The sequence below is a fragment of the Zingiber officinale genome, chromosome 7A (genome assembly GCF_018446385.1).
Source record: "Zingiber officinale cultivar Zhangliang chromosome 7A, Zo_v1.1, whole genome shotgun sequence".
Lineage (NCBI taxonomy): Eukaryota > Viridiplantae > Streptophyta > Magnoliopsida > Zingiberales > Zingiberaceae > Zingiber > Zingiber officinale.
In genome coordinates, this window is record NC_055998.1 from 34,598,864 (window position 1) to 34,670,952 (window position 72,089).

A 72,089-nucleotide genomic window follows, 5' to 3' on the forward strand; every position below is an offset into this window, starting at 1 on the left:
ACAGCAATGCCCATGTGGACAGTGATTTATATAGTTGTCGGATTTTCTGGAACCCCTGCAATGAATTGCAGACATAATCAGTGGTTCCTGTATCTACACACCAGGTACCGGTAGATAACACCACTAAATATGTTTCAATAACTTATAAAATACACCGTTATTGTTCTCAGTTCTGAGAGGACAGTCTACCTTAATGTCCAAGTTTTCAAATCATTACAATTGGGACTACTAAGTCTATTCTATAGTATAACAACTAGGGGATTGACTAACATTTGAAATCCTAAGAATCACAAAAAATATTTGGTCAAGACCAACATCTCAAAAATCCCCGTGAATTTTGTATGCCACGTTAGTGTGGACGTATACAAATTCTAAAAGGAGATTTCATCCATTAATTTTATTATCTTGTCAACCTATGACAAAATTAATAGTTGGTCTGTCTTTGATCAAATATTTGGTCAAGATTCTAAATTTAAAATAATATTGATTCCTCTAACAATACTATTTAAATTTACCAACACCTCAAAACACCGTGAGTTTTGCATGCCACGTTAGTGTGGACATATACAAAATCAGCATTTGTAAGAGGAGGGTTTTACCCATTGACTATCTTGTCAATATAACTTTTTGACAAATAAAATTACCTCAAACACCATGAATATAGTATGCCACGTTAGTGTGGACGTATACAAATTCAAACATTTGTAAGAGGGGTTTATTAATTTTATTATCTTGCCAATCTAGTTTTATGACAAATCAATAGTTGGTTTCCCTTTGGTCACACAAGTGATAGTAGTGACTCCGTTGGGGAGGATACTATTAAATGTGTCTAAGTGTATACTATTACTTGATACTAAATCCATTAAATAGAATTGTGCCCCTTCAGTTGGAGAAGATCACACACATCCTAAATAACTTCCTATAACCATCCATTAAGGAAGTTTGATCTAGTGATCCGCAAACAAACTCATCCGTTGTGGAGGGAGGCACTCAGAGCCAACACGCAAGCTTGTTGCATCACTTACAAACCAGTAATGGAGACCGTGAGATTAATATACTAATCTCTCTCCCACTTAGTTATTTAAGGTGAGGAATTTTAACCTAATCTAGCATTCATCACATGCACACACACATCACAGTAAATAAAGCAATAAATATGGAAATTAATTTTCCAACTATTATGGCATTTTCATCACTGTCCTCCGTGTGCTCCAACCCTAGCTGCTGCCATCTTTAGCCACCGCCATCGGGTCGAGTTGTCGCATTTATCTTGCATCTTATTCCTGTTGGAGTGTATACTGAAAGCCTAAGCTTTTGTAAACATTTATGTTAAATAAAGAATCACATTTGGTCAATTTATCTACATTTGTTTGTAGTTGTTCAATTAATTTATATTGTAGATAACATAGTATATGGTGTCACATATAGAAGATGATGTTATCAGTACCTTATAAATTATAAACACTAGCTCACGACCAAAATGGAAAGGAACAAACCATTGGAAGGTCGTAGTGTAATTAGGAATTAGTTTATCTTGATTATATAATTACACTAGTACACTTAGAGTGTATTGAGTAGGACCATTTGAGGTTGTTTCTTTTATACTGACCTCATAAAGGAACAAATACCTCAGTTATTATGGAAGTGTGTGCTCTTAATCCTAATATAATAACAAGCACATATATTTGATATTTATTTCTTTAATTTATCAATGGGTGAGATTTAGTTCGATGAATCAATAAACCCGATAAGTTGGGAAATGATATCACTTATAGTGTATGTTGTTGATTATAGAAGGAAATTGTGTCCTAGAGATACTAGGTTGATAATGTCCCCAAGAGGAGCTCATAAGGATTGTCATGTTAAACCCTGCAGGTGGACTTAGTCCGACATGACGATAAGGTTGAGTGGTACTACTCTTGGACTAAGATATTAATTAAATGAGTTGTCAGTAACTCACTTAATTAGTGGACATTCGATATCTTAAACACAGGGAGACTAACACACTCATAATAAGAAGGAGCCCAAAAATATAATTTGGGATTGGTGCGGTAGTTCAATAATAGTTCTCTAGTGGAATGAATTATTATTGATAAAATTAAGTTGTGTGTTCGGGGCGAACACGGGATGCTTAATTTTATCGGGAGACCAAAACCAATTCTTCCTCTCGGTCCCTATCATAGCCTCTTATTTATAGAGTACTATACCCACCTATACCCACTGTCTATACCCACCTAATAGGGGTCGGCCAAGCTAGCTTGGGAACCAAGCTAGGGCCGGGTGTGGCTGGCCCTAGCTTGAACCCAAGCTAGAGGGGCCGGCCATATTAAATTAAAAAGGATTTTAATTTTAATTTTTATTATATGGAAGATATAATTTATTAAAGAGAATTAAAATTAAAATATCTCTCTTGTAAAAGATCTACAAAAGATTAAAGAAAGAGATTAGATCTCTTTCCTTATTTGTAAATTGGTGAGATATTTTATTTTCTCTTTAAAAATCATTCACATGTTGTTAAATTAAAATTATAGAAATTTCTTTTTATCAACCATGAAGAGATTTTTGAAGAGAAATTTTATTTTTAAAATTTTCGGAAACAAATTAGGAAGTTTTAATTTGTTGATTAAAACTTGTCTAATTTATTTCTTTTGATGTGACCGGCCAATATTGTTTTAATTGGAAATTTTATTTTATTTTTCTCAATTAAATCATGTCAAGGAAATTAAGGAAATTTTATTGTAATTAAATTCCCTAATTTACCTAGGCCAAGGAATATAAAAGAAGGGGTGGGGGTGCCTTCATGAGTGACAACCTCTATTATTTCTCTCCCTCTTTTCCTTGGTGTTGTGGCCGGCCATCATCCTCTCCCTCTCTTCCTCTTGTGGTGGCCGAATCCTTTCTCTCCCCTTGGAGCTCTTGTGGTGGCCGGATACTACTTGGATAAGAAGAAGAAGAAGAAGGAGAGAAAGCTAGCATCTCTTGGAGCTTGGTTGGTGTTTTGATCTTCTTCCTTGGTGAAGCTTCCTTGTTGTGGCCGAACCTAGCTAGGAGGAGAAGAAGGTGGTTGGTGGTTTCTCATCTCGGAAGATCGTTGCCCACACAACGTCCGAGGTTAGAAGAGGAATACGGTAGAAGATCAAGAGGTCTTTCTAGAAGGTATACTAGTAGTTTTTCCTTTTCCGCATCATACTAGTTATTTATGGAAATAATACCAAATACAAGAGGCTTACGATTCTAGTATTTCGAATATGTTTTTCGATGTTGTGTTCTTTTATTTTATTTTTCCTTGTGATTTGATTGTTCTTTTCGGTTAACCTAAAGTTATTTTAGGAAATTAAATATTAGCTTTCCATAAAAGGTTTTGTCTAGTCGGTGGTGGTTGCTCCCATATCCAAGAAGGTCGTGTGCCTCGCCACATCAGTACTGGGAACCAATTATGGAAATTAATATTTAATGGAATTAATAACTTAAGGTGATTTGGGTCGAACGTGTTAAGTTCCGCAGGAGACCCAAGTCAAAACCTAAAAGAACGAATAGATTAAGTTTTGGATCAAACGTGTTAAGTTCCGCAGGCGATCCAAAATTTAATTTAAAAGAACACATGGTAGCTAGGAAAAGGTTCAGACCTTTGTACAAAATTTTTGTACAGTGGAACCTCTAGGTTTTCCGAGTAGCAACCAACAATTCCACTGCGCCTCTGGTCCTCCGATAGCACCACGCCTCGCAAGGATACGATCCGCGACAAATATAGAATTTTACATACATCGATCCTATATTTCATAAAGGAATGTACATATATTCTAGATCGAACAAAAAATGTAAAATCCTAATAACTAATACAGCTCCTGTTGTATTTAATTTTACAATCATGCACACACAATTAAATGCCCTTGACATGTCCAAGGGTCTAATCACACACAATAAAAATATGTCATAATAGTTGGAGCCTGCAACCACAAAGTTAGCACATCCTACTATTATCCTGCCTAAATTATGTATGACATGTGCATAACCTATTTGAAAACCAAACACACAGAGGCAAACCCTAGCTCTGATACCAATTGTTGGTTAGTCCTAAGAAAATCATACCGGTTCCACTGTACAAAAATTTTGTACTAGTGTCGAACCTTTCCTTAAATAACCTATTGTGTTCTTTAGAAGTTAAATTAGGAATCGCAGACGGAACTTGTTGGATCGAGACCACGCTAGAGGGGGGTGAATAGCGTTCGTGGCTATTTCTTTCGATTCGTAAAACAAATGAGTAAAAGCGTAGCGGAATGAAGAAATAATAAACACAGAGAGACAAGGAGATTTACTTCGTTCGGAGCCTAAGGCGACTCCTACTCGAAGGCCCGCGATCCTTGATCGCTTTCCGTGGGCAACAACTATAAGCACGATAAAAATATTACAGACTAATTACAATTCAAAGCAGTAAACAGATTATACCGACAACAAAAACTAAATCTGAAGCTCCGGGTTGTCGGGGTGTCGTTGCAGCACTTTCTGGATCGAGTCGTTAGCAGCTTGTTGCAGAGAGATTGCTTAGAAGATTGTTGTTTTTGAAGCTGCACCTCGACCCTTCTTTTATATGAAGTTCCGGGCGCCTGGATCCCTTCCGGGCGCCTGGAGTGTGACGTGGCCAACCAACCAGGATGCTCCACGTGGCGAAGTCGCGGCAGGGATAAAGTTTGGTCCCGGGCGCCTGGACCTGTTCCGGGCGCCCGGACCTCCGGGCGCCCGGATCCATCCCGGGCGCCCGGACAGCCTTTTTCCAGCAGGTTCCTCACCTGCAAACAAAGGTTAGTCCGAGCAAAATCCCCTGCAAGACAGTGTTAGAATAAGATAAAACATTGTAAAGAAGAATTGACAGTCTTCGGACTGTCCGAGTCTGACTTCGGATTTCCAACCGGAAATCCTAGGTCGACCCGACGCCTACTGTTCCCTCTACGGGCTCCACTCAGGAGATTTACCTGTTGCCAGTCGATCCTCTAGATCGACTGGACTTTTGCTCAGCACTCGATGCTTCCGGACTTTCTGCTGGACATCCGCTTCCCGGCTAGTCCAGACTTTCACCTGGTTCGCGACACCAGGACTTTCCACCTAGGGTTACCACCCCCTAGGATTTTTGCCTGAAGCCATCGACCTGCCAAGACTTTCCGCATAGGGTTACCACCCCCTATGACCTAGGGTTACTACCCCCTAGGGTTTTCCGCCTGCCTAACCGCAACTAGGACTTTCCTGAAATACTCATTCAAACATGTTAGATCACACACTAACTTAACTTTGAATCCTTTGCCATTATCAAAACTAAGGTTCGATCGTCGGATGCTTCTGCACCAACAATCTCCCCCTTTTTGATAATGGCAACTGAAATTCAATGTTAAGTAAAAATTATGCAGTTATATATAAGCACAAGAAACAAGATAGGCGTGATAGCAAAATAAGCATAAACATTGCTCCCCCTTAATACAAGCTCCCTTTAAAACAATTTCTCTACTCTTTCTTTGAACTTGAGTTTCTATTTTTATTCCATTTCTTTCTTTGAATTTCTCTACTCTCCCCCTTTGCCATATATCAAAAATGAGCTAGTTTTGAAAAACTTAATTTTTCAAGACAAAATTTAGCAGAAACTATTTTAACTTAGGCAAGGAGCAAGTGAAAGGCAAAATAGCAATATTTTTCAAAATTTTATCAATTGATTTTGTTTGAAGAGATTAGCAACAAGGAGCTCTTTTTAACTTAGTGTATTTTGAGGAGCTTCCAAAATTTGCACAAAAAAATTTTTTTTTTAAACAAAAATTTTCAACTTCAGAAATTTTTTCGAAAAAAAATATTCAGGTTTTTAAGGAAAATTTCCAAGAAAAGAAAAAAAAATTTTAACTTAAAAATTTCAAAGTTTTAAATAATACTGCTTTAAAAAAAAAATTTTTTTTTAAATTTTTTAAAAGTTTTAAAGAAAATAATAAAAAAAATTTTAAAGTTTTAAGGTAGAGAACACTTGAAAGTTTTAAATTTGGAGAAAGTTTTTGAGAAAGCTACTTAAGGCATGTTTTTGACATGTATTTCAAGAATACTTAAGGTAAAGGAGAAGCGATGACCTTATTTTTAAATAGCTTGCCATTTGTTTTAGTAAGGTATCAGAGCCCTAAAGTCCAAGCATGAGTCAAGATTTGGTTTTGATCAGGTATCAGAGCCCTAAAGTCCAAGCATGAGTCAAGATTTGGTTTTGATCAGGTATCAGAGCCCTTAAGTACAAGCATGCTTAAACTTTAATATTGCCTCTAGAGAACATCTTGTTTAGAGAAAATAATTTAACAATTAGCTTAAATTTAACTAAGTTTAGAATGAGTGAGAAAATAATTCCCTCTTGAGTCAATTAGCTAAGTTTAGAAAATAATTTAACTAAGTTTAGTTAGAGAAAACTTAATTAAGTACTTAGCTTTGAAAACATTTAGTTTATAGAGGAGTTATAATTTGAAGGTCAGGTCATAAATAATTTTAATTTTAAAGCTAAAAGATAGCTTGAATTTTCGAAGATTTTTAAAGAAAAACTAATTTTAAAACCGACTCAAAATCACTCCTCCTTAATTAATGCCTTAATAAATTTTTGAGTTCAAGAGTTCAAGCATGAGAGGTTAAAAAAATATTTTCCTAAGTTTCCAACTCACTCATTCTAGATTAACAAGCATGTTTAGCATATGAGTGAGTGTGAGATGGAGTTTACTTTACAACATTGAAAATATCAGTTAGAATTCCAAATAGGTGACCATTATTTTGAAGATTTTAAAAATTAATTGAGTTTAGAATTTCAAATAATTTAATAACTTCTGAAAAGAATTTTGAAATTAATTTATCAAGATTTTGAAGATTTCTCAAATAATTTTTAAAAGAATTTTGAAATTAATTTATCAAGATTTTGAAGATTTCTCAAATAATTTTTAAAAGAATTTTGAAATTAAGTTTTACTGATTTTGAAAAGATTTTTCAAATAATTTTGAAAGAATTTTAAAAGATTTTGAAATGATTTTGAAAAGATTTTTCAAATAATTTTGAAATGAAGTTTTAAATGATTTTGAACTGATTTTTAAATAATTTTGAAATGAAGTTTTAAAAGATTTTGAACTGATTTTTCAAATAATTTTTAAAAGAATTTTAAAAGATTTAAAGATTTTTTAAATAAATTTTGAAATGAAGTTTTAAAAGATTTTGAACTGATTTTTCAAATAATTTTTAAAAGAATTTGAATAACTATCAGTTTGAATTTTTAAAATTCCTTAGTCATCTCACCCATCTAAATTTTCAATCAGGGAATTCTATAATTGTTGTGAGATGAATTATGATTGAATTTAAGGGTCTGGTTTAACTTTGTGTTAGATTCAGGTTTAGCTTTGGGTTCAACAAGTAAGCATTCTTTGGATAAACTTCTGGGCTATGGTGAGTCACAAGGAACTCATTAAAGTAACCATGCCTTCGAGGTTTTCCAAATAGTCCTACCCATTGAGCTTAATACTAAACCTTGGTCTAACTAGTTAGGATCCATTTAAGGGTAGCTTCGGTCAGTTCCACTTGGCCAAATGCACCAGGTCGAAGCCATATCTTCCTAGACATGCGATGCCCAAGCTTCCCTAACATACTATCATCCAAAAACTTCACTAGTACCGTGGGTCAAGTTAAACCTAGCCCATTTTATCTAACCTTAATTACCCTGCCGGGTAGTCTGCTCTTGGTTACCCTTATCGGGTGGATTAAGTTTGGAGGTGCTAGATAATCTGGAGCCTTCCTTTGGATTTTTGATTTTAACTTGATTTTAATTTAATTAATTTAATTTCGATATTTTAATTTTGAATTTTGAATTTAATTTAAAATTTAATTTCGAATTTTGAATTTTTTGAATTTATTATTTAATTTCGAATTTTGAATTTCTGAATTTAATATTTAATTTCGAATTTTGAATTTAATTTTTGAATTTAAAATTTAATTTCGAGTTTTTGAATTTTTTGAATTTAAAATTTAATTTCAAATTTTGAATTTTTTGAATTTATTATTTAATTTCGAATTTTGAATTTTTGAATTTATTATTTAACTTCGAATTTTGAATTTTTTGAATTTATAAACCCATGATCTTTCCCATGTGTTTCCAATATGGGACTATGTTTGCAACCTTGCAACCCCAACAATCCCCCCCTCAAATAAAGGACCATAGGCTACCTACGTCCGATCCTCGACCCACCAGGTCTTTCTGCCCCTCGGTCCACCCGACCTACTAGGACTTCCTTGCCTAGTCGCAACTAGGACTTCCTGCCTGGTGTCTGGTCCTCTTAATCCGAACATAGGAGCCCCCACTTTCTTTGTTCAAGGTCAATATTGTACCCACATGACTCAATCAGACCATAACTCTTGTGCACAGTTGGCGGTTAAACCTTCTGGCAGTCTGGGCTCTGATACCAATTGTAGGATCGAAAAGAATTTAGATATCTCCACAATGGCATGATATTGTCCACTTTGGGCCTAGACCCTCATGGCTTTGCTCTTGGGCTCTCCCCAAAAGGCCTCATACCAATGGAGATATCTTTTCTCTTATAAACCCATGATCTTTCCCATGTGTTTCCAATATGGGACTATATTTGCAACCTTGCAACCCCAACAATCCCCCCCTCAAACAAAGGACCATAGGCTACCTACGTCCGATCCTCGACCCACCAGGTCTTTCTGCCCCTCGGTCCACCTGACCTACTAGGACTTCCTTGCCTAGTCGCAACTAGGACTTCCTGCCTGGTGTCTGGTCCTCTTGATCCGAACATAGGAGCCCCCACTTTCTTTGTTCAAGGTCAATATTGTACTCACATGACTCAATCAGACCATAGCTCTTGTGCACAGTTGGCGGTTAAACCTTCTGGCAGTCTGGGCTCTGATACCAATTGTTGGATCGAGACCACGCTAGAGGGGGGGTGAATAGCGTTCGTGGCTATTTCTTTCGATTCGTAAAACAAATGAGTAAAAGCGCAGCGGAATGAAGAAATAATAAACACAGAGAGACAAGGAGATTTACTTCGTTCGGAGCCTAAGGCGACTCCTACTCGAAGGCCCGCGATCCTTGATCGCTTTCCGTGGGCAACAACTATAATATCGTAAATATTACAATTATTAAATGAGTACAGAAAAGCTAAGTTATACCGACAACAAAATTTACAGAAATCGAAGCGTCGGGTTGTTGGTGTCGAGTTGCAGCACTTCCGGATCGACTCGTTAGCAGCTAGTTGCAAAGAGATTGCTTAAGACTTGTTATTTGAAGATGCTGCTCGAGACCCTCTTATAAAGGGTGTTCAAGGCGCCTTGAAAGCCAACCAAGGAGCCTCCATGCTGGCCGAGTTCACGCTGGGATAAAGTTTGGTCCCGGGTGCCCGGACCTCCGCCGGACCTCAGCGCCCGGATCCATCCGGGCGCCGGACGACTTTTTCCAGCCTCACCGCAAACAAAGGTTAGTCGAGCAAAACTCGCAAGACGGGTTAGAATAAGATAAAACATTGTAAAGAAGAATTGGCAGTCTTCGGACTGTCCGAGTCTGTCCAACCGGAAATCCTAGGTCGACCGACGCCTACTGTTCCTCTACGGGAACGTCCTCACCTACTCCACTGGGAGATTTACATTGCCACGATCCTCTAGATCGTGGACTTTGCTCGACTGATGCTTAGGACTTCTCTGACATCCACTTCCGCTAGTCAGACTTTCACAGTTCATGACACGGGACTCTTCCACCTAGGGTTACCACCCCCTAGGATTTTTGCCTGAAGCCATCGACCTACCAAGACTTTCCGCATAGGGTTACCACCCCCTATGACCTAGGGTTACCACCCCCTAGGGTTTTCCGCCTGCCTAACCGCAGCTAGGACTTTCCTGAAATACTCATTCAAACATGTTAGATCACACACTAACTTAACTTTGAATCCTTTGCCATTATCAAAACTAAGGTTCGATCGTCGGATGCTTCTGCACCAACAGAACTTAACATCATTGATTCCAAATTTAACTTATCTGTTCTTAATGGTTTAGATTTGAATCGCAAGCGGAACTTAACACTATTGATTCAAATCCACCTAAGTTATTAATTCCATAAATATTAATTTCTAAAATTGTATTCCAGGACTGCATGGCGAGGCACATGGCCTTCTTGGATATGGGAGCAACCACCACCGCCTAGGCAAAGCCTTTTAAGGAAAGCTAATATTTATTTCCTTAAATAACTCTAGGTTAACCAAAAAGAACAATCGAATCACAAATTTGAAAAAGAAGAAAACACAAACTCGAAAAAAAACTATTTCGAAAACTCTAGAATCATATGCCTCTTGTGTTTGGTATTTCCAAAAATAACAATACAAAGAAAACTAGTATGATGCGGAAAACAATTACTAGTTATACCTTTCTTTGTATGCAAAAATAACCTCTTGATCTTCTACCGTATTTCTCTTCTAACCTCGGACGTTGTGTGGACAACGATCTTCCGAGACGAGAACCACCAAGCACCTTTTTCTTCTTTGCAAGGTTCGGCCACCACAAGACTCCAAGAGAGGATGAGGTTCGGCCACCACCACCAAGCTCCAAGGGATGAAAGAACAAAACCTCTTTTCTCTCATTTTCTCCAAGCTAGATCCGGCCACCACAAGGACTCCAAGAGAACAAGATAGTTCAGCCACAAGAAGGAGAATAGAGAAGAGGAAGAGGAAGAGGCCGGCCACCACACTAAGGAAGAGAGGGAGAGAAAAAGAATAGAGTCGTTACCATGAAGGCACCTCTACCCCCTCTTTTATAATCCATGGTCTTGGCAAATAAGGAAATTTTAATAAAAACTTCCTTAATTCTTTTGCCATGAAAAGGAAAATTTAATTAATTAAAAATTAATTTTCTTTTCTCAATTCATATGGTCGGCCACACTAAAAATCTCCAAGCAAATAAAATTTTAAACACAAATTAAAACTTCCTTATTTGCTTCCGGAAATTTATAAAAATTTCTCCAATAATTTTTCCCTTCATGGTGGATTATAAAAAGGAAATTTTATAAATTAAAATCTTTCTTTTAGACATGTGGATAATTTTCAAAAGGAAAGTTATCTCTAAAAATTAAAATCTCCTTTCAATCTACAAATAAGGAAAGATATCAAATCTTTTCTTAATCTTTTGTAGAATCTTATAAAAGAGAATATTTAATTTTTAAACTCTCTTTTAAATTATGAACATGGTTAAAAAAGGAAAGTTTTCTCAAAATTAAAATCTACCTTTCAATCTACAAATAAGGAAAGATTTCAAATCTTTTCTTAATCTTTTGTAGAAAGCTATAAAAAGAAAGATTTAAATTTTAAACTCTCTTTTAAAACCATGGAATCCACATAAGAAAAATTTATAAATAAAATCCTTTTTAATATGATGTGGTCGGCCACCTAAGCTTGGGCTCCAAGCTATTGGCCGACCACCTTAAGGCTCAACCTTTAGGCTTGGCCGGCCCTAAGCTTGAGCTTCAAGCTTGGCTTGGCCGGCCCCTATTGGTTGGGTAAGAAGGTGGGTATGTGGTGGGTATAAATCTTTATATACAAGATGCTACGATAGGGACTGAGAGGAGGAATTGGTTTTGGTCTCCCGATGAAATTAAGCATCCCGTGTTCGCCCTGAACACATAACTTAATTTCATCAATAATAATTCATTCCACTAAAGAACTATTATTGAACTACCGCATCAATCCCAAATTACATTTTGGGCTCCTTCTTATTATGAGTGTGTTAGTCTCCCTATGTTTAAGATATCGAATATCCACTAATTAAGTGAGTTACTGACAACTCATTTAATTAATATCTTAGTCCAAGAGTAGTACCACTCTACCTTATCGTCATGTCGGACTAAGTCCATGTAACGACCCAATTTTCTTCATTAGGAGTTATAAAAGTTCTTAAAAATATTTAGAAATATTTTAGAAATATTCTAGAGATTTTTAGAGTATTTTTATGTAATTTTTGGAGGTCGTTTGATATTTTTACTAAACGAAGGAAGTTTCGACAAAAAAATATCCAAGCCGAGAATAGAACCCGCGACCTTTAACTCAGTCAAAACACGACTGACCAGGTGGACAAATAGATTTTTCTATTTAGAAAAGGTAGCGAATTTATTTAAGATAGTTAACAAAATATTGGATTATAAAAGGGATAAGTTGATCTTGGATTTGTTTGTTTAGAAAAGGTAGCGAATTTATTTAAGATAGTTAACAGAATATTATAAAAGGGATAAGTTGATGTTGGATTTGTTTGTTTAGAAAAAGTAGCGAATTTATTTAAAATAATTAACAGAATATTGGATTATAAAAGGGATAAGTTGATGTTGGATTTGTTTGTTTAGAAAAGATAGCGAATTTATTTAAGAAGTTAACAGAAATATTAAGTTATAAAAAGGAATAAGTTGATGCTCTGTTTTCCCGTGACTTAAATCATTCTCTCCTTCTCTTCTGCATACGATGGCGGAGCTCGGGCAGAAAACGAAAGGGAGTTAGGGCATCATCTCCGGCGGCCCGCCAAGGTCCTAGAAGCCCTTTTTGTTTGGTTGTGAGTCCAAGAAGCAAGGTAAGTGCTTCTCACCTGCAGTAGGAGTAGTTTCGAACCTTTGTTCTTCTTGAATTCGAAGCATGAGAAGCGCTTATAGTGCAGATTTTAATTAAGCTCATAGTGCAGATTTTGATTTAGGCTTATAGTGCAGATTTTAATTAAGCCTATAGTGCAGATTTTAATTAAGCTCATAGTGCAGATTTTTATTTAGGCTTATAGTGCAGATTTTAATTAAGCCTATAGTGCAGATTTTAATTAAGCTCATAGTGCAGATTTTTATTTAGGCTTATAGTGCAGATTTTAATTAAGCCTATAGTGCAGATTTTAATTAAGCTTATAGTGCAGATTTTTAGTTAAGCTTAGCATGTAGATTCATGTTAAGCTTTGTATGCAGATTTTTGTTTAAGCATTTTTAGAATTTGTTTAAACATTTCAGTTTTATAAGAAGCATTCTTTTATAAGAAAAGTATAAGAAAGATAAAGAAAAGAAAAGAAAAGACCGAGGTCTTAAGTAGATCCCAAAGTCGAGACTTTAGGGATTTTTGGCACACAAGGTGCCTATTAAAATGTCAAGGCATTTAAAGAAGAAGTAATTAAGATTATAAATATTTTACTTTTAAGAAGAGGCTAGTACCCGACTTCCGAGGTTGTCGTTAAACAAATCCAGGTGTCCAATTCCGAGGTCTTGGCCCTGGTAGACCGAGGTCTGCTCTTTTAGGATTGGTGGCTCGCTACCCCAACCTATTAGGGAACGTGCATAAGATGGTACTATGTCTGGGCCCAAGAAGAAGTTGATTATTATTTTGAAGTATTATAAGTATAAGTTTTTGAACAAGTAAAACGAGTTTTACATAAACATAAAGTATTAAAGATTAAGTTTGAACAAATGAAATAAGTTTCATATGGTTCTAAAAATCAGTAAGTTTAGTTCCTTATTCTACCATGTTTATCTAGTAGATGAGTAGTTTTCATGTTTACCTATTAGATGAGCAGCATGATTAACTATTAGAACTATATGAGTAGATTCCTTAGCTTTTCTTTGCTATTAGTTTGACATGAGCAGTTCTTTTATGCTTTATTTCTTTTTAGAGCATATAGTTTCTAGTTCTTTTCGTATACATGCACATTCGTGATTTTGTGAGTTAGATAGCGCTTACTAAGCAAATTTTGCTTATAGACTACACTTCCTCTTACTGCAGATAAAGGAAAAGAAAAGATTTAGCAAGGAAGGCGACAAGGTGGCGCGGATGGTGTGTGATGCCAGGACTATAGAAGCCTTGGGACTTAGTTTAAGAATTTATTAAGATTGCCATTTATTAAGAATGTATTAGATGAGTCATTTAGTCTTCCGCTGCTAGTTAATTGCATTTTTAGAGAGTTTATGTATTGATCTTTACATGTGAACAACTCTAATTAAGTAAAGTTAGTAGTCCAGTAGCGCTCCGCCCTCATAGACTAGTAGCGAGGAGGGTGGGGTGTTGCAGTCCACCTGCAGGGTTTAACATGACAATCCTTATGAGCTCCTCTTAGGGACATTATCAACCTAGATCACAAGGACACAGTTTCCTTCTATAATCAACAACACACACTATAAGTGATATCATTTCCCAACTTATCGAGCTTATTGATTTATCGAACTAAATCTCACCCATTGATAAATTAAAGAAATGAATATCAAATATATGTGATTGTTATTATATTAGGATTAAGAGCACACACTTCCATAATAACTGAGGTCTTTGTTCCTTTATAAAGTCAGTATAAAAGAAACGACCTCTAAATGGTCCTGCTCAATACACTCTAAGTGTACTAGTGTAATTATATAGTTAAGATAAACTAATACCTAATTACACTACGACCTTCCAATGGTTTGTTCCTTTCCATCTTGGTCGTGAGCTACTGTTTTTAATTTATAAAGAACCGATAACACGATCTTCTATGTGTGACACCACACACTATGTTATCTACAATATAAATTAATTGAACATCTACATTTGGTATATATAAATGTAGACACTTGACCAATGTGATTCTTATAAATATTTATACAAAAGCTAGGCTTTTAATATACACTCCAACACTTTTGGACTCATTTGATTTTGAATCATATGAGGCATACGAATCTTGTCTTCAAGATAAGATGACAAATACTCCATTTAGTGACATAGTGAAAGAGCAAATAACTTGTTAGGACTCATACATACAGATATATGTGGCCCTTTCAGAATAGTAGCTAGAGGAGGCTACCATTACTTCATTACTTTTACTGATGATTTCAATAGGTATGACTATGTGTATCTAATGAGACACAAGTCAGAATCCTTTGAAAAATTTAAAGAATTTAAGAATGAAGTACAAAACCAACTTGGTAAGAGTATTAAGATGCTTCGATCATATTGAGGTGGGGAATTCTTTAGGCAAGAGTTTCGTGATCATCTCCTTAAGTGTGGGATCATATCTCAACTCACTCCACCTGGAACACCACAATAGAATGATGTATTAGAAAGAAGAAATCATATTTTATTAGATATGGTACGATCGATGATAAGTCATATAGATTTTCCTACTTCTTTCTGGGGGCATGCTCTAGAGACGACCGCTTTCACACTTAAGCACATTCCATTTAAGGTTGTCATAAAAACACCATATACGATATGGACTGGAAAGAGTCATGAAGATTTAGGGTTGTGAGGTTTACGTTCGACGACAAGTCACAGATAAACTAGGACTCAAATCAGACAAGTGATATTTTGTAGGATATCCTAAGGAAACAAAGGGATACTACTTTTATAATCTCACACAAGGTAAGGTGTTTGTTGCCAGAATTGGTGTCTTTTTAGAAAGGAAATTTGTTACTAGAAAAATTAGTAGGAGTAAAATCGATCTTGAAGAAATTCAAGATGCAAAAACTATCACTAACACCTTGATGGAAACTGAACAGGAACCACAAGATGTTGTGGATCATGATGTTGTTACACCACAAGAAGTTATCGAGCAACAACCTATTTAAGTAGCACAAGCTCTACGCAGATCTGATAGGACCCGTCGTCAACCTGAGAGATATTCTTTTCTCTTGTCTAACAATGGTGATGTAGTGCTAGTTGGTCTCAACGAGCCTACATCTTATTAGGAAGCTGTTCAGGGCCCATATTCTGAGAAATGGCTAGAGGTCATGAGATACAAAATGGAATCCATGTACACTAACCAAGTATGAACTTTGGTTGATCCATCTGAAGGGATCAAACTCATTGGGTGTAAGTGGGTCTTCAAGGTAAAGACTGATATGAATGGTCATATGTATACCTATAAAGGTCGATTGGTGGCTAAAGGATTCAAGCAGATTCATGGTATAGATTATGATGAAACCTTTTCACCAATTGTGATGCTAAAGTCCATTAGGATCATACTTGTTATTGCAGCTTACTATGATTATGAGATCTAGCAGATAGATGTCAAAATCACATTTCTTAATGGAAATCTATTCGATGATGTGTACATGAAACAACCTTAGGGTTTTGTAGATCCAGAGCATGCTGGAAAGGTATGTAAGTTACAACGATCCATATATGGATTAAAGCAAGCTTCTAGAAGTTGGAATCTTCGATTCGATGATGTAATCAAAACGTTTGGTTTCATCAAGAATGAAGATAAACTTTGTGTCTACAAGAAGGTTAGTGGGAGCACCGCCATCTTTCTTATATTGTATGTAGATGACATACTTCTCATTAGAAATGATATCCCTACTCTTCAGTCAGTGAAGACTTGGCTTGGGAATTGTTTCTCTATGGACTTAGGTGAAGCAGCCTATATTTTATGGCATCAAGATCTATAGAGATAGATCTAAGTGATTGCTTGGTCTAAGTCAGAGTACATACATTGACAAGGTGCTTAAACGTTTTGCCATGCAAAATTCCAAGAAGGGATTCCTGCCAATGTCACATGATGCGAGTCTTTCAAAGACTCAATGCCCCTCTTATAAGGAAGAAATGGGCCACATAGATTAGATTCCTTATGTATCTGCTATAGGGTCTATCATGTATGCCATGCTTTGTACTCGCCCAGATGTCTCTTATGTGTTAAGCATGACGAGTAGGCACTAGTCAGATCCAGTTGAAGGTCACTGAACATCAGTCAAGAATATTCTTAAGTACTTGAGAAGAACTCAAGATTATTTGTTGATCTTTGGAGGTGATAAAAAGCTTGCTGTAAAGGGTTATAGTGGTTGTTGTAAAGGGCTCCTTTTGTATCATATTTCATTATTAATAAAAAGTAAAGTTGGCTATTATATATAGTTCAATTCAGTGTCGAATAAATAAGTATAATAATGTCCAAGAGTATGAGGTTCTAATCTACAACATATCAATTGGTTAAATTGATAGTGAGATATTGTAGATATGCATGGAACACTACTCTTAACTATTCCTAGTCAAGTATTAATATGCAAAGACAATATTAATGCGTTGAGACTAGCATGTAAGTCAACAGATGACTTAATCTCACAAGTCATAGATATAAGATATCAAGTTGACACATGTGTATATATTAGAGAATATATACTGAATGACCCGCCATAAGAATATTTCATGGATTGCTATATGAGTGTTATAAACATTCTCATGTGACTATTGGTATGAATACTCCTTAGACCTGAAGTCACTACGATTCCCTACATAAGACGTTGTATACTTTGGTATCGACAAACGTCACATGTAACAGGGTGGACTATAAAGTCGATCACTGGGTATGCCATAACTTATGCAGAGGGATGTGAGTGATGTAGATGGGATCTATCCCTTCCATATAACGGAAGTGATATCTATGGACCCCTTGATTAGTAGGACACAAGAAAGCATGATCATGCTCAAATGAGTCAATATGAGATATTGAGCTTATTTGATTGAGTGTGTCTACTTAGAGATCAAGAAACACAAGGATTGATAAGAAGATGACACAGTCTATGCCTCATTGATCAATCTAGATATCAAGGATAAAAGGACTAAGTCATACAAGATAATAGCCACGGACAGGTTAAGTCGGATCTCGACTTTCTCGTCACTTGTGTAGCAATGATGCATTGTTAGATACCACTCATTGTTTATGTATCTAAAATGTTGATTTGGATATATTGCTAACGTTACGAGAGCCTATTGGGTCACACACAAAGAACATGTTGATTTGGAGATGGATATTTTAGTTTGACTGAAATACTGAGGATCTTAAGATTAATGAGTTAATTTAAAGTGTTGGTGTCATCTTTGTAATGATTGGCACTAGTATTAGTGGGAGATTGTTAGTATTAGCCCTAAGAACTAATTATGAGATGATTAGGCTTATTGGGTTAATGGTTAATCCAATATAATAATCCAACCCATTAAGAGGAAGACAAAGAGGTTAATCATGAGATGATTAAGCTTATTGGGTTAATGGTTAATCCAATATAATAATCCAACCCATTAAGAGGAAGACAAAGAGGTTAATCATGAGATGATTAGGTTATTGGGTTAATGGAATAATCCAAAACTCATTAAGAGGAATACAAAGAGATAAAAACCCTTGGTATTCATTGGATGACTATAAATAGGTTTTTGGATTGAATTTATCAAGAGATGAAAATAGAGACTCTTCATCTTCTCTTTCTTCCTCTTTTTCTTCTTCTTGGGTGAATTCATGTCCTTGGTTGAATCTTCTTTTGGTCGAACCATGCTTGCTTCCTAGCACAAGAAGGTGGTTCTTCTCTGAAGGCTTAGTTCATGCGACGAACGAAGGATGTGTTTGTGTGGATACCATAGAGGTGCGACCACTTGATCGTGTTGAGATATGCATCTAAAGAAAGGTTACTGTCGGGATTGCGAAGGGCATGCATCAATGGTATAATCCTCTCATATATTATGGAATGGGAATGAATATGAGCTTGGGTATCATTCTTAAAAATAATGTTTGGTTAGTTGAATATTTTCAATCAGAATGAACCTAAATTTCTTTTTTTATCCTTAGAGGAAAACAAAAGAAAAAATTAGATGGAATAGAAAGTTGAATGTAAGAGAAATATATGATGAGAGAGAAAATATGATGAGAGAAAAAGTGTGATGGAAAAAAATGAAAAGAGAGAAAATGTGATGAGAGAAAATGAGGAGAGATAGCGTGATAAAAGAGATTGAGAAGAGAAAAAGTATGATGAGAGAGAAAGTATGTTGAGAGAGAAAAAGTAATGGGAAAAAATGAAGAGAGAGCAAGAGTGATGGAAAAAAAATGAAGAGAGAGAAAGTGTGATGAGAAAAAATGAGAGATTGAGGAGAGAAAGTATGATGAGAAAATATGATGAGAGAGAAAGTATGATGGGAAAAGATGAAGAGAGGGAAAGGTTGATGAGAGAAAATGAGGAGAGAATGTGTGATGAAAGAGAATGAAGAGAGAGAAAGTGTGATGAGAGAAAATATGGAGAGAGAGTATGGTAAGAGAGATTGAGAAGAGAAAAAGTATGATAAGAGAGAAAGTATGATGAAAAAATGAAGAGAGAGAAAATAATGAGAGAGAGAGTATGATGACAGAGAATACAGAGAGAAAATGGTAGCGAATGTATGATGAGAGAGAATGAGGAGAGAGTGTGTGATGAAAGAGAATGAAGAGAGAGAAAGTATAATGAGATAAAATATAGAGAGAGAGAATGGTAAGAGAGATTGAGGAGAGAGAAAGTATGATAAAAAATGAGGAGAGAATGAAGAGAGAGAAAATAATGAGAGAGTGTGTGTGTGATGAGAGAGAATATAGAGAGAAAATGGTAGAGAATGTGTGATAAGAGAGAACAAGGAGAGAGAGTGAAATGAAAGAAAAATTGAACAAATATATTAAGGATATTTTTATCCAAAATTTAATTCTTATTTTCATTCCATCAAAACCCAAGGGAGGGGATGAGTTTCATCCATACCCAAATTTTTAGGTTTTATTCCAAATCTTGATTCTATTCCCATCAACCAAATGTAAGATTTGACAATAAATCTATTCCTTCATTCTCAAACTTTTAAATAAAACACCACCTTGAAAAGCATTATTGTTTAATCAATTTTATAGTGATATTTTTTTCTTTGAAAAAACCTCACCAAGGGGGCACGAGCAATAGAGTAGCCATGTCAATTAATTTAAAATTTTTATTTTAATGTTAATGATTTTTTTTTTAACATTTTAAAAAATTATCTATAAAATAATCCCTTTTTAAACAAAATTATAGGATAATAGAATAATAAGAATAATATTACAAGCGAAAATATTATTTTACCTTAATTTTTTACCACTTCTCTAAAATAATTTTTATTATTTTTATATTATCTCTCCTAGTATTATGCATTCTATAAAAGGATGTGGTGATCCTGTGTATCTGTATGAACCTCCCTCTATATCAGTGGAACCGATATTAGGAGGGCCGCTAAGATAGTGGATCTATTTTTTTTTATAAAGGATGTGATGATTATGAACTGAAAAAGCGAATAAATAATATTTATTAAAGTTAAATGGTAATAAAGTTTCTTATGCCAATTTTAAAAAATACTGAAAGTTTTACAGTAAATTAAATATTTCTTAAATTACGTAGGGAAAAATTATTTTAGGCGGGGAAATTTGAGTAGCCACGAAAGGCTAAATTGGGGACGGTGATTTGCACTTTCCACTTATAGAATATTAAAAAAATATTTTTTAAAAATTAAATAAACTCAAACTTGAAACTTAAACCATAAGAGAATCTGAGATAGAGATGTGAGAGTATTCATATTAATTTTTCTAAATACAAAATATATCTTAAATTTTATATTTTACTTTAAAAAAATTTTATAGCAACTATCCCATATATTTAATAAATTTATTTTTTTTGAATAATATTTTTTAAATTTAAAAAATGAAATTCATTTTCTAAATATTAAAATATTATTTAATTTAAAAGAGAAAAAAATAAAAGAAATGAATTAAGTAATAAAAAGTAGATATTAAATAAGGAGAGAGAAAAAGTAATAAAAAATTAGAAGAGAAAATAAAATAATAAAAAAATTAAGATTATAAAAATTTTAAGATAACTAATGTAAATATGTAATGGATAAATAATTTATATAGAAACTGATGAACACAAAATTTATCTAAATTTTATATTTTACATTAAAAGAAACTTTACGTTTATTATCCAATCTATTCATTTATTAAATTTAAAATATTCTTAAAATTTAAAATAAATCATCCGCTTTATTAAATTTACATCATCATTTTTTATTATACACTATATCAGCTATCTCGTAATATTTTTATTATTTTTTAAATTTTTATTATTTTTAAATATTTATTTGTTCATTACTCAATTTTTTTTATTTTTTTTTATTTTTAAAATTAAATGATATTTTAATAGATGAGGAATGCATTCCATTTTTTAAATTTAAAATATAAAATTTGAGTCTAGGGAAGGTGACGTCGATGCTTTAACCTTTTCCTCCGAGACGCTTCAAGTTTACATTTTTGCGGCGGCCTAGCTTCTCCCTTGACCCTTGAGGACTGATTAAACCGACTATTATCCAAGGTGAAGCCCCTCAATCTCACGGACGATATATATATTTGATCTCCTTTGCCTTTTTCCAAAACCTCCTGCTATTGTCCTCTCTCAGATATCGGCGCTCCATATATTCTGAGATAGCAACGAGGAATTGGTATGAAGATGGTTATCTCAGCTCAAGGCCTCCTTTCCCTCCCTCCCACGCCGCAAGCTCTCACTTTCCACCCCCTCCGCCGCCGTCTCCCCTTCGTCGCCGCCCGGTTTGCCTCCCCGGTGCTTTCCTCCGAGGCCCCGAACCACGCCCTCCATGGCTTCATCTCCAAGGAGGTCACTCCATTGTTTCCGAGGCTGAGAGCGTCCGGTGGCTCCCAAAGATTGCTCCTTTCCCCTGGGCTTTACGGGAAACAGAAGAAAGCTCCGATTTTTAGCGCCTCCGCGGCGGTTCCGGATGGAGGTACTGGGTCTGTGGAGGGCGAGGTGGAGAAGCCCAAGTTATTGGGGGTTAACATTACGACCCTTAAGAAGATAATTCCGCTGGGCATTATGTTCTTTTGTATTCTTTTCAATTATACCATTCTCAGAGATACCAAGGATGTGCTGGTGGTGACGGCCAAGGGGAGCAGCGCCGAGATTATACCCTTCTTGAAGACTTGGGTGAACTTGCCGATGGCGATCGGGTTCATGCTGTTGTACACTAAACTGTCGGATGTTTTGTCCAAGGAGGCTCTCTTTTACACCGTGATTTTTCCTTTCATAGCCTTTTTTGGGGCGTTTGCCTTTTTGCTGTATCCTCTGAGAGATACTATCCATCCCACGGCGCTTGCAGATAAGCTCCTAGCCGCACTTGGTCCGAGCTTCCTTGGTCCCGTTGCCATTTTGAGAATTTGGAGCTTCTGTCTGTTCTATGTCATGGCAGAGCTGTGGGGAAGCGTGGTGATCTCGGTCCTCTTTTGGGGGTTTGCCAATCAGGTGATATATGCTTACTGTATGGAACTGTTTAATTGCTTTCTTAATTCTTATTCTATTTGCTATACCATGTGATCACTTATACAAGAGCAATCCATTTACACAGCAATCAGTATATCATAACTGTGAGATTGCATTTATGAGATCAAACCCTGCACAAACTGTAATTTGGTGATATTTGATTGGTATTACCAGTTTAGGCTGCGAGGAAAGGTCCATTTTATATGTTTGTGATACAACTCAATTATATCATCTATCGCCCCTCTTGCCAAATAGTTATTATATCTATAGGAGAGAAGAATTGCAATGGGGCAGACGAGCGACAGTAATTCACAGGAGAGTAATTAGAAGCAGCAGGAGGATTGCAAATTCATTATTTTGCTAACATCGCGTGAAGCTTTGATTAGCAAATTATTCCAAAACTGTGCCAGAAATGTACTTGTATTCCTTTAGCTGTCCATCATATAACATACATAAATTTAAACAGGTGAGGTAGAAGACCTTTTTAGTATGTCTGATTGTATTGCTTTATGTGTAAAATTATGAAAGCATATTCTACGACATTTTTATGGCTGAAAAAAATTGTATCAGGCAAGTAAATTGTTCTTCACCAAGAAGTATGTTATGCTACAAAATATGACCACCTCTTGTTGCTTGTGGTATACACACTCTCTGTACTTTAATTGGTGAAAATTTTTTTCTTTTGCTTTTTGTATTCTTTATGGCTGGATGTAGTAAGATGTTTTACTCGTTCATATGCTCATGGTGTCTGCCTTACTTTTTTATTTTTTCATATTATGTACAGTTATTGACTGTATTTGAGATGCAGAGACAAGAAGCAATATACACTCTATGAGCAAATGCTGATTTCCCCCCCTAAAACTCATTACCTGAGAATCATTTGCAGATTACTACTGTTGAGGAAGCTAAAGAATTCTACCCATTGTTTGGACTTGGGGCTAATATTGCCCTCATCTTCTCGGGGCGAACAGTAAAATATTTCTCTAATCTACGTAAAAATTTAGGACCAGGAGTTGATGGTTGGGCTATTTCCCTGAAAGGAATGATGAGCATTGTTGTGCTTCTTGGGTTTGTAATATCTGCAATCTATTGGGGCGTGAATAAGTTTGTGGTGAATGATCCATCTCTTCCAAGATCAAACCGCAAAAAGAAGGTCTGTTTCAGGGTTGCTATGTTATCGTGTTTACTTTTGGGTATTTATGCTTGCAATGTTTTCTTTTTTGGTCTTTATATTGGCATTGATAAATATCAATTATTCAATGTGTAGGAGAAGCCAAAGCTAGGCATGAATGAGAGCCTGAAGGTTTTGCTGTCCTCTAGATACGTGAGGGATCTAGCCACCTTGGTGGTTGCTTATGGTATAAGCATTAACCTGGTGGAAGTCACATGGAAATCAAAGCTCAAGGCACAGGTAATCTTTTTTCTATGGATGTTCTATTTAATTTTGGATGGCCTAATTTCTTCTTACATATTATTATTATTTGGCAGTTTCCCAGTCCAAATGAGTATTCATCTTTCATGGGTGATTTCTCAACTATGACGGGAATTGCAACTTTTACAATGATGTTGCTAGGAAGGTGGATTCTCAGAAAATTTGGCTGGGGAGTGGCAGCCATGATCACTCCTACAGTTTTGCTTCTAACAGGCGTTGGATTTTTCTCACTAATCTTGTTTGGAGAACCACTGGCTCCCCTACTGGGAAGTTTCGGAATGACTCCTCTGCTTGCTGCTGTTTATGTGGGTGCATTACAAAATATTTTCAGCAAGAGTGCAAAATACAGCTTGTTTGATCCTTGCAAAGAAATGGCTTACATTCCTTTGGACGAAGAGATGAAGGTCAGTGTTCTCTCCTTCTACCTTTATGAGCAATAGTCCACTGAATTCAAAAATAGGTCCAAGTATTATGATGTGGATAGGTGAAGTTTGTTTGGATTATCCTTTCACAAATTCTCTTTACCTTAGAAGGGTATGAATTTTTAGTCAGAATGATGTGTTAGTCAGAATGCTATTCTTAGTCAGAATGATGTGTTATCTGGAACTCTCCTTTTAACTTCGAATAGCAAAAAATTCTTGTTGTTTTGATAAGAGTTTACTTAATCTAGAATTTCTTGTTCTACTTCACAAAGTATTGGTAATGGGGTAAACAGTCGGTTCAAACAAAAAATCACATAGTGACAACAAGTTTGGGATAAAACTTGAATCTCACACCCATGCATGAAAATGCCTCTGAACTGGTCCCTTGGCAGATTGACGCATATGTCAGATATTCATTGAACTTGTGTTAGTCCAAACAGTTTGGCTTAAGTTTGAGTAATTCTTATTTTTAAAACTTTTTTTTGGGATTTTATTATAATATGTATAAATCATGTTAACTATTTGAGTTCTTTTGGTTTTCTATAATGAGACCTGAGCTGTGAAACTCAACCTGTAATCTGAAAGCTTGAAAAAAGTTTGGTTAACGAGGGCTGGGTTTCGCCCTCTATTGTTTGGAAGAAACAATATCCTAATGATATTATATCGACTTTGAAGAATGCAAATTGCATAAATATCATGAAAGGAATCAAGTTGTTAAAAGAGATAAGGGAAAGGTTGTCTAATCTAGTATGGTTCATCACAAAGGTGTTGGCAGGGCATGCACCATTTGTTTCTTATATCTTCTTTTCAGGTAGCAGATCAATTACTGGATTACATCTAAGGAAATGAATGACTACGATACTGTCTTTAACTTCGAATTATCAAAGAGTTGGTTATCAGTTTATTGTATATACCTTTATTCATTTATCGAGCTGCCTCCAACATCTGCATCTTCCTACTGTTATTCTTAGCTTCCATATTCACTTGACCGATATGTATGGCTTTTGTATGCTTAACACAGGTTAAAGGGAAGGCTGCAATTGATGTTGTCTGCAATCCCTTGGGAAAGTCAGGAGGCGCCCTGATCCAGCAATTCATGATTTTGACATTTGGGTCTCTTGCTAGCTCGACTCCGTATCTAGGAGGAATACTTCTGATGATCGTTCTTGCATGGCTAGGTGCTGCAAGATCCCTGGACTCCCAATTCTCGCCGCTGGCCAAGGAGCAGCTTGAGAAGGAGAAATCACTGAAAGAAAAGTCCACGGTCACAGTAGCTATGAAAGAAGACACCCAGGAGCTGCTTGCGGAGGTAAAGCTGAGTGAGAATGGATCTACACTAGCTGAGACAATATCCGATGAGTCACCTGTGAAGCAAAACTAAGCCGAAGCTTAGTACACCAGACATCTGAATGTTGAAAGTTTTGCATGATTTAGTAATTTTACGCGAATAAGGCATGGGGCATTGCTACTTGCCTATTTTGGTAGAAGTGCAGGCCTATAGTACATTTGCTGCATTGAGTATTTGTTGGCAAATTATGGCAATATCTTGGATTCTTTTTTTTGTTGAAAATAGTCCATTGTATTCGGTTTTTATACCAGTATACGAAACAACTTGTTAAATTATTGATCTACTCCACACCATTCTTGTGCAAGTACGACAAATTCTTATCTAGGATAGCAGTTAGACCCTTCAGATGATTAATTAGACATTTAAAGATTAAATCTTAGTTGTGGTGCACTGTAGAAATTTTTTTTCAAGAGGATAATAATTTTAAGAATGTTGGTCGCTTGGATGAGTTTTCGTGAGCACTTTTCAATTTATCTTATGTGGCCGGTGGAAAATTTTTATGGGATTGTGCTAGTCACCTCTAGGATTTGTCTGTTCGAAGAATTGGATATCTAAATTATAACAAAAAAAAATATGACAAATTCTAAGCCCTGGGCTATGGTGCGATGTCCAATGGTAAGAGGTGTGATAGACTTCTTAGGTAACAAGAGTTAAAATCTCACCTATGACACATTACACCTATTTTAAAAAACTTATGATGTTGGGTCGTCTACTAAGATCCATCGTGAGGTAGGTTATTCATCTCCAGGATTAGTCGGATCGTAAGAATTGATACCTGGATTACTTTTTTTAAAAAAAGGACAAATTCTTGTCCCTGGGGCTACGATGCGATGGTAAGTGGTGGGGTGAACTTTGAATCTCACGCAAGACACATTATACCTGAGGAGTTCAAATTACTTATAACGTTGGGTTGTCCGTTAGGATTTATATGCGCTTCCCGATTTATCTTGATGGCTAGTAATAAACTTTTATAGAGTTGAGTTAAGCACCTTTAGGATTAGTTGTATCCTATAAGTTGGATATCTGGATTCTTAAAAAAAATTGATAAATTCTTTATTATATGTGAAAAAAAATGAAGTTTATTCTCAATTTGTTAACGAAAATAATTACTCTAATGAAAGTATTTAATTAATTTAAGAGTTACTAAAAGCTAATTGATAAAGCCAACATTTGAGTCTACATATAGACTCTAACTATCGCTTAAGTAAGGTAAATAAATCATTAAAAAAAATATCAATACATTAGATAGGTAGGTTTAGGATTCTGGAAATTAGAAGTGAGAATCGTGAAAAAGATTAGCAAAATAATGTGAGGGCTTAAAAAAGAAATAGAATGTCTCCAGGACATAGTATAGATGGTGGTGCATGACATCTCTAGCGTAATGGTCAGAGGTTGATTATCAAGAACTGACGACTTGGGATTTATCCCATCATACGTCTGATGTCTTCTACCTCCCTCCATAGATCTATATTGAAAAAAGAAATAGAACCCTTTCATAGACAATAAATATGGTATTTTAATTTCTATTTTAGTAACCAATTAAAATTGTGTAGGTAACATAATTTTATTCTTTCTTAAAATAATTCACCAGAGCAAAGTTTCCATTGCATCCATTTATATAAATAAAATATGATTATATTTTAAAATATAGAAAAGATAAAATTGATAACGAGTCATTATAATGAGTATTTAAATAAAAATGAGTGAAATGAATTGTTTAGCTAACACTTATATTTCATGATTTTTTTTAAATTTATAAGTATCAACGTAAAAAATTATTCCAAAAAAATGAGAAGAATTGATCATTTTCCCACAAATGGTCTTGATTCCTAGTTTTATAATTAAAACTAAGGATTGATAAAATTGGGAACACAATTTAAAAATAATTTTAGTGCATGCAAGGGATCCAATTAACTACATGCATACGAAAGATGTCTGCACACATCGCCAAAGCAAATCCTTTGGTCTTATATAGTACATAAATTAACTTAAGCATACAACACAAGTAATTCAAACAAGGTAAGAAATACATTTTCCCAATAGTATATAAACTATAAAATGAAACTTAGAGCTTTGGACCCCTAAGTCCTAGAAATATTTAATTCTTCATTCTGTACCCTCTTAAGCCTTATCCCAAAAGTTGAAGTTACATGTCATGAAATATGCTTCTTGTAACTGGATAAATCTTCATCTGTAGACCGGAAGCTGGGCAATGGATTTACATTGACATGCCTGCGTAAAAGTGAATAAGCACAATAACACATTTCAACAATGAAATCAAAGTTAGTGTCCAAAATATAAAAGACAGAACCCAAAGATTTCTAAAAGCATCATGACTAGCTGTAGCCTTATCTTAATGTCACTTATTTTGATATATAACTATAGACATAAAAAAATATCTGCACACATCGCCAAACCAATATTGGTTAAGGAAATCATTTGGTCTTATAGTACAAAAAATTAAATTAAACATACAACACAAGTAATCTAAATTATGCAAAAAATATATTTTCATTAACAATATTTATTCAGACTAAAATAAGAAGACAAAAAATAAATAAACCACTAATCTTAAAAAAAAACTCACAAGAAGAAGAAGAAGACACACCTTTAGAAGAACTTTTAAACTTTATTGAATGCATTGTAATTCTACTCAAATCAATTAATATCACATTCTATATTGTTTCTAAGCTCACGAAATTTTCCCCAATATTATCCAAAAAAAAAATCTATTTCTCATTTAATAAATATGTTTGAGGTCTACTAAAAGTTTTAGATAGAATATATATTCTACTATATATGTTCTATAAAATGGATTTTTCAGCCTCGAAAATATTAACTGATTTTATACATATAATTTCAGAAACTTGGAAATTATCAATTAGAGATTAACTTGCAATCACGATGCAAGGCAGCCAAATTCGACAGAGGAAAAGAAGAAAGAGGAGGAGAAGTGGAGGAGGAAGGCTTATGATGAGGAATCATCGGTCGGTGCTATCAAGATCAAAAGATTTCAGATATCTCTATAATAGTATGATACTGTCAACTTTAGGTCTAAGCCCTCATGATTTTGCTCTTGGACTCTACCTAAAGGACCTTATACCAATGGAGATATATTTTTTATAAATTCATGCTCTTTTCCATATTTTTTCAATGTGGAACTATGTTTGCAACCTTGCAACCCCAACAATCCCCTTCTCAAACAAAGGACCACAGGTTCCCCTCAAATATCGGATCATTCTTAACCTACTCAGGGCCTCTCCTTGAGTATTAGGTCACTCTGAACTTGCTCAGAGTCTCCCCTTAAGCATCGGGTCACAACCTGCTCAGGGTCTCCCTTACTTCGTTCAAGGTTTCACTCACATGGTTCAATATTGGATCATGGCTTTGGCTCATGCTTCTTCGGCGGTTAGTCAGGTGAAAAGTGACTTGGCTATGATACCAATTGTCAGGACCAAAAGATTTCAGATATCTCCATAATAATATGATACTGTTCACTTTAGGCCTAAGCTCTCGTGAGTTTTCTCTTGTACTCTACCCAAAAGGCCTCATACCAATATAGATATCTTTTTCTTATAAATCTATAATCTTTCCCATGTATTTTCAATGTTGGACTATGTTTGCAACCTTACAACCCCAACAGGCGTTGCCACTTGCTCTGCTCTCCTTCGAATCCCATCGCCCACACGGAGCCTGTCACATCCTAGTTTGGGGAAAGCGAAGGTTAGAACCAAAGGATCCGGTAGAAAGCAGCCCCCCCTGTGAGAGAAGGAATCACTTTTGGTTGCGTGTATGTGAGGCATAGGGTTACAAATTGGGGAAATTTGGATATTAGCAATAGGCAAAAGACCCTAGGTTAAAAAAAATATATGTGAGTTTGTAGAAGAAATTTTGTTGACTATTTTAAAAAGTCTAATAAATTGCTGCCAAACTTAAAATTGAATCAGTTTACAAAACCACTCTTAAATTTCATGACATTTAGAGCGATTTTAAATAAGTGATGCTATAATTAATTAGTTGGAGCAATTTTCCAACCGCTCTGACTACTCTTACCTTTTACAAATAGTTTCATTGAACTGCTTTTGTTGCTACATATATTTAGAGTGATTAATTAAATGCTCCTAGAAGACCAATCCTAAAATATTTTTTTAGTGTGAATAGTTAATTCATGATTATTTGATTAACCAAGATTGTTAAATAGTTTATGAGTAAACTGTGATGTAGGAGTAACTTGAGAACAATGTGTAATTAGGTAATTAGCCAAATTTAATTTGAATCTATCTAATTGATTTGATATAATTAATAAGGGATTAATTGGATCATTAGTTAGTGATAGTATTAATTAATAGTTGATTTATTGACGAGGGAATTAATAGATTGATTAATTAATTAAGACGATTAATGAATAAGGAAAACAAATTAGTGTTAATATACTTGGATTGTGTTAGTTACTGGATTACTCTAGTACTTAGATTGATTTCATATCTTGTACTCATAGGATTCGAGCTCGAGACATGCCTCTGACTTGAAGACGACCAGGACATTTTACAGTGGAGGTGGGTAGTTCTTGCTTGTCTTTTTTAGATTCTTGACCTTAGTGCGTGATTATATTATTTGCATTGATTGTGTAGTAGTTATTTTATTTTGATATCTACTCTATGTTACTCCTTAAGCTTGGCCTTTTATTGCTTGATGTTATATTTTGATCTATTTTGATATCTATATAGTCTCCTTTGTTTTCATAAATATATTATTTGGGTATGTATGATATTACTAGACCATAGTATAATTATAGATTGATACTCATGCATTTACATCATATTCTAATTATACACTTAGGCTTATACCTATAAGTATATCATGTATACTTACGTGAGTGTATATATGTCAACGAGACTATACCTACCTATATATGATAGATATCATATCCTAGCATAAGGGTAGATTATTCCACTGGGTTATTTTCTTTATATCAACATCCATGACTACTTGATTCCTAACCTATTGGTTTACAGTAATCATGATGATACCATGGAGTTAGATGAGATATTATAACTAGGTGACTAGGATTCCCTTGATTGTAATTATTACTACTGTTCTTGCTAATGTTATACTTAGATATATGTTGATAGACTTGTTACTTATTGTATTCCTATCCATTTGAACAACCCATTAGACTAGATAGTAGTATTGAGCTATTACACGTAGTCTGTAGCTAGATAGCTAAGTATCCTATTGGACCCTTGTTCATTCTTTAGGCTCATGCCTATGCGTTAGTAAGATTATATTGTAGTGTAGGATATTGAATATCCTACTAAATCTTTGTTTGTTCTTTAGGCTCATGCCTATACGCTAGTGAGGTTACACCGAGGTGTGGTTATAGAGGATTATATTAGATGTGATTATTCACTTTTTTTTCTTATCATTACGTTATTATATCTTGACGGTCATTTTCTCTTATTTGTGGTTGAGAGAGTCATCAGCGATTATTAGTATATTCTGTCGACCATTATCTCTCAGTTGTTGGCGATCATAATACATATGACTGCCCATGTGATTATTTATGATAGTGTGTTCACTCGTAGTCCATAGCCAGATAGTCATGTATATGCCCTGTCTGCCCATGGAACAATTCGTGGTAGAGTATTCTCTCGTAGATAGTGACCACTTATAAATCATGTCTGCCCACGAGACTATCAATGGTAAAGTGTTCTCCCGCAGACAATGACTGTTTATATACCCTGTCTATTCAACGAGACTCATTCGTGGTAGCATGTTGTTGCACGTAGACATAACTTGTTATATATGTAGGGAACTAGGGAGCTAAACACGCAGAAAGCGCAGCAGAAAACATCTAATTCCTCTCCCAGAAGATCCATGCGAAAGGAAACCATATACTAAGGTGGCGTTTGGTTTAAAAGTTTGAGAATGAGGGAATGAATTCATTCCCAAACCTTGTGTTTGGTTGATGGGATGGAATCAAGATTTTGGAATAAAACCTAAAAATTTGGATATGGATGAAACCTACCTCTCCCTTGGGTTTTGATGGAATGGGAATAAGAATTAAGTTTTGGACGAAAATACCCTTAGTATATTTGTTCAATTTTTCTTTCATTTCACTCTCTCTCCTTGTTCTCTCTCATCATACTTTTTCTCTTCTCATTCTATCATCACATTTTCTCTCAACATACTCTCTCTCTCCTTATTCTCTCTCATCACACATTCTTTATCATTTTCTCTCTGTATTCTCTCTCACCAGTCATCACACACACACACACTCTCTCATTATTTTCTCTCTCTTCATTCTCTCCTTATTTCTCATCATACTTTCTCTCTCCTCAATCTCTCTTACCATACTCTCTCTCCATATTTTATCTCATTATACTTTCTCTCTCTTCATTCTCTTTCATCACACTCTCTCTCCTCATTCTCTCTCATCATACATTCTCTACCATTTTCTTTCTGTATTCTCTGTCATCATACTCTCTCTTCATTCTCTCCTCATTTTTTCATCATACTTTCTCTCTCCTCAATCTCTCTTACCATACTCTCTCTCCATATTTTCTCTCATCACACTTTCTCTCTCTTCATTCTCTTCCATCACACATTCTCTTCTCATTTTCTCTCATCACACTTTCTCTTTCTTTATTTTTCTATCATACTTTCTCTCTCATCATATTTTCTCATCATACTTTCTCTCCTCAATCTCTCATTTTTTCTCATCACACTTTCTCTCTCTTTATTTTTTCCCATCACTCTTTCTTTCTCAACATACTTTCTCTCATCATACTTTTTCTCTTCTCAATCTCTCCTATTACACTATCTCTCCTCATTTTCTCTCATCACACTTTCTCTCTTTTCATTTTTTCTCATCACAATTTTTCTCTCATCATTCTCTCTCATCATATGTTTCTCTCACATTCAACTTTCTCTTCCATCTAATTTTTTCTTTTATTTTCCTCTAAGGGTAAAAAAGGAAATTTAGGTTCATTCCGATTGAAAATATTTAACTAATTAAACATTATTTTTAAGAATGATACCCAAGCTCATACTCATTCTTATTCCACAATACTATGATACTCATTCTCATTCTGATTTCTAAGAGAGAACCAATTTTATCTAAGGACAAAACCCCTACGTTGTCTCTCTTTATTTAGCTATGAAATAGAAAAAAAAAATTGAAAAATTTATGAATAGTGCACTACGAAAGATAAATAAATTATACAGAAAAGGTTCATACAAAAGTACTAACTCGGTTACACCGTGGGACGGATACAAATTACAATATGTACACAAAGTTATTTGTTAAAAAAAAACAAAAAGAGAGAGAGAATTTTGTTTAAGGAGCTATTTATATGTGATTTCTAATGTTAAAGTTTTAATTCATATTTTATGTAACCATTGATGATTAAAGAAAACCTATTTGGTCGCCATCAAAAATATCAATTTAATTAATGACTAGCTATTATACGAACAATCTTTCCATAATTATTTATGGAGTTAGATTAACCAAAAGGGAATTATTTAATTAATCAATTATGAATAGTAATTATATGTCACACTAAATAATTTTATTCAGTTGGCCAATGATGAATAATCATATCACTAGTTTGGTCAAAGTATAATAAATATTAAAAAAACATTTATATGAGGTTCTTTTGTACTCTCTTCTAAATAGATATATTTACAAATATATTCTATCTAAATTAGATAAATATCTTATGAATTTATTGTTTTTCACCTGATTTAATTAACTTTGTTAAGCGCAAATCATTCAAAAGAATTTTAAACAACTAATAATAGGGTGGTGATCTAGTATAATAACACCATTCAAGTCCCCTTATATAAATGAATTATACAATATTTTTAAGATATATAATTTGGGATATTGTCCATCTTGGAGCTCCTGCGCTGGCTAAAGAAATTTTTAAAATGTAACGTTTCGTGAACCATTGTCATAACAATTTCGAATAGACCCATCTCATGAAGGCTCAACAAGTAGATGTGTGTTCAAATCTAGGGTTATAACCAAGCTAAGCCGAACTAAGTGTTGTAGTGCTTAAACTTATTTAATAAGGTAATTAAGTTAAACTAAACCTAAAATGAATCAAATCGTTAAAATGATTGTTCAAATTTGAGCTTGGATCATTTAGATGTTATCGAACTTTCAATTTAAATTTATTTGATTGTTTGAAACTTTTACATTTTAATCTTTTTTAGTCTATTATTTAAGTTTGATAATCTAAACTTATTTATTCATTTTAAAATTTATTTAGTACGCTAATAAGAGTTTTATTGATTAATATAATTTAAGAATATTATTCAAGAACTTTTTTTGTGAACATTGTTCAAGAGAACATGTTCATAAATATTAACGAGTTAAATATATATATGTTCAAGTTTATTCGTTTGGTTTAATGAGTTGTTTAAACTTATTTATTCAATTGATCTTGTATATTAAATGAATATAAACAAGTTCTTATTAAGTTGAACATCAAACTTATTTATGAATTTTTGATTCATTTACCACCCTACTATTTATGCAGAAGTCAGATTTTCTAAAGTCCCACAAATTTCAATACGTTGTGTTGAAGATAATGATTGAGTTCAACATGATAGACTAGTGTTGAAGATTGTGATCGAGTTCAACATGATAGATACTAGTCGAGGGGCAAAAGAGATAGCATAATGATCATAAAAGAAGCGAACATAATTAATATAAATCATTACGTGCTAAACCGATTGATCTTCAATGATAAAATGAATATTGCACTTGAGAATCTCCATGAAATGCTAATTGTGCTCTCATGGATTAACGAAGTTGGTATTTACATGGGTGGTTGATTCACTAAATCTTATGGTTAATTTTTAACAGGTGCAAAATATTTCGTTGGATATCTAACTTCCTATAGGTAAAGGACCACTGTACTAAGATAAATATTCTTATAATTCATCTCCTTTCAGATAGTGTAGAGCTGGCTCAAAGGAAAATATTAGGATCACAATTTCACCTTTGCTCCAATAGAACGCTAATAGTATATAGATTACGTGTATGTAAGGGTAATTGATGCCTAAAAACACGGTTATCCCCGAGCTCATGTTACTTTCCTTCACGAACACAACATTCTCCATTAACTTAACCTTCCTTCACAAGCCATTCCCTTTACAACAACGAACGTGTCCCCAAAGCTAACCAACCAACGAACCGAACGTTTCATGATACTGCCTTAAACCAACGGCCAGGATCGGTTCTTGAGGGCCGGACTCGAGGCCCACGCAAAAACGGGATTTGATAGGCCCCTCGGTTCCATTCTAATATTTTTATCCTAGTATTGTAATTGATTCTTTTCGGAGTCAGCGACTCAGCGGAGAGGAGACGGAGAGGAGAGAGAGAGAGAGAGGGGAACGGGATTTGTTCGATCGCTCGCTCGATTCGTAGTTCTTCGTGTTGAGGGGTGAGTACTCTTCCGTTCGATGTCTTAATTGAATATCGCTGACTTCCGATTCTGCATGTCATGCATTTTGTTCATAACTTGGGGTACTTTCGCGTTGGGCTTCTAATCATCAGTGTCTGGTTATTTTTGAGAGTCCGAGGTCCCCTTCATTTTGTTTTCGGATTAGTTTCGATATTTGCTTTTACTAGGTAAAAATGTTTGGTTTATTTTTTTTCTTGATATTTCAATTTGATTGGAATTTTGATTATGCATCGTTCATTGTTTTCCAATATATATACTTTTTGAATCAGACTATGTTCTAAAACTGCCTAATTGTAGAAAAAAATTAATTAGAACTTGGATTTCTGAAGAGCAACACAAGAGCAGGTTGCTTTGATTTCATTTAGGTTATATCGGAACAATGTTTCGCCAGTGATTTCTGTCGCTTTCTTTTTCCTATTCGATGCGGCATGATGTGTGTCGGATTATTTTTGTATTTTGGGTTTCCTGTTGTTGTTGTTGTTTTTTTAATTTTTTTCTGCACTACTAGGTTAAGAACACAAATAATTTGTTCTTCTTGGAAACCATCGGATTGCTTTTACTCAGTTCATTATTTTTTATAATTTCATCTACTTTTTCCTAGGAATTGAGAGAATGCCTACCACGAGATTCAAGAATGGGAATAAGGTGGAGGTTTGGAACAGGAGGGAGGTTCCCTCCGGCTCTTGGTGGAGTGCGGAAATCATATCTGGTAATGGGCACACATATTCAGTGAGGTATGATGGGTATCCGATGGACAGCAGTGTAGCAGTGGACAGAGTGCCAAGAAAAGCCATTAGACCGCGCCCTCCTCCCTTAGGGGACCAGAATGAGCTGCAGATTGGTGATGTTGTCGAGGTGTTTGACAATAACTCATGGAAGATTGCTGAAGTCCGGATGATTATTGGTAATGGTTACTGTTCTATGAGGCTTCTTGGATCTTCTAGGAAATTTCCATGCCACAAATCTCGCATAAGGAGACAGCTATCTTGGCAAGGCAACAAGTGGATGGTGATTCATAAGGTATCATGATGCATTCTTTTTCGCAAGTTGCTGTTAAGTCAATATGAATGATGGTTGCTGTATTAGCATCCTTGTATGTTGTTTAACTCTCAGTTGAACAAATTTAACCAACTTACCTTGGTATTGTTGATCTCCATTACACCAAATCCTTTTTGTCACTTTAATCTTTTGTGAATATGCTTTTTGCAACTATTAGGCTGCTTATGCTGCCTGAGAATTAGGATCTCCTTCATGGCCATTTTGATGATGTTTGAATTAATTACTTTTTTTCCCTTAGGATTTTGGAGAAGAAAGTGATGGACAACTAAGCAGCTCAATGAGAGGAGGGACGCCCATTTGCCATGTGCCTCAGTCATGTGAGAAGATGAAGACTTCTTTTGGAGATAACCATTTTCCGGCAGTTTTCTCAGGCAGCATAAAGAAAAGACCACTTGATATGCATATTCATGCTGACATGTGCAATGCTGGAAGAAAAAAGATGCGAGCAATCATGAAAGATGGCATTTTCCAGCAAGAAACTACTGAAAACTCATCAAAGTGTGCACTGAAGATGGACTTTCTTGCTTCAAGTGGAAGATTGCTTGGTGAAAAATATACACATTGTTACTTAAATAAGAGAGTTAGTCCATCCAGAAATGAATCAGGAAGGAGTATGCTACATTCAGATAAGGAAAAGAATCTTTTGAATAGTTCTGTACTTAATGCTGCTGAAAGCACTTCATCCTCTGTGGGTAGTTGTAGTGTCAGCGGTCATGAAGAATGCTATAGCCAATCTGATCATGCAGAAACTTCCAGTGGTTTTGAAACAGACTCATCTTTTTCTAGGAAAGGTGACTTACACGTGCAAATCCATGAGTTTGAGTTGAGTGCATATAGGTCCACTTTAAAAGCATTCTATGCTTCTGGCCCAATAAGTTGGGAACGAGAAGCATTGATGACAAACCTTCGTCTAATGTTAAACATATCCAATGATGAACACTTAATGGAGATAAGGAATTTGGTAATTTCTTAAATGACTACAACGTCACTGTAGTTGACTAGAAGATATGCTTAAGTTTGAGTTACAAAATAGCACGAGTAAAACTCAAAATGTTTGATATGTACAAAGTTGAATTTAAACTATGTAGCCATCATTTTTTGTATCCTTAACATTTCACTATGAGAAGTACTCATGGGATGAATTTCTTTACTCTGAATTTGCTTCAATTGTTTTACTATCTTACCTCATTTTATGGATATTTATTCTGAAAATATAAATGCTGTGGTAGGTACAAATACTAATAAGTTATTTATTGTTCTGAAAAAACTTATATGTTGGACCTCAGATGTCAAGTTACTTTGTCAAGAGGATCTTTATAAGAAAAGCATATTTATCGTTATCAGCATTGTTTGGATTCAAAATCAGTGGGTTACTTTAATATTAGAAGATAATGCCTAAGTTGGTTACACTTGAAGTTAACAGTGTTTATATGGAAGCTAAAATGCCAATGGATAAGGTCAATTTATAAAAGATTTTATTTTGGTAAGCTGATGTTTGGCACATGGGCTTTACTTATACAACTTATTGAGTTTATAGGGTTGGGAATTGTCTAAAGACCATGATGATGGGAATCTCTTATCACTGATAGTTTGGTCATGCTCACTTTTGCATGCTTTGTTGTCACGATGTGTAGGTTTTCTGCATTCCTTGTGGCACTAGTATGCTACAAATTCATTTGATTTTCTCGATTTTCTTTCTGTCCTGTTGACTGAATTGATACTTGTCATCCCTCTTCCAGGGCCAAAGATGGAGGCTTCTAAACTTTGCTTCCATAGGCCTGTGATGATGGTGGAATTGCCACTTTGCTCTTCCATCAGTGGGGCAAGATATCCTTATCCATATGGGTATATCAGTTTTGGTATTTCTATTTTGTTTGTTCTTATTTCAGGCTTTTTTTTTGCCTATGATAATGCATTATGAAAGGATCCTTAACCAAAATGCATACAGAACATATCTCATTGCATTAAACTGATATTTGAAACCATTTATAATATTAAACATTTGATCTTTGATTTAATTGTTCATGTAGAACCAGAACAATTGTTTTTATGATGCATAATTAGACACCAAACTTTAAACATGTGTCTATTAATAATCTATTACTTGATGCCGCATAGCAGGTATATTTAGCTTAGCACCAACTCTTGCTACTTGCTAGAGTAAGCTAGATCATGCTATAGTATTATGGACATAGGCAACTGAAAAGTACTTAGTTTAAACTTATTGACATGCAATTTCAGATACAAAATGGTTAATTGTATAGTGAGTTCTGGCCCTTGCAATAAAGGGATAATAAAACCAAGATATTCTGACTATGTTGGCATTGTATAAACATCCTTGGGTATACATTCAGAAGAAAGCCAAATGATCTGGCTTCACATGATGAGTTAAAGAACCTTGTTTACCTTACAGCTCAGAACTGGTGGCGTGATGTTCATGTCCGGGGAAGGGACACAAAACAGAGGGGAAAGAATAAGAAGAAAAAACAATAGGAATGAAGTGTATTATGCAGGTTATGGACGGAAAGAAAAAGCATTATGCTAAGTCAAATAAAAATAAAAATTGTTTGATATGTATTAATATTATGCAGGGTATTAAAGCAAACTGCCTTGAGCCATCTTGACCCAATTGAGCCGACACACCACAGAGATTTAGGATTATTCCCTCCCCTTTTGATCCCCTTATTTCCAGAACCAAATTTGAATAAAAATTTCATAAAAAAACAACTTTAAAATTGGATAACAAACAGATCAATTTATAACATTCCTTATTACTAATAAAGAGAACTTTTACTTGTGTCTTATTAATTGGGGCCGCTACTTATGCTAGACCAGTGCCTTGCATTGGATAGGAGCAACTGCCCCTAAGACATCTGTATTTTTGTAGTGGTTAATCCACAAGCTGAAGTTGGACTAACATAACTAGAATTGAAATCATAGTTGTCAAGATTGGCTTATATCAGTGCTGACCACTCGATTTAGACCAGTATTTGGAAAGACTAATTTAATCTTTCCTGAGAAATCAATAATCCCGTATAGAGATTCAAACAAATATTACCTAGAAATAAGTTAACACCATTAAAAAGTAGATTAAATTATTTAAAAGTTTGTTAAATCATGAATGAAAAGGATGTATTAGGTGGAAGTTTTAAAAAGTAGATTAAATTATTTAAAAGTTTGTTAAATCATGAATGAAAAGGATGTATTAGGTGGAAGTTTTCTCAATTTAAGTTTATTTTGACTAACTCGACCAATCTTGCCAACTTTTTTTTTTTTTTTTTTTATCAATCTTAGCGTTATTATTAGTAAAGGCACACATGAGAGAGAGAGAGTCCCTGTGTTCTCATGAATTCTAGTTTAAATCGCTAATTTCCTCACAGAATAAGATTGGTTATGAGATCAATAGAACGACTATATTGTTGCAAGTGATATACCACTAAGTAGACCAAGCATCTCATTCATGTCTTGTTCATTTAGTGTTGAGAGATGTTACTATTGATGGAGAATACAGAGCACCATCGTCTACCAATATTGCCTCAACACTCCTCAGTTAAACCTAATAATATGAAATATTAAATAATAATTTGTTTCAGTAAATAATATATTAGTATATAATATCTTTTAATAACTTTATATTAACTAATTCAACAGATTAATTTTTTTGTTTTTTTACTAAAAAATATAATAATATTTGGTATTTCTAGAATATTATGTTATTAAATAATAACAATAATATTCATTATTATATTATTAATCTAATAATAGCAGTAATATGAAATCATTGATAATGTACCTAATCAAATTAATTAGTTCGACTATTCATTATTTGTATATTTGTATTGTGTTATTATGCTATTTCATGTGGCATATTATATATCTTTATTATAATTAAACATCATTTGTGATATTTTATATCAAATTATTTATTTTTCCACTCTTTTTTTCCTTGAAAAATTCCCAACAATTTCAGTTTCACCAGTCCTACCATTCTGATACAAGTGTTAGATTTTTTTTTTTGACTATGACCCTGATATTGGTACTGTTATCAATTTGGACAACCATGACTGCAATAGGCTCATGTATATGTACAAGTAGGTCTGAGAGCTGTGATTTGATTAGTCAGCATATGATGTATCTGGAATCTTAGTAGTAAATCATACTTGGAACCGTAGTAGGATGGATGATTGTAAGTATTATGAACTTTAATCATGGTTAAGGATGGACTCTCATGTTTTACCGAATAATTTTTTTGGAATTGGACCTAAAATTAAGTTGGCTTTTGGTTTGCATAACTTAAATTGTGTTCCATAGAGTTTAAGTTTGTCTAGTTCTAGATGGGTTGAAACCAAGCTTTATATACTTTGTACAGGCAACGTATAGCAACGACATGGGTGAAACATGTAATTTCAACTGTGCCAGCTAGTTTTGGTTTCAATACACAAGCGGCATGGCACATATTGCTCATGCTAATCAAAACCAGATGAAATTTCAAGTAGTAGTAACGGACTATGTATTAGAAAAAGGAGAGAAACATCAATAGTTACTATGCTGCTGATTCAGAGATATCTTGTAATTGGAAACATCAATAAATCCTTTGGCATTATTAGGATTTTGAAATTGTAAAATTGCAAATTATTTCAGGGGGAAAAATTTGGGCCATATGAACCTGCAGTATTTAGTATAACCAAGAAATTATTCTTATCTGTTTGAATAAGTTGAATAAATTTGTACAATTGCAGAATGTGTATAAGCAAACCATAGACATCTTGGGAGTTATTTATGGCCTAGAGGAAGGTCATGTGTCGAGCTAATGATCAGTATCTATAACACTGAAGCTTTAACTTATATGTTCCCAACATATTTAGGAAGTGTTTGACTAGTGGCAGCATAAAGCACAACTGGGACAAAGAGTAACTATTTCAATGATTATCCTTAATGGTACAGTGCATATCCTATTCGACAATGTAGTATACATTCACTCATGGTGACAGCCTTAGACATATATTTTTCATTTGATCTCAAACATTTTTTATGGATTTGAAGAATATGACGCTCACTGATTTCTGTTTCCATCTAATAAATGAAAACTTAATGGTTAGGTTTATACTAGTCTTGGAGATCCAGGTGTTCCATCTTGACTAATGGTGAAATATAGAAAGCGACATTATATAAAGTAACATTTAGCTGTACTATATTTGCAAAGAAATTATTCATTTCTTCGGACTACCAGGATTTTCTGAAGATCTAGCAACCCGTCATTTTAATTCCTATATAACTCCCTGACTGGGAAACACTGACTGAAATATTAGACAGAAGCAAGAAAAAAGTATTGCCTTAGATATTTATTGGGCTATTATATAAACAATAATTAACAGTTTGTATTCTAGTTGCAAATAACTTATTGTTCTTTTTGTTGAAAATTTTCTAAAATAAAACCTAAGTGCTTTAGAGCTCCCTAACTATACATCTAAGTCATCTTATCATGCTCCACAAACCATCCAAGTTATTATATTTACAACAACAACCAAGCCTTATCCCACTAGGTGGAGTCGGCTTTATGGATCCTTTTACGCCATGGAGCTCTATCTTCAACTATATCATCATCTATATTTAAATAAATTTTATCTTGGTTTATTGCTACTAACCAAGTCTTTTTTAGTCTTCCTCTTCCTTGTTTAATATGCGTGTTTGTCATAATTTCACATCGCCTAAGTGGAGCATTTATTGGTCGTCTAAGTACATTCTTGTACCATTTTAAACGTGTCTCTCAGAGTTTTTCCTCAATAAATGCAACTTCGACTTTCTTTCCAATGTTTTCATTTCTTATTTTGCACATGCTCGTATGTCCACACATCCACCTTAACATCCTCATCTCTGCTTATATGCTCGAGTCATAGCCTAACATTCAGTTCCATATAACATAGTAGGTCTAATTGCGGTTTTGTAGAATTTTCCTTTAAGTTTTAGAGGTACTTTACGATCACATAAAACACTTGACGCTCTCCTCCATTTCAACCATCTTGCTTGTATTCTATGTAAGACATCTGTCTCAATCCCTCCTCCATCATTTTGCAAAAATGATCCTAAATATCTAAACCTTTTGGTTCTAGGCAACTTTTCGTCTCCTATCTTAATAATTGTCTCATTATATCTAATGTTGCTAAACTTAAATCCATATATTTTGTCTTTATTCTACTAAGCCTAAAATCTTTCCCTTCTAGTGTTTCCTGCTGAGATTCTAGTTTCGCATTTACTCTTTCACGTATTTCATTTACCAAAACAATATCATCTATAAATAATATGCACCTTGGTCTTGAATAAATTAATTTATATTAGTGTAAAAAGATGAGACTTAGAGTTGATCCATGATGTAACCTATTTTTGGAATTCGTTATTCACAAGTCTTTACTTTAGTCGTTATATCCTCGTATATAATTAGTTCGATATATACGCTTAACACTTCTCTTCTAGAATTCTCCATATAATTTCTCGACTCTATCATGTTTTTCTAAGTTAATGAATATGTGGATCTTGTTTTGCTCGATTTTTTCAATTAATTATCTAAAATGTATAGCTTTTATGTCGACCTTCGGCATGAATCAAATTGATCTCTATGGTCTCCTTCCTTAATCTTTTTCTATTTCTTTTCCCAAAGTTTATGGTATGACTCATTAGTTTAATATTCCTATAGTTTACACCTGATTTGTATAGCCACTATATAAGGGAATTAGTACTTATCCTCGATTAGATATTTTTTCGTATTGATATCATGTATAATAATTTTGTAAGACATTCAATATCTTGTTTCCTAAGCACTTCCATACCTCTATCGGAATATCATCTGGTCCAACGACTTTTCATTGCATCCCATTTAAAACTTGTGTCCTACTTCAAGTTTGAACTCTACGATAAAAATATAAATTTCTATTCTTATTTGACTACTTAAATTACTTAAATTAAGTTGATCGCCTAAACATTAGTTGATGAAAATACCTCTTCCATTCTTTTATTTCTCCATACAGTACTCTATTACATTTATTTTAATACATTTTATTTGGATAAGATCTCTTGTCTTCCTTTCTCTTACGTTACAATTTATAAATGTCTCTTTCTCCTTCTTTTGTATTCAATTTTTGATATAATCGTTGAAAGTTTCATTCTTCGCTTTACTTACTACTCTCTTAGTTTTTTCTTGGTTATTGTATATTTTTCAATTTTTCTTCGTTCTTACAAATATATAATTCCTTATAATTCGTTTTTCATTCACTTTCTCTTGTGCTCAGCGTTCACCATCAAGATTTTTATTAGTGGTGTATGTCCTTCGACTCCGTAATACTTTAGTTACTATTTTGACTTTGATACTATCTATCCCATTGAATCCGTATATTTTACCTAATGCTTGTTACAATATATTTTGCTTCTTATCCTTTAACTTGATTTAAGAGTTCGATATATTATGCGATCCAACACTACTTAACTTGGGTAGTTAAGCTTTCTTGAGATGACCTCGCAATCTTTACAAATCTTTCATCCATTCTTCCCAACCATAAAAAGTCAATTGCGATTTATTATTCCCACCATGGCGGTGGTCTTCTCTTTTATTAACATTGACTAATATAATCATATGTTATCAAATCTAATATAGTTTTCCTTCCTCGTTCCAAACCTATAACCCCCGTGCACTCTCATATCACCTCATAGTAAAATCATTTCATTTGGCAGAATATTTTATAATATTTTATCTAAGTTGTCCAAAAACTTAATTTGGTAGCTTCATCTAATCCTACTTGCGCTACATATATGCTAATTATGTTCATAGTTTCTTTCGTCACTATTGTCTTAAGGGCTATAATTTTATCCCCGTTTCTAACTACTCATAAAATTTCATCCTTTAATGAATTATCTACAACAATATCCACTCTATTTATTACTTTACTCTTTCTTGTGAACCATAACTTAAAACCCGAGTTCTCTATCAATTTTGCTATCTCGCCTACCTATTTTGTCTTTTGTACACACAAAATACTAATTCTTCTCCTAATTATCGTATATACTACTTCCAGTGATTTACCGGTGAGTGTTCCTATGTTCCATGTTCTAAATCTTAGATTATTAGTTTTTCTATCATATTTGTTTTTATCCAATCTATGATGTGAGAACTTTTGCCTATTTAACACTACACCTAAGTTCTCATGGAGATATAGGGTTCTTGTCGATATGTTACAATTGAACTTTGCAACGCGAACTCTTGCATATTTAGCACTACACTTGAGTTCTGGAGATGTAGTGGTCCTTGTCGAGACGTTACAATCAGACCCTGCAATGCGTTCTTTCCGGGGAACAACCTAGCATTAATACAATAGTTTAATGGATCCATTCATTGAATATTTATCATAATTTTAAGGCTAGCCGGCAACCTAATGCAATGCAATCTTCCTCCCTTATCCGGGCTTGGGACCAGCCATGACTAGGTCATCTACTACTTCTAAGTCAATGTCTCTTAGTTAGGAGTTTAATTCTAAATGGATATCCAAGACACTGGATTAGTGGATAATCTTAGACGTGGATTCTCATTTGTAGATGTTTAATGGGGCTAAGATAAGGTGGTTGTGGTAGCTAGCTGTGTTGTTAAAGGCGCACCTGAGAGGCGTTAGGTGCACAAGGCGTGGGGAAAAATGCCTGTTCCCACGTGAGGCGTTAGGCGCGCGCCTAGGGCGCCTTGCACCTCAACTAAGGTGCGATCGAGGCGCGATCATGAACATTTCTGGATTTTTACCCAAAAAAATATTTCAAACCAATTTGGTTTGAAATTAGGGCACGAAGAAGAAAAGGATAAAAAGGAAGAAGAAAAGAATGCAAGAAGGAGAAATCTGAACCCGAGCCTACCCGGAGCATTTCTGTCTGTTGCCGCCGCCGTTGCCTGAGTCGCGCCGTCGCTTAGGCATGTTTTTTTTCCGTCCTTTTTTTGTTGTTCTGTTCTTCTTCTTCTTCTTCTTCTTCCTTTGTTATCTTCTTCTTCTCTGCTTCTGTTATTTCGTTTCTTCTTCTTCGTTTTCACTTTTAAGTTTTTCTTCAATCTTCTTTTCTTCTTCTTTTTTTTTTTTTTTTCCTTGTGTTGAGATGCTGGTTCGTGTTTGCTGCGCTTCTTTTTCTTTTTTTCTTCGTGTTGAGATGCTGCCCGGTTTTGTTTTTTTACTGTTTTTCCATTTTTGCAGGTTGACTGGTGTCCAATTTTTCTTTTTTTGGGTCTTATTTTTCCATTTTTGCTGGTTCGTGTTCTGTTGACTGCTGCTATCCGATTTTTCATTTGTTTTCCTTTTCTTCTTCTTTTTTTGTCCTTTTTTTTATTGCTGGTACAGTGCTTTTCTATTGCTGGTATAGTGTTGATTTTATTTTATTTTTGATTTTTTAGGCTATTTTCTTATTCAATTATCATGGAAGGTAGTAGTGATACTCTAACATATATATTAAAAGATCCGGCATGAAATTATTTTCAAAGAGCTAATCGGGATAACAAAAATGATTTGATTTATAACTTTTGTCAAAAAGTTACAAAAGGGGTATCTATCGTGCAAAATAACATCTTGTTGGGGGGTTTCGAAATACGACTTGCAAAAGATGTCCGCCTCATGTATGTGAAATAAAAAATTTCATGGAGAAAAAGATGGACAAAAGTAATCTTTCTAAACTTGCGACATTGGACTTTGAGGATGTAGACCCTCTTGGTGATGATATTGATATGGATGATATTGGAGCTAAAGCTGTGCCGCCTATAAGTACAAGTACAAGTTTTAGATCAGTGACTATGCAAAAAAAGGCCAAGATAGCCATCTCTTAGCTATTCAATAACTAAGTTTTGTGAAATAACAAATTTCAGAAGCTATCATTGAGTATTAGCAGAGGAGATGGAAACAAACTGCTGAAATGGAAATCAGTGGAGCTGCACGAACTGTGAATTGCTGAAATTTAAGCAAGGATACTTTGGATCTGTGGGTTTTAAATTACAAATGAAGTCAACTTCCACTAATCAAGAAGCAAGAGTTAAATACAAACAGAGTAACATCTTTTAGAAGCTGCAATCTATAACAATCAAATGTTAATAAATAAAAACAAACCATACCAAGGTTTAAAAGTTTGAGCCGGAATGCTATACGATTTTTGGTACCATATCATGTTGTGTTGATTCAGTTTTGAAAATTTTAAATATAATATATGCTAATTAAAATTATTTTTATTAATATTTGATTGCAATAAATATTTACTATTGAGTTATATTTGAGATGTTGAATATCAACTCAAGTTTCGATATTATCTTGTGAGATATTTGATGTTTATTGAACCTTTTGCAATAACTATTCAGTAATGTATATACTTAAAAGTTATATTTTTATTCTTATTGCACATAATTAAATAGTCTTAATTATAATCTTATTACAGAAGCATAAAATCCAAAATGTTACATTTATAATGGTGATGGAGATTAATCTTCGGTTTCAAGTTTTATTACAGAGGCATCAAGTTCAAGAGCTTGCATATATATTGGTTATGAAGATTCATCTTCAGTTTTACCATCTTTAGATATATTTTGATGATTTGAAGCATTAATTATGCTATATTTATTTGAAAACTTCAAATTATTAATTGATTAATATTATTTTTGTACTTAGAGAGTACGTAAAAATATTGCATAGTAAAAGGATATGAAGATTCATCTTCAGTTTTACCATCTTTAGATATATTTTGATGATTTGAAGCATTAATTATGCTATATTTATTTGAAAACTTCAAATTATTAATTGATTAATATATATATATATACTCTGATTCTCGATCTCTATTAACATTACAAAAGTTAGATTACAAAAAAACTTTTAAATACCAAATTATATCATACTTAAAAATTTTGTATTTTAAATAGTTTTAAAGAATATAATAATTAATTAAGTTAAGTTAAACTAATATTTTTAAAATTAAAATTGAGTAAATATTGATTTAGTGCACCAAGTAGACATGTGATTAGGATCAAGTAGGTCTAAAGAATATTTAATTTGTATTATTTTGATTAGTTTAAAATTGAACCTAATTTATATATATAATAATTTAGTTCAATCGTTATAGTATATTTTATAATATTAGAAATTATATTATATTTAATTCTCTTGTTTTATCTTTCCTAGCAATCCATCTTCATTGCCCCCATTTCGTCCTTCCCTTTAACAAGGTATTTTTTTTCTTCGTTAGGCTCCGTGTTTATGCTTATGAATAGATAAGAAAGAAAAGAAATTAATAGTGGTGAAAAATAAAGAAAAAGAAAAAAAATCCAGTTCGGAAGGTCATGGAGGCCTTGCCCGGCCTCGAGGGCTTTCACAAGCCACAAGTCTTCTCGTGGTGGTTTCGCTTGACTGTGCGGCGTCCACAAGGCTAGTGCCACTTCTTGGAGAGCTTGCGTCCAGGTGTGTCCGCCATGATCTCATGGAGAGCTCCGCCCATGCATCAAAAGGTTTCAGTGTCAGCCCGCGGGCACTATAGTAAATTCTAGCTGAGCTGACCCACACAACTTGGTATCTTATTCCTTGGTTATATCTATATCTTGAAATTAATTTCTTTAAACCAACAATGTCATTGTGTGCAGCTATAATATTATTGTTTCTATAATTCTTTTACAATTTTTTCATACTGCCTCATAATCTAATGGTCACCAGGTTATGCTTTTACACTGCTGGTGATGCATCTAGTCTGGCCTATTCGTGCCTACATGTCATAAAAATGGGTATGTATTAGTTCTGGAAGTTGTTAATTCATCTATTTGAACTACAACCCTTTACATATTCAAGAAAAAGAAAATTTAATTATCCTAACAATTTGAGTCAGCTATATGGATCTTAGCCCACAATTAAGCTTTATAAAAGTCTGCTCACTAATAATACTACAGTTCAGTACCAGGTTAAAGCCATTTTAACCTGTAAGCGGCTCTGTCTGAACTTGAATTTCTTTCAGGATTTGTAATTTTTTTGTCTATATTTAATGAATATGATTCATAGTCTTTATTTTGTGAAATCTATATGCTTTAGGCAATTAAATTATACTGTTATCGAGTACAAGGATTTGGTGGGAGTGGTCAGAATCCAACATGCCTGGAAAGATATCCACTAAGGATGTTTCACCTTATTAAACCATCAAATCACTAATGACGTGTTTTCCACTTTATTTCTTTCAATAATTACTATTGAAATCAAATAGTCAATGTGGATTGGAAGTACTACTTTTATTGATTGAGTTGAATTATTTCTATTGACTTGTATCTACTTTTCCCTAGATTTCTTTCTGAACTAGGTGACTTGAGCTTTTTCTTTTTTCTTCTTTTGAAAAATGATATCATAGAGTGAATTCATCTATGCATGATGCATTGAATATATCGGATAGCTATGACTATAACAAGAGCAAGACGGTCACAGCAACAAATCAGATCATGAGCGTCAACTGAAACATACTAGTGCTCCAACAACTAGTGGCAAAAAGGCGATATCGCTCGCCCCTAGTGCTCCAACAACTAGCTACCACAGGGAGTGTTCGATTACTGCAACTACGAACCAGTTACTTGAGCTTTGTTGCATCAGTTAAAGTGGATATGACTGAAATTCACTGTGGCATTTCTGCCACTTTTTGTTTTTGAAGAAACAGCAAATCTGCAAGATCTCAACTTCATTGCTGATTTATTTGATACTGGGTTGATCAGCCTTGCAAGACATGCATAGTAAACTAAAGCTTATTTATCAATTCATTTAATTTAGCAAGGCACATGCAAAATATATAAATGTATTGTATTCAGAAATGCTGATGATCGACTTGTATTTGAAAAGGTGTTCTTGTTGCCACTTTTGTGGTACAACTGGTTACACTGTTTCTGCTCCTTGTACAAATGTATCTAATGCTGGCTTTTCAGTTGACTCTCAATGCTATTATTTAACTCGAATAAATTAAGAAAAGTTATAGAATTCTGGCATAAACGAATTTTAGATGCTGATCCTGGTTTAGATACTAGTGCTGGACATTATATTAAATCAAGAAATAACTGTGGGTATAATATGTTGAATCTGCTGTAGCCCTGGATCCTTATTTTCTTACCTCGAACTGTTAACGGTTGCAGACGCAAGTACAGATTAAATTTATTGTCATCATGCCAAAGCTCTCCTGGAGATTGCACAATGTACTAATTGCTGGAGCATGTTGCAGTGGTTTTAATCAACTTTCCTACTAATTAAATGGGTTGTTCATGAATTAGAATGGCTAGTGACGTGTACAAAAAGTGGTAAATATAATGGCTGTGTAAAGGTCTGCACAAGGGCAAAGACAATAGTAATTCCAGGTAAAAGATAATATTATCAGCAGGAGCTGCCAAAGTTGTACTGTAGTTTTTTCCTTGCAGTCCTTTTCCTTTTGTAACCTTAGCGCCAGATCCCTTGGCAGATTAATTCTCAGGGATGGCATCACTGTGACTCACTTAATTATCTTGTGAAGTTGCATCTTTAGATATATATTTTCGGAAGATGGTTGTGCTGCTGCATCTTTAGATATATATTTTCGGAAGATGGTTGTGCTGCTGCTGTTATGGAGCCAAATATGGGCGCAAATTGTCTCTCTGTTCAGCATGTATTCCAGCCGTCAAATGGCCTCTTGCTGTCTGTATACCTGCTTTTTGGTTGCCACAGGTATTGTGGCAGAGGGCTTTATTGTCGCAAGGGGGAGCCTCGCATGGATCTTGTGTTTATCTATTCTCCCATCATTCTGCTGCTATGGATGGACAAACATATGGTAACTCAACCCTTCCTTGCCAATCCGTTTACATCATATTGATTCCATTGCCAAACGTGTATGAACAGTAGTTGCATATGGATAAACAACAGCAGTGCACAAAGATTTAAAGGACATGCATCTATTCATGGTAGGTCTGGTAGAGGCCCACTGGGACATAAAGACTGTTAGTTGTACATCTCTGTCTGTCAAGGTGATGAGGCCATCTGAATCTGCTGCGTTGTCCCTATGCCGGTTATAGCAGAGACATGTGATGGACATGTGATCGGAGGGATACGTGGCTGCTCAGGGAGGCCAAGCATCTTTGCCCATGTATATCTCGGCCTCATTCAATGTTGTAAGTTCTTTCTTGTCCCACACTAAATTCTGCAAGCTATACTTGTTTTTGCCGGTCATTTTTATTGAACCCCAACCACAGTTATAGTGATGCCGATGTCTCCTAGTGTCTCTGTTGGCTTGTCTCTTTATGTTGGCTCGGAAGAGAAACTAGCTAGAAATTGACTTGTACATTAAACTTTTTTGAACTGATTGCATCTGTGCATTAATTAAGTCTATAGTTTCTCAGTACTCTTGTATTATGACTACCTTTATTATTTTAATGGATAAGCTTGCGAATTACACTGAGCTATTTATGCTTCCTTTCTTGCCCATCTTCTTACCATAGGAAGATAATTAATGTACGGTGAAACTCAAACTCTATAGCCCGTAAAAACAGTCGTGAATGAACTATAACCATTCACTCTACCCGTTGGCCCTCCTCTTATACTGATGCTTTAATCCGCAATCTATACGAAGGGTTTGATCCTTCCTTGATTACTTGCATTGCTTGATTACAATTGTTAGGTTGCCAATCTGAATGCTCGTTGCTTCAACATTCAGGGTTTATGGTTTATGGTCAAGACTCTATAATAATCCTTCCCTTAGACACTAATCGCATTCTTGGATCTTATGTGACTCACTATCTTGATTATTATATGTCATGGTCGGACCCCCCCAAAAAAACATATTAAGATTATATTATTAATATATAAAAATTAGTTTCAGAGAATATGTTTGTATTCTATTTATTAGGGCATGCATGGATCACTATTTATGTAGGGCTTGGATACGATCTAATCTTTAACTGGTTACTAAGATCTATCTTTGATATTTAAATCTTATTTGAGAGCCTAATCTAGGTAACTTGAGTCATGGTGGGAGTTTAAGCGTTAATCTTAACCTTCTCCTTGCCCTTACAAGATCAACTACATTCTTCCATTTGAATTGAAGTTGAAAATGGTTGAAATTTAAAAATTGAGAGACGATAGGAGTTGTTTTTTATTTTTTAAATGGACTAGGGTATTTATAGATTTATAAAATAATTATGTTAATTGTAGCGGTTAATAAAAAAGTGATCAAATAATTTAGATTTGTTAAAAAAAGAGAGTAAAATTGGTCATATATTTTAATGGTTGGAATTGCTGGTTCACAATTTTTTTTTATTGAAATTGTAATTGGCCACAATGGGTTAATTAGGATTTTGACTCATCATTTTAGGTCAATGGATAATCATCCCGTCGGCCGGGCTAAGATTCTGGCCAGATCCGGTTCAAACATGCTAAAGGTAAAGTTATACTCAAATTTAATTAATACTAAAAAGTTCATTAAAATACAGTTAAAAAGAATTTCAATTTCTTTTTAAATTGTGTATTATTCAATTCATATTAATATGAAATGATGAAGAGTGAAACATTTGAAGTATAAAAGATTAATTTTTATTATTGAACTTTGTTGGATGTTTTTTTAGCCTACCGAGGCCTTAACCATGGGCGGTAACAAAGCTAATGCATGCAAATGAAAGTGGAAGACTTATATCAAAGCCAATGCACAACTAATTAAGGTTGTTGTCTGTCAGAAATGATTAATGATGGATTTAAGATATAATTAAAAATGCGATAAAATTGCAGCTGTATGTGTTTTGTCTTTTGGGCAAGAAATAAATTGCATGTTCATATGAGGTCACAACTCTATTTTACAAAGTACAAGTTGTATCAAATAAAACATTTTTAAGAATTTAAAGCTCCCCACACATCAGGCACTTCCTGAAAGTCAACTTTTTAAACTAAGTTCTACTTAAGGTCAATATCTAAATCATGAATAATTAATTAAAAAGTTAAATTATAGACGACCTACTTTAAAATGTCAAACCTCATCTTTGCCCCACTTGAAACCACTTCGTTTAAAAAGGCAAGTCTTAGTGTACGCAACTATGTTTTTGTAGATGAAAGGAACTAATGCATATTCTTAGTGATGACAGCGCAGTGTTGAGGATATTTATGTAGAAGAGGGCTGGCACTTGAGCTGTTCATTTTCTGTCTGAAATTCTACAAGGAATTTAATTAACTAGTCTCTTCTGGAGACGCCTCTCTCCCTTTGCATTAATTGATTTCGTCATGGATGTAGTTTAGATGATTATCCATTTTTTTCATATATATATATATATTTTGCATTTCTTCTGAAATGAGTAGATCTAAATCAGATATATTGCTTTAGCAGGTTAAATATTATCTAAGAGAGCATTCACAATTAACCTACTGGCACGTACTGGTACGATATTATCATAATTATGCAGGACCCCAAGATAGTTGATCACTGATGCTGCCCAAGAAAGAAGTTAAACAATGGAGATGATGCTTACCTCCAGCTAAGCACGTTTAACTTCAAGCCGCTGCATGAATTGGCTTACGGGCAGCTGTAAGCCAAAGGCCCTCCGCAGCTAAAATATAGTTTTTCTTGTACAATACGCAGGTTGCTAATCATGGAAGAGGAGATGGCCATGCTCCCTGTGTTTCCAATGCTCCGACAGACTGGCACAAATCAAGGACGAAGGTGTTTGGCATTTAATTGGGGAAGCCATAAAAACAAATGGGCCTGCGAACGAGGAGCTGTCTCAGCAGGAACCATGGATCTGATGGAATTTACTGGGGAAATTCGACTCAATAAAAAATATGCTGCCTGCCAACTCCTCTCTCCCTTCTTGAGCTGGAATTCACGGCACTCCATGCAGCAGAGCCCGAGCTCTTTCACCACGAGAACCCTGTGCCATTAGGGGAGTATCATTTATTTATTTTATAGTTGAGTCGATTGGGACGTTGGCATTTGAGCATCTCGATCACAGCTATGGCTATCTTTGGTCGGACGGCTGTCGGGCGTTGGGTCGCACCCAACGACCAACAGCTCCGGGCCATGTTGGATTCGTGCTGTGGTTTCTTGTGAGTGCTCGTGCTGGAGATTCTGGGGGTTGGACGAGACCTGCCGGAGGGAGATTTGATTTGGCTGCCAGTTCTGCACGACTTGAGAGGAAATTGTTGCTCTTGCAGCTCTTTGTTCTTGGGTTCCTACAAGTTTGATGCTTTTGATTGAAGGATAAATAAGCATCGGTACCAGTTTATCTAATTTAACTAACATCATTTATTATCAATCTTAAGATTTTGTCTCATGGTGAGGAACTACTCATGAGTGTTTTGGTGTGTTTCAATTTGTTCTTATCCCTGAAAACCCACTAGAAGATCACTCCAGGCCCTTCTGATCAGACCAGATCGTTATAGAATTTGTTGGACAATTTGTCGAAGATATTGGAGGACTAGTTGAATTGAAATTACAGCTTCAATTACAACTTATCTGTCGAGTGTACTGAACGGATAATCTCAAATTATTGAACAAGGATGAGTTGCTTGGATGGTTGTTGAGCTGTCAAAAAAATTGGGCTGCCTTGTATGGCTGAATCTGAATGCTGAGTGCCGAGTCTGAGTGGTCGAATGTTCCTGAGTGGCAAGTGCTCTCGAGTCGCCGAATGCTCTTGAGTGAATGCTGAGTTGAGAAATGGAAAGCTAAGTCGAGACACTGAGTTGGGAAGCTGAGTCGAGAGTCAGGAAGCCGAGTTGGGAAGTTGGGAAGCAGTCACTGAATCGGGAGTTGGGAAGTAGAGGGAGATATTGAGCTTTGTGCTCAATGTAGTTTCCTTGAAATAGATTCCGTCCACTCCGGTTGTACTTTGAGGTTCTCGAGTCGCATGTTTTCAAGATACAGCGGCAGATCATGATTACCACTAAGCACTGGTGGATCATGGCGAATTGAGGACGAACCTGACTGCTATCACGGATGAGTTTGCCAAGCAGGTGCACGGCAGAGAGGAAAAAAACTAGGAAAACAAAGTAGATGGAGATTTCTTCTTTCTGCTCAAGTTTTGACCTCCTATATAGGAGCCCCACCCCCTTTAGCTGCAATAAATGGCTGAGTAAATGCCATTTATTGCCTTTGTTGCCCGAATTGAAACGTTACTGTCGACCCCATCAATAGTCGATCATTTCACTCGGGCACTTATGGATTCTCCATGAACCTCAAGTTAATGCATCCGTTATTACTTTGAGCAAGAAAAATTGAATCAAAACTTAGGCAAATTTTACCTCGATCAGTTCGACATTCAATGCGTGTAGGTCGTGCTCGTATACGAGTTAACTTGATTCAGTGGAATCTGGACCTTGGATTTACACCCCCTGCGTACACATGAGAGAGTGTCTCTTCCCATATATTTGTTCACATCATATATGCATGTGCAACAATATAAACCAATACTAAAGTAATGAAATTTCCAATGTAGGACTAAAAACTCATTCACAATGAAGTTTTCTTCATCTATTCCATCTCTTTTCTATTCACATTTCTAACAATCCCCCATATGAATGAAAATAGGGTATATGATAGCATTCAATAGTTGAATCTAGTATAGGATAGGTAGGTTTTACCTTTTGAACCTTTCCTTGTGAAGATCTATTTGCTTACTAGCTGATAGTAGATACGATGTCCTTGAACTGTTCTGTCGTCTGTGTAATTATTGACATATCTCATCGAAGACTCTCCCTGATACAACTTAGTTCTCATGAGTATGTTCGTTCTTAGCCATGAGCACGCTTGGTTTTGTGAGAAACTCTAATAATTGTACCTCTAATTCTCTTCAAAGCGACCCCATTTTTTTCTTACATAGGTGATCCATTAAGAGTAATCCATATTACTTGACTGGATCATTAAAAGTCATGCACTTAACCTCCATCCTTCACTGATTTATTGAGTTATACACTCACAGTGAGCAACATTGTCAGTGTAGTTAGGTTATCTATTTAAGCTTAGTTCTTGGGATATTCAGTCTACATAGGTTGAGTTTCCTTTGCACCAACATTTTTCATCAGCATCAAGCTCATCCCTCATGATATGCTTGCAACTAACTCTCGAATTAACTCTTTGGTTAGCGGATCTGCTAGGTTATTTTTTGACTTCATATAGTCAACAGTGATAACTCCTATCGAAAGTAGTTGTCTAATAGTATTATGTCTATGACGTATATGTCTAGAGTTACCATTAGATAAATGACTATGTGCTCGACTAATTATTGATTGACTATCGCAATGTATGCAATTGCTAACACTGATTTTGGTCACCGAGGAATATCTTCTAAGAATTGTCGTAGTCATTCAATCTCTTTACTACATTTGTCAAGAGCTACAAACTCAGATTTCATCATGGATTTGGTTATTACGGGTTTCTTAGAAAATTTTCATGAAATCACTCTACCTCCTAGAATGAATACATATCCACTCGTAGACTTAGAGTCTTTAATATCAGATATCCAACTCACATCGCTATATCCTTCAATCACAGTAGGATATCTCGTATAATGCAGTTCATATTCATGAGTATATCTCAAGTACCTTAGTACTCTTGTTATCTCTTTTAGTGCTCAAAATCAGGATTACTCATATATCTACTCAGTTTACTTACTACGTAAGCTAAGACTGATCGTGTATAATTCATTAGGTACATCAAACTTCCAATTACTCGAGAATACTTTATCTAAGAGATACTTTCTCCTCAATTCTTCGATAGATGTTGATTCATATCTATCGACATTCGTGCCAATGCAATATCACCCTTGTTGAACTTAAAAATATTATCCACATAATGAGACTGACTAAGGACAAGTCCTTCAATTGTTCTAAGAATTTTAATTTTCATAATCACATCAGGTAGGTTCATGTCTTTCATGTCAAATCTTGAGTTCAACATATCTTTAATGGATTATCTTATTTTATCATTACTCCCAATAATAACTATACTATTTATAGGATCATAAGGAATTTAGATATCTCCATAATGATATGATATTGTCCACTTTGGGCCTAAGTCCTCATGATTTTGCTTTTGGGCTCTCCCTAAAAGGCCTTATGCCAATAGAGATATCTTTTTCTCTTATAAGCCCATGATCTTTTCCATGTGTTTTCAATGAGGGACTATGTTTGCAACCTTGCAACCCCAATAATCCCCCCTCAAATAAAGGACCACATGCTTCCCACGTTCGATCCTCGACCCACCAGGTCTTCTTGCCCTTTGGTCCACCCGACGTACTAGGACTTCCTTGCCTAGCCGCAACTAGGACTTTCTGCTTGTTGTTTGGTCCTCTTGATCCGAACATAGGAGTCCCCACTTTTTTTGTTCGAGGTCAATATTGTACTCACATGGCTCAATCAGACCATAGCTCTTGTGCACAGTTGACAGTTAAACCTTCTGGTAGTCCGGGCTCTGATACCAATTGTAGGATCATAAGGAATTTAGATATCTCCACAATGGTATGATATTGTCCATTTTGGGCCTAAGCCCTCATGATTTTGCTCTTGGGCTCTCCCCAAAAAACTTCATGCCAATGGAGATATCTTTTTCTCTTATAAACCCATGATCTTTTCCATATGTTTTTAATGTGGGACTATATTTGCAACCTTACAACCCCAACACTATCTACATATAGATACAAGATGATATAGTTATTCTCTATGATTTTCATGTAAATACATTTATTATATTTATTGATTTTGAAACTGTTGGGACCAAGGGGAGTTAGAAGGGGGGGGGGTGAATCGCTTCTCTCGCTTTGACGGAGATAAGTTGCAGCGAAATACTTGAAGCGAAGAACTCTCCAATATGAACACGAGGACTTACTTGGTATCTACCTTCTTGAGGTGACTAATTCAATGATTCACACAGTGCACACATCTATACTATGAAAACACTTCTTCTTGAAAATAATTTGGAGGCAAAGAAGCCTGGTACAAGTTCACCACACGAAATACACTAAGAAGAGCAAGAACAAATCTTACACTAGATTACAACAATGAAATCTTAGCTTACTCTCTTCTTCTTGCTCGAATTTGCCTCTTGAAGGTGGGAAATATAACATCACTTGTCTTCCCCAAATCTCAAGAACTGGCATTCAGTGTTGTAAAGAGATGTATCTTTAAAAAGTTTACGAAAACCCTTTTCTAGGGTTCTTCGATGCCTCCCAATTGATTAAACTCACTCCTAAATCAATTGCCACATCATCCGACCATCTAACACCTGCAAAACTCTTTTTTTTTGAACCCCAATCGATTGGTGAGCCATCCCAATTGATTCAGAGAGCCTTAATTGATTACCCAATCAATTTCGCAACTCTTTGTTCACTCGCAAAAAGGCCTTAATCGATTAACCCAATCGATTCCCTCTCCTCGCGACAAAATACTATTAACACAATCGATTAGCAACGGTTGAATCGAATGGGATCAATCGATTCAGACTTTTTATGTGTTCTCATAAGAACCTCCTAATCAATTACCTAATCGATTAGCTTAGGGTCAATCGATTGCCAAACCCTAACTTGCTTAATTCAAGTCTAGATGTTTCATTATCCAACATTCAGTTAACCGTGATCTGTTGGGACTTCTTCACCAAGTATTTGGTCAATCCTTTGACCCACTTAGATTTTTCTCCTTGTGCTAAGTGTCTGATTCTCCATGACTCACTTGGACTTTCAAATATCAGGTATTCGGTCAACCTTTGATCCACTTGGATTTTTCAGTGTCTGACTTGACTTACCAGGACTTTTCACCTCTTGGCTTCACTGCTAGGATATTTCCACTGACTTCACTAACCAAGGTTTCCTCACTGCTCAGATTTACTCACTAGGACTTTTCAACTGCCTGGCTCTTATTAGGACTTTCCAACTGTCTGACTTCAGTCATAAGGGCTTTCTAATTGTTTGTCTTCACTCATCAGGATTTTTCATCTGTCTGACTTCACTCACTAGTACTTTTCTCTCTGTCCGGCTTCACTCACCAGGACTTTTCACATCAAGTGTCCGACAATACTGATCCACTTAGTTTTTCTTCTTTTGCCAACTATCCCATTGGTCTTGTCTTTGTCTAACCTTTAGTTAGAACTTTCTCAATAAGTATCCGATCAACTTTGACCTACTTGACTACTCTCTCATTTCAAATTGGTCAACCTTTGATTAGAGGAGACTTGCACCAATATTCTTCCTAATAGACAATTGTACCTACAATCTCCATATATTAGTCAAACATCAAAACTCAAACTTGAGCCAAACTGGTCAACTTTGATCTAAGGACAATTGTACTAATAATCTCTCCCTTTTTAATGTTTGACAATATGTTTATGTTAGATTCATCTAATAACTCCAACTTCTTCTTTATGCTAAAACATGAATGATGGTTTCCTATATTCTTCCCTTAACATAAGGGTTTCACATTATCCCCCTTTGAATATGGAGAATTTTTTAACTCAAATTTTTTTTTAACATAAGGGTTCATCAAAAATTTTCTCCCAAGATTTATCTCACTTGTTGTTCTTAACCTCACTTATTATTCACAGCCTCATAATGAAGGTTTTATACCCTTCATTGTCCTCAATGCTCATCATTGAGCATCCATCATCCAATGCTCTTGCTAGAACATTCGTTCTGAATTCTTAAATTATGTTTTTAAGGAGATTCTCCCACTCAAAACATGCTATAAACTTCTATCATTGTACTAATAATGATTTGGAGTTTCTAATCTTTTAGAAAGTCCAAAATTGAAGTTTGAAGTTCAAAGTTCAATATTGAAATTAAACATCCTCTTAAACTCCAAGTTAGTCACTTTTAACTATCCTTTTCTTATTTTCATCAAAAAATTACCCTTAAATACTTATCAAAGCACTTTAGAGGGTTAGGGATGGTTAACTCGACTAAACGAGGCTTAGTGGATTGAAATTAGATTATGTTAGCCAAAATTAGCATCCTTAATCGATTGATTTTAGCTATCAATCAATCATATCCTCTTTGAATCGATAGAAGTTAAGTTTCAATCGATTACTGTAGTGCTAATCTATTGAATTAATTGATTAGTACCTTTTAATCGATCACTTGATCGATTTCGCGAGCCTCTGTGCTTGTAGAAATTCACTTCAATTGATTGGTGTGGTAATCGATTGATACTGAATTTATAATTTTGATTTCTTACTGAATTTTAGAAATGCATAAATAATTTTATAAAATTCTAAAAAATATGAAATTTTGGGTAGACATTACTTATGTCATATACTATTAAAGAAAAATAGTTTCTATAAAAATAACCGTCATTTTTAAAGACTAAAATGTAATTGGAAACCATTAAAAACTTTAATGTTTCTCTCAAGTTTGTATCTAACTATTCAATAGTGATTTCTATCAAAAGATCGACTTCACCAAGGTTTTCCAAAGTATTTTTGAAATCATTTTTCAAAACTAATTTCCAACCATGATCTTTGGGCTAAATGTACATGACTTGATCACTTGCTTTCCCTATAATTGGATAACATATAATCTATGTGTTTTAATGAAACTAAAACTTAAATAGATACACTAAATTAACATCTTGAGTTTTGTTCATCTTCCTAATATCTCACTTTATCTATATGTATCAAAACACATACAAACTAATTTATAGTCCTTGTGAGATATAGATATTGATTTTCCCTAACTAAGGGATCATGCATTTCTAACTAGACATTTTAAAATTTCGATCATCTACCTAGGATGTCATTTGATAATTAATGTTATTGTCTTTAAACACAAGAAATTAAAATAATGTATGAAAATGATTATGACATATATCACATGCATACTTTCTAAAAATAAACTCTAAATACATTATAAATGAAATGATGCATGTATGAGATGTATCAAAAATATCATAGTATTTTTCATAATGAAATATGAATATCAATTATGATGTCATGATAGCATGATATTGTTGGAAATGGGAAGAGTGGGGATGTGAGAACATGCCCACGTTCCCCACTACTCATAATGGAAAAGTCCATTATGCCCATGGTTTATTTCCCTATATAAAGGGGTGCGTCCAAGGATCATAAGGTGTGTGAAATTGCTAGTGTTCAATGTAGAGAGAGGAAGGAGAATATCTGAGGCGGTGGGATTTGATTCATGGAATTGCGGAGGGATTTCCGATCCTGTGATCGCTCTTCTGACAACGACTTTCACCATTGCCGATTGCGGATCTGCGGGAGATCGTTGTAAGTTTTTTCTGCTTTAATTTAATTCCTCTTTCATGCATTTAGAATATATCTACATTGGTATCAGAGCTGTGTTAATTCTAAATGCATGCTAAATCCTTATTTCTACGTTGAATCCATTTATATGGCTTGGTTCGGTTCGTTTTTTTTCTGGGCGAAATCATGACTAAGTCATGATCAGCGATAATAATCGCTGCCCTGAACGGAGTCTGTCTCCGTCTAGTTTTGCCATAGCCAAGCAAGATTGCATCTATGTTGCAATCTGCCACAGTCACCAGCACCGACAGCAGCTGTGATCAACGACTGTTATAAGGCTTCGAATGAACACTCATGGAGTTTGTCTCCGTGTGTTGGCCGACGACATACTCGAGGCTGCCTCTTGCAATTTCTACACAAAAGGGGAGGCGGTGTGTGGCAACCAGCGTTCGTCGCTGTGAGGTGGTGTGCAGCGTGGGTTCATGGCGAAGAAACGAGCGGAGATGGTATAGAACGTGGAGTTGCAGAAGATAATTTTTTAGAATTCACGGTATAAACTAGCTTTTTATCTGTTTAATGCATGTTGTGAAGAATGAAATACATTAAAAAAAAATTAGTAGTAACGTTTCATTATAAATCTGCATGTATTTGAAATTAAGAAACATAATATGTTTATGTTTTTTAATTAAAGTATAAATTTTACCAAATAATGCATACTATAGCATTAATTTTGTTCGCTCATTAATTAATTGAAAATTGAGTTCAATTAATTTCACTATTAATGATAAATGGTCAAGAGTAATTTTAGTCTACTTAGATCCGGTTCATGTTTAAATCATTAGTTGGTTTAATAAAATCAATTTGATTGGGGTTGGACCAAATATGATCAAATGGGTTAAATTTGATCAAATGATTAGATTTGTTCTAATCAGTCAGACTTAAACCAATGAATATTGCTTTGATCAAACGGACATGAGTTTGATCAATAAGTCTGAAATTGGTAGAAATGAACTTAGATTAAAAGTAAGAGAACATAGGTACAAAAATTTCTGTCCAATTAGATTAGTTCTAATTAAGGACAAATCCTTATCCAATTAGATTAATTCTAATTAAGGACAATGGACCAAGCTTAGAATCTGGATCCCTAATCAACCGATTCAATGAGCCTGACTAATTAGATCAGTTCTAATTGTCGATCTAAACTCCTGAAAATCAAGAAAATTTATTTTTTTTGATTTATTATGTTGGTACTATGCCTGTATAAATTGAAATAAGTTGGTTTTGTACTGGTTAGTCGGTTTGGTACTGACTTATTTAATTTCAATTTTTCAGATGGCTAGTCGTGATTTACGACAACATGAGCTTTGGGAAGAGATTAAGGAGCTTGATTTCTACCCTGTTCAAGGACTCGGATGACTTATTGGTCGGCTCGATCGGTTGTTCTGGAAACTCGAGCGAGAAGAGTTTCCAGTGTAAGACACACACAGAAGATGAGCTATAGTCTATTCACTGCTGGAAAATCTTAGGCAGATAGCATTCTAACTTTGGGATGATTATGATGGACACATCTCGTATTCAGAGATGTGTAGACAGTTACTTCATCTCTATTGGGGTCCTGAAGATCCAGAGGAATCTGAAGAGGATTCAGAAGATCCTGAAGAGGATTCAGAAGGTCCTGTAGATCCAGAGGAATTTGAAGAGGATTCAGAAGATCCTGAAGAATCAGAAGAGGATCTGGGAGAGTGTGTGGAGGATCCTATAGAGAATCTTGAAGCTGTCCTGCCTGAGATTACCCCAAATGAGTCCAGGCTGAGAGGGATTATTTTGGCCACTGCACTAGTGTCTGTCCTAGTGGGAGTGGTAGTTGCCTATCTAGTTTTCTAGGGTTCTGTTATTTTCATTATGTATGAACAATGTTAGTTCATTTCATTCATGTCAGTTAGTTATATGTTAACAATATGCAACATAATTTTATGTTAATGATATATTCATTTATTTATGCTGTTTGCTTGACATGATATATGATTAGTTCATGATGTATTAAACGATTAGTTCATTTAATTAAAGAAATCATGATATATTAAATGATTAGTTCATTTAATTAAAGAATTCATGATATTAAAAATGATCAGTTCATTTGTTGGGATGCATGTAATAGAATTGATTAATATTAATTTGATTGGTCATACGAATGATGAGTGAAAACATAGTTATCACTTGATTTTGTAAACCAACTCAAAGTAATATTGAGTCAATCATAAATTACATGTATATGATTTACACTGAATACTAAATAATATATTTGTTTATGATAGATTATGACAATAAAAAATATAATAGCTGAAATTAACAAAGGTGAAAAACTTAATAGAGATAACTATAAGATCTGACACCTCATGATACAATATGTACTTGAGGAACAAGAAGTTCTAGAGGCTGTAAATCAGGTTATGGAAGTACCTGTAGATGGTCCCACTGCACAACACAGACGAGATCTTGATGCCTATAAGGCATGGAAGAAAAAGGACTCCACTGCAAAGGGCATATTGATTAGTTCAATGGTAGATGCTCTAGCTTTTGAGTATGAGTCATATCTTACGGCTCATGCAGTCTGGGCAACCCTTAAAGAAAAATACAATGGAGTAAGTTTGAGCAAGCTTCGATAGTTGACAATCAAGTTTGACAGCTACAATAAGCGTCTGAATGTATCAATGGTTCAACACCTCAGGGAGATGTCGAACATGATTCGGGAGCTTAAAACTGCAGGTCATGAGTTGACTGATGAACAACAGGTTCAAGCAGTTATTCGTTCACTTCCAGATTCTTGAGAGACCATAAAGCAGACCCTAACTCACAGTGAGAGTATTAAGAGTTTCACTAACGTCTCACGCCATGTAGAATTAAAGGCGGAGAGAGTTGAATCCGCAAGGATTTCTGGACAAGCCTATGTGGCTATAGGTTCTGCTGGATCATATGGATCCAAGAAAAAGAAATGGTTCAAGAAAGGGAAGGGAAAGAAGTAGGAAGCTGCTACTGTAGGATAGGGCCCAATCAAGAAAATAGTAAAAAAGATTGGAAAGAAACCTAAAAACAAGTTGACTTGTTTTAATTGCGGCAAGAAGGGTCACTTCGCTCGGGAGTGCACTGAGCCGAAAAAGGTAAATCCAAGTGTGTCTTCTTTTCAAGAGCATTTTGTTACTAGCTCAGTGTTGTTAGCTGATTCTTATCCTCTGTGGATTATAGATTCGGGAGCAACCAACCATGTAGCTTGAGAGCGAGTTACATTTCTTGAGTACGGTCGGGTACCAGCTGGCAACAAGTGGATTTATGTGGGAAACAATATAAGAGTTGAAGTCAAAGGAGTCGGCACTTGCAAACTCAACCTCCGTGGTGGTAGAGTTTTGTTTCTACATGATGTCCTGTATGCTCTTGAAATTCGACGGAATCTTGTTTCCGTTACGTGTCTTCTTGATTTAGGGTATTGTATTAATTTTTACAGTCGGTTTGTTGAACTTAAAATTGACTCAGTGTCAATCGGACATGGTTTTTTAACAAATGATTTTATGATTCTTAATGTAGAACCAGATGCCAATTATGCTATTGATGGTTGTTTTTCAAATATTGCTCTAACTAGTGATGCAGATATAACTGATGAGGTTTGGCATGCTAGATTATGACACATAAGACAAGAACGTATGAATCGGTTGGCTAGAGAGGGTCTATTAGGCATTTGGGCTAAGATTCAATTGTCTATATGTGAGCATTGTCTTGCTGGAAAAGTAACTAGGAAACCATTTGGTAAGACTATTAGATCTGAATCAACATTGTAGTTAATTCATTTGGATATCTGTGGTTCAATGAATGTGAAGGCTAGACATGGAGCTTCCTATTTTATTACATTTATTGATGATTTCTCTAGGTTTGGTCATGTGTATTTGATTTCTCACAAATCTGAAGCATTAGATTGCTTCATTCGTTATATGAATGAAGTTGAGAATCAAACGAAACGTAAAGTTAAGACTTTATGCATTGACCGTAGAGGGGAGTATTTGTCTGATATGTTCAAGACAATATGTAATGATAGAGGGATTATTAAACATCTGACAATCCCTGGAACTCCACAGCAAAATGGGGTAGCTGAAAGAAGAAATAGGATTCTTCTTGAAATGGTTAGGTCTATGATGACACAAGCTAATTTGCCAATCTCCTATTGGGGAGATGCATTATTAGCTACAACCTATATATTTAACAAAGTGCCTTCAAAATCAGTTCCATCTACCCCATATGAACATTGGACAGGCAGAAAACCAGATTTAAGTAATTTGAGACCCTGGGGGTCAGCTGCTTATGTTCATGATAGTTCTCACAAGTATGGAAAACTGGGACCTAGGAGTAAGAAATGTATCTTTATAAGATATCATGAGACCTCCAAAAGTTATGTTTTCATAGGTGAGCAACTAGATGGAACCATCTCCGAAATAGACTCGATGCGACTTTTCTCGAAACAGAGTTTCCAATCAGAGTGATGTTGATAAAAATATTCCTCTATTTGAGGAGGATGAGATATTATCAACAAGAGAGGTGCCAAAAGGAACATCTGAGTCTAGTCAACTGAGTGGGAGTGATATGCCGAGTCATGAGTTGACTTCTCAACAACCTAACTTATGGAGAAGTGTTCGTAAGATCAAACCTAAGAAGAGGTTTGATATTGAGCATGAGGCATTGGTTACACTTCCAATTGACGACGACGAACCTCAATTCATTGAGGAATCATTGGGATGTAGAGTTAGAGAAAAATGGAAAGCTGCAATGGTTGAAGAGATGGAGTCCATGATCCAAAATCATGTTTGGGACTTAGTCGATCTTCCTCTGGGCCGAAGGGCTATTGGGAATAAGTGGATTTTCAAAATAAAGAGGAAAGCAGATGGATCGATTAACAGATACAAAGTTCATTTAGTTACAAAAGGATATACCCAAATGGAGGGTATTGACTTTGAAGAGACATTTTCTCCCGTAGTGAAATTTATATTAATAAGAGTTATTTTGGCCTTTGTGGCACATTATGACTTGGAATTACATCAAATGGATGTAAAAATCACTTTCCTCAACGGTGATCTTGACGAAGAAATTTATATGGTTTAACCAGAAGGTTTTATTGCTGAAAGCCAAGAGTAGAAAGTATGTAGACTTAGAAAGTCTATATATGGGCTAAAGCAAGCGTCAAAACAATAGAACATAAAATTTAACGAAGTTGTTTTATCTTATGGTTTTGAGATGATCAATGAGGATCATTGTGTTTTCTTGAAAAGGGAAAAAAGAAAGTATGCCATTTTATCATTATATGTTGATGATATGCTGATAGCTGGAAATGACATAGGATATGTGAATGAAGTCAAGAAGTCGCTATCATCACTATTTGATACAACTGATATGGGAGAAGCTGAATACATCTTAGGAGTGAAGATCATAAGAGATCGTCCTAAAAGACTTTTGAGTCTGTCACAAGAGTCTTATATAAATAAGATGTTACATCATTTCAGCATGTCTAATTGCAACATAGAACATACACCTATTGTGAAAGGAACTGTGTTAAGCAAGAGTATGTGCCCTAAAACTCTTGAGGAAATAGCTGAGATGAATAAAAAACTATATGCCAGTGCTATTGGTAGTTTGATGTACACTATGCTGTGTACACGCCCCGATATCAGCTATGTTGTGGGCTTGGTTAGTCGCTTCCAGTCAAACCTAGGACCGAGACACTGGAAGGCAGTAAAAAGGATATTCAGATATCTGAAGGCGATAACAGATTATTGTCTCTATTTTCAAGGATCAGATATGAGTCTGAAAGGTTATTCAGATGCAGATTGGGCTGGGGACCTAGATGATAGAAAATCTACATCAGGCTATGCATTCTTGCTAAATGGTGGCGCTATCTCCTGAAACAGCAAGAAACAAGCTTGTGTAGCTTTGTCGACTATGGAAGCTGAATATGTGGCATGTTCAGTGGCTGTGCAAGAAACAGTCTGGTTGAGAATGTTCTTGAAGCATCTGAAAATTGCTGAGGATAGTGGGAGTCCAGTAATTGTCTACTGTGATAGTCAAGCTGTAATAGCTTTTTATAAGGATCCCAAATATCATAGTAAAGGAAAGCATATAGAAATTAAATATAATTTTGTGAGGGATATTGTGGTTAAAAGAAAAGTGATTCTTGAGTATGTCCCTACACATGCTATGCTTGTAGATCCTTTTACTAAGCCAATGACTGAAGAGTGATTTAAAAAACATGTAAAGTCTCTGGGACTTCATAGAATGTAACAATATTGAAATAACAATCAGACTTTGTGTTATGATTGTGTCATTTGCCATAATTTATTCAGTGTATATGTTGTATTTTTTACATTCATATAAGATCTCGGTGAGCATGTTGGCAGGTGGAGATTGGTCCACTCACATGGACAATCATCTCTGTTTGTTAAGTACAAATAGGGGTAAGACCGTTACTTATGGAATAACTTATGTAACTGAAATTAGAGACAGATCTATAAGTTGAGGTCGCTTTCATAATTGTGTCAAGATGAGATCATTTATGTGTTAATAATGATCGAAGTAAATGAATCCACCATTTAATGAACTTGTTGAAAGTCAGATTAGAATTCATATGAGTGTGTAAATTGTATATATTTGTTTAGCATGTTTTGACGCACATTCACATATTTTGAGCATACTTTATCTATGCATTTTCGTACTTCTAGCTTTCTTTTCAGCATATTTATTCTTTTTGTTCGGAGATCTGCTTTTTGGGCATTTTCTGTATGCAGGAGTCAATTTTGGAGAAGATTTGACGCTTGAATGAAGAAGGAAGGCACAATCCCTGTGTGCCATATGACCATAACATGGGGGGTTACCCAGGCCGTGTGGTGATCACCACCCGTGAGGTTGCAACAGAGAAGGAAGAAGCCATGACCGTGTGAGCATCACACAGGCGTGCCAGGTTTGAAGCCAAGAGGGTTCATGGCCGTGTGCACCACACGACCTTACAAGCCATCCAGAACCGAAGCTGTACACGGCCGTGTAGATCTACACGACCGTGCAGCATTTCCAGAGCCCAAGAATGCCTTGGCCGTGTGCACCACACGACCGTGCAAGAGCTCCAGAGCCGGAGGTAGTGCAAGCCCTATAGATCTACATGACCATGCAAGGGAAGTAGTGGAGGAGCAAGCCACGACCGTGTCTCACACACGACCGTGTGAGATAGGCAGCGAGGGGAGTGAGCCAGGCCATGTGAGCTTCACACGGCCGTGCCTCGAGGCCGTGTGGCGCCCAGACCCCCCTTCTATATAAGCCTTTCTTCTTCATTTGAAAGGGGATCTTCTCCCCTTTGGAAGAGAGCAAGATTTGGGCGATTTCTCCACCATCTTGGAGGGATTTCCGGTTATTCAAGGGCAGATTCTTCAACGTTTCGACTCCAGAACGAGGATGGGATTCGAAGGCGGTTCTTCATCATAGATAAGCTTTCTTTCTTCCTCTTCTTGGATTTAGGATCAAGAATGCTTGTAATTTTCTTCTCTTCGAATTTCTTTCCTCATTTTATGGAGTAGATTTCTATGTTCTAGGCGGTTGAGTGAGCGATGAGGAGTAGGCTATCGACGTGTTGGGAAAAGGTTCAGGTAGAGGTTGCGGTGAGTGACGCCGAAGGCGTTTGTCGCAGCGACAGTTCTCCCCGGCAGCGTCGGCATGGAGAAGAAAGGAGGTGAGGAAAGTGACAGGAGAGATCTGGTAAAAACCTCTATGGCAGAGAGGTCGTCGATGAGCGCCGGCGGACGCCAGAAAAGAAAGGGGGAGGCGGTGTGTGGGCTGTCGGCGTGGAGAGGGACGCGATGGCGGCAATGGAGAAAAACCCCTGCTCCCCTTTTTCTCGAAGCCTCTTCCCCCTTTAAAAGCCCTATAGTGAATTGACCCAATTGCCCTCTTCCTTTTCTCTAATTCCCTTAGGCCCCTAAGATATATCCATATCAAATATTTTGGATTATCATCTATAAAAGTGATGAAGTATTTATTTCCACCATGAGTCTGTGTATCTTTTAGGTCTTATAAGTCAGTGTGAATTAGGCCAGGTGGTTTGCTGCTTCTTTCAATATATTGAAATGATGACATTGCTATTTTTTGATACAAATTTTACACTTGTGTTTCGGATCAATGTGGAATGTTGGTATACTTTGCATGCTAATTAATCTATAAAATATATCGTAGTTAACATGTTCTAATCTGTCATACCACAAACACGAAGACTTAAGCATATAAACGGAAGAGTTTGTAATTTTATTAACCTTAAGTGTAATGGTCATTACACTGAGCTTGAATAACCCTTCGGTTACATAACCCTTTCTTAAAAACATTCTATTTTTGGATGGAACAACTCTGTCCGACTCAAAAATAATGCGGAAGTCATGCTTTCTCAGAAGTAATCCGAACACTAGATTCTTTCGAATCTCCGGAACATATAACACATTGTTGAGAGTTAACTCCTTGCCCGAGGTCAGTTTCAACACTACTTTTCTTTAACTCATGATGTATGAGGTTGATGAGTTTCCTATGAATAATTTCTCTCCATCTTTGATTACTTTAAAGTTGTGAAGTAGCTCCTTATTGCAACAGATATATCTGGTGGCACCGATATTGATTCACCATTGCCACGGGTTTGAACCCACTAGGTTCAGTTTGGAGACTACGGCGCAAAGGTCCTCCATTTCTGGTACCTCATTTAGGTTGACCTCCTGCTTCTTCTTCGACTTTCTGCATTTTGAAGATTTGTAATCGACTCGGTCACAATTGAAATACTTCCCTGAGAATTTCTTTTTACTTATGCTTCCTCTGGGCCCCATCTTGGAAGTTTTGGGGTTCTTTCATTTCGAGCTTTAGCTGTGCTTGACTACGTTGACATTTACAATATAAAGAACAACTTTCTCTCTGAACTCTTATTGTCTTCCTCAATTCGAAGTCTAACAATGAGTTCTTCCACATTTATTTCCTTCCGCTTATGTTTCAGGTAGTTCTTGAAATCCTTCCAGTAAAGAGACAACTTTTCAATGATAGCTGTCACTTGGAAGGTTTCACTCAGAACCATAGCTTCCGAGTGGATCTCGTGCAAGATCACCTAAAACTCCTGGACTTGGTTGATCATAGTCTTAGAATCAATCCTCTTGTAATCCAGTAATCGACTCACGATGAATTTTTTGGTCCCCACATCCTCCATCTTATACTTCTCGTCCAAGGACTCCCATAGTTGCTTGGTTATTTTCTGTGTTGTACACAATATACAATTAGTTGACAAGGCAGTTGAGGATATAGTTTCCGCATAGGAACTCATAATGAGTCCATACCTCTGCTGCACTGATAGTCTAAACATCAATATTCTCAGCATGCTTGGGAGGGTCCTCGGTCAAGTACTGAGCTAGAGTGAGCGTGGTCAAGTAGAAGAATATCTTTTACTGCCACCTCTTTAAGTTCAACCCAGTGAACTTCTTTGGCTCTTCCTTATGATTGATTAGAACATTTCCAATTGGGGTTGAGGGAGCCTTCACACATTGATCCTGTTGCATCTCAATCGTTTCCGTGGTCATCTCAATAAAACATACTCTATTTCAAGATTGTTGGACAATTTGTCGAAGATATTAGGGAAGTAGCTGAATTGAAATTACAACTTCAACTGCAACTTATCTGTTGAGTTGACTTGAACTGATAATCTTAGATTGCCAAGAAAGGAAGGATGAGCTGCTTAGATGGTTACTAAGATTCTCCAAAGACAAGGCCGTTTTGTATGGCCGAGTCTGAGTGCCGAGTCCAAGTGGTCGAATATTTCTGAGTGACAAGTGCTCCCGAGTCGTTGAATGCTCCCGAGTGAATGCCGAGTTAGAAAATGGGAAGTTGAGTCGGGAAGCCGAGTTGGGAGTTGAGAAGTTGAGTCAGGAGGTTGAGTCGGGAAGCTGGGAAGCAAAGGTGCCGAGTCGAGAAGTAGAGGGAGATGTCGAGGCCCGCGCTTAATGCAGTTTCCATAAAATAGATTCGTCTGATCTTTGATTGTACTTCGAGGTTCTCTCAGGTGGTCTGTTTTCCAGGATACAGAGACCATGATCGCTACCAAGCATTGGTGGATTAAGGTGAACTGAGGTTGTGCCCGACTGTTATCACGGGTGAGTCTGTCGTGCGGGTGCACGACATAGAGGAAAAACCTGGAGGAAAAAAAGTAGATGGAGATTTCTTCTTCTTTCTGCTCAAGTTTTGGTTGCGATAAATGGTCGAGTAAATGGCTTCCTTTACTGCCTGAATCAAAGCGTCGTTGTCGACCCCATTAATAGTCGATCATTTCACTCGGGCAGTTATGGATTCTCCATTAACCACAAGTTAATCCATCAATTATTACTTGAGCAAGAAAAATTATATTGAATCGAAAGTTGGGCAAATTTTGTCCCAATCATTCTAGCATGTGACACGTCTAAATCGTGCTCACACATAAGTTAATTTGATTCAATACAATCCGGAGCTTAGATTTGTATCCCTACACATCCATATATGAAAGAGAGTTTCTTATCATATATTTATTTACATCATACATACATGTATAATAATATAAACTAACACTAAAGTCATAAAATTTCCAATGTAAAACTAAAAATCCATTCCAAATGAAATTTTCTTTCATTCACATTTTCCATCGAATAAGGCTCAAATATTGAGTGCTAACCTCTTGTTTTTTTTGCTAGCTTCCTGCCTCTAACTCTGCTTCCCTACGAAATTGGACAGGTGTTGGCTAATCCTCCAAGTCAAAGCAAACTAAGTATAATTAACTCCATTATTACAACTTCAAACAGCTGGAGTTTCTTGTATTTCTTTGCCTATTGCGTAGAACAAACTGCTGATAGGTATATATTTTTCCCCTTTCTTGCGTTTATATTTGAGTTGACCTTTGGTTATGTTTCCTTTTTCTAACACTGCTTTCGTAGGCAACAATTCTTTCTTTCTTTAATTTTAACATATTACATCAATTTATTTTTTCTCTCAGAATTTTCGTGGAGCAAAAAAATTGCGGAGTCATGTCAATCATACACCTTACTTCCATTATAGCTTCAAAGTTGACTAAAGGCCTACAATGCAGCTTTCAGCTGATAACATCAGAAACCACTTTTTATTTCTATCCAATGCTTCAAGCCTTCTACAATCTGAAATGATCCGCCGTTAGGAAATACCACCTATCAGAAAATCAAAACTTGAACTATTATAAAACAAGATAGAGTTTTCTTTGGATAAAATTCCTCGATTCCAATCATCTGTGTGGTGCACTATGGATTCTTTAGAATCCCAGTCATGATTAATATGAATATTTTAGCTTTCTGATTGCAGCTCGGAGCTGCTGCCTTTCACTGCTTACCATAAACATGGTAGGCATGCATGCCTAAAGTTGTCTCTGTTGGATGATTAATTAACCTCGGAAAGATAAGAGCCATGGTTTCCTCACACCTTTTTAGAGCAGCGTCCAATGATAAAGTTCTGCTTGCATGTTGGTAAAGATGATCAGCTTAATCTCAAAGGAAAGTGTAGCGCATAGATGATCACATGGCTTCTCTTATCTTTATACAAAGGGAAGGAAGGAAGGAAGGAAGGAAGGAAAAAACAAAAAGATAGAAGAAATGGCGTGGATCTCTCTTTCCACATGCTTTCATGGGGAGCAGGGCACAGCAGAGATAACTGAACCCTCCTCCACATTGATATACTTGCCTGCACATGTCTGTGTTCTCGCTGCCCGTAAAGGAGAATGTGCAACGACACATGCATTGCGAATACTAATCGAGATGAAGAAATTTTGTATTGATTTGAAATAGTTGGATGAGTGGTATAATACAAGGTGAATACGTACTGAAATGCCACATTTGGAGAACATTGATAAAGGACGAAACTTGGATTTGCATGGGCAAGAAGGTGTGGTGGCCATGGCGGGCAGCGGGGACTTGGTTAACCGTGTATCATTCCAAAAGAATAGACGCTCTGTAGTTTTTGAGTGTAT

At 35.4% G+C, this 72,089-nt stretch overlaps 3 protein-coding genes and 1 long non-coding RNA gene across 9 annotated transcripts in view; 3 read left to right on the plus strand and 1 right to left on the minus strand.

The window, feature by feature from the left end:
- Positions 1–21,166: 21,166 nt before the first annotated feature.
- Positions 21,167–25,559, plus strand: LOC122001306 (plastidic ATP/ADP-transporter-like). The gene is made up of 5 exons (XM_042555986.1): positions 21,167–22,075; positions 22,980–23,246; positions 23,361–23,504; positions 23,582–23,929; positions 24,969–25,559. Exons 1-5 carry the CDS (start codon positions 21,263–21,265, stop codon positions 25,326–25,328), a joined length of 1,932 nt encoding a protein of 643 aa, XP_042411920.1. The 5' UTR covers positions 21,167–21,262; the 3' UTR covers positions 25,329–25,559.
- A 9,059-nt stretch (positions 25,560–34,618) lies between these two features.
- On the plus strand, positions 34,619–49,154 carry LOC122001307. 6 transcript variants are annotated; one of them, XM_042555988.1, is made up of 7 exons: positions 34,619–34,750; positions 35,373–35,791; positions 36,069–36,621; positions 37,570–37,675; positions 47,533–47,600; positions 48,254–48,320; positions 48,366–49,154. In XM_042555988.1, the coding sequence occupies exons 2-6, from the start codon at positions 35,384–35,386 to the stop codon at positions 48,301–48,303; spliced, it is 1,185 nt and encodes a 394-aa protein (XP_042411922.1). In that variant the 5' UTR covers positions 34,619–34,750; positions 35,373–35,383; the 3' UTR covers positions 48,304–48,320; positions 48,366–49,154. The 6 variants fall into 6 exon arrangements, with proteins under 6 accessions (XP_042411922.1, XP_042411925.1, XP_042411921.1 ...); XM_042555991.1 differs by having other exon boundaries at positions 48,212–49,154; XM_042555987.1 differs by having other exon boundaries at positions 48,254–48,839.
- A 37-nt stretch (positions 49,155–49,191) lies between these two features.
- LOC122001309 lies at positions 49,192–52,280 on the plus strand. Its single transcript, XR_006117316.1, has 4 exons — positions 49,192–49,642; positions 49,777–49,979; positions 51,179–51,245; positions 52,178–52,280. It is a non-coding gene; the product is annotated as an uncharacterized LOC122001309 (long non-coding RNA).
- Positions 52,281–71,177: 18,897 nt separating this feature from the next.
- Positions 71,178–72,089, minus strand: part of LOC122001310 (cytochrome P450 734A6-like) — a 3,253-nt gene continuing 2,341 nt past the window's right edge. Inside the window, exon 5 of the mRNA XM_042555993.1 lies at positions 71,178–72,089. This exon is cut by the window's right edge and continues 431 nt beyond it. Coding sequence (XP_042411927.1) covers position 72,089 — 1 coding nt within the window. The 3' untranslated portion in view covers positions 71,178–72,088.

Bases quoted from the DNA above. Each gene is read 5' to 3' on its own strand.
- LOC122001306 (XM_042555986.1), top strand. From the start codon at position 21,263: ATGAAGATGGTTATCTCAGCTCAAGGCCTCCTTTCCCTCCCTCCCACG. The intron at 23,247-23,360 runs GTCTGTTTCAGG...TTCAATGTGTAG, and splicing joins GATCAAACCGCAAAAAGAAG to GAGAAGCCAAAGCTAGGCAT. The intron at 23,505-23,581 runs GTAATCTTTTTT...ATTATTTGGCAG, and splicing joins AATCAAAGCTCAAGGCACAG to TTTCCCAGTCCAAATGAGTA.
- LOC122001307 (XM_042555988.1), top strand. From the start codon at position 35,384: ATGCCTACCACGAGATTCAAGAATGGGAATAAGGTGGAGGTTTGGAAC. The intron at 36,622-37,569 runs GTGACTTACACG...TCCCTCTTCCAG, and splicing joins CTCATCTTTTTCTAGGAAAG to GGCCAAAGATGGAGGCTTCT. The intron at 47,601-48,253 runs GTATGTATTAGT...TATATCGGATAG, and splicing joins CCTACATGTCATAAAAATGG to CTATGACTATAACAAGAGCA.